This window comes from Styela clava, chromosome 13 (assembly GCF_964204865.1).
Source record: "Styela clava chromosome 13, kaStyClav1.hap1.2, whole genome shotgun sequence".
In the NCBI taxonomy this organism is placed as follows: domain Eukaryota; kingdom Metazoa; phylum Chordata; class Ascidiacea; order Stolidobranchia; family Styelidae; genus Styela; species Styela clava.
In genome coordinates this window covers 17,090,544-17,155,858 of record NC_135262.1, presented here as the reverse complement: position 1 = coordinate 17,155,858, position 65,315 = coordinate 17,090,544, and the positions used below count along the sequence as shown (strand labels likewise).

Below are 65,315 nucleotides of genomic sequence, written 5' to 3'. Positions count from 1 at the left end.
TGCATTTTTCTTATTAATAATATAGCAAAGTTACTCAACATTGTATTATATCATATTTTATTCAGCTGGTTACTTTTACTCATATAACAAGAAAATTTCAATCAATGTTCTATAATAAAGTTAAAAATCAACAGCGGCTGGTTTTAAACGTTGGTTCGGGACGAGGCTTCAATATAGTTGTGCATTATTGCAGCCCTTATTTGTATGGAGAATCTCTGCGAACTGCGATTTATCTCGGTACATCAGCGTTATTTAGACTCTACCAAATACCTATTTCACTTCCACAATACCAGACCCAAGCACCTTTCCCACTTCCATTTTACTAATATGTATTTCGGGTGATGCATGATACCATAGTTCATCAGTGCACGAGCTAATGAACCTTTTTGGCCACAGCACTAGGGCCAGTGTCAGTATGAACTTAGTTTGCAAATTATTTTGCTTAGCATAATACTCTATGCTAAAGATAATTTACTAGACTACTACATACCTTATGTTTTAGATTAGTGTATATGTGTACATCTGTCCGATGGTGGTGGGATTTGTTTTTCATAGAAAAAGTTATTTTATTTTTAAATTGAAATGTGTGATATGGAAATTAGTTTTAAATTCTGCGCCCTATCACACATTCTCAGTATTTTTCATTTGTTATGCTAGAATATTATTTAGAACAAGTGAAATTAGGAATTTGCACTGACAGTACACATCTTCTTGTGTAGCTGGCTACTTCGATGAAATCTGATCGAGTTTCGGTTTAGGGTTTCTTTTATCTTCACCTTCTATTGCTTCTAGCATGAAGTTAATCTGAGGCCGACAGTATACGAAAAATGAGGGTATATCAAAAAAACAGGTCAACATAACAATTAATTTTATATGTGGTGTTTTCTTTGGGGACAAATTTGATGTTGTCTTTTTAGTTTATCAATTTTGTTTCATTTCTATGTTGCTAGAGAGATGGTATGTGTTTGGGTGTAGTTGAGGATGAATTCATACATTTGCTTACTGATCAGAAATGCATGGAATGTATATTGTTGTAACTCCATGAATGAAGTCATTGTTAATAAATGCTCAATGGTAAAGAATCAATCATTTCAATTACATCAGCAATTTGAAAAATATTTTAGTAATATGACCACATTTATGTCATATTTTCATGCATTTTATATAATCAGAATGGTAATACTGAAAAAAACATGCATGGGTCTCGAGTCATAATCATAACTAAGTGTATATTTTGGCGTTGATTCCAAAAGTCCAAAAGATCAGTTTTGTTGACTGTACCTTCCTTTGTAAAGCTATAATGTCAATGCCTCAATTATCCTGGAAAAATTGAATTTTTTTCGCTCCCTAGTCATCCTTTGATAGAATGTAATGCCTGTTATGTTTGTAGTCATTATAGTAGTTTCAAATGTCATTGCAAATTCCTCAATGCTTGTTGTATTTCGCAAAAGGTTTTGGTATAGACAGATAATCAACTTTGATTTAAATAAAACAAAGATCTAAATCAATAACCTTGGTTATTTTTGATAACATGTTTTGTTTTACATACAAACTCTATCCAAATGTTGATAGCTGTGGCATGGGAGCTGAGGCACTTGCAATACATTTGCTCATTTTTCAACATCTTAGTTTGGTGGAATTTGTTTTTTTTGTCGCATGAGCACTAACTGCATTTATTTTTCTTTTGCTTCTTTCATCCTACCTAACCCTTTACCCCACAACAGAGATTTACCGCATTGTGTCGCAGAAACAAATCCACGACACGCAAAGCGAAGATTCGCCTAAAAATGGACAGGGCGTCGACATAGTGATACCGTCAACTTCCAATGGCCCCTCTAACAAACAACAAGCCTGCTGCAAAGCACTCTAGATGCTTAGTATCTCAGCGATAGTGGAACAATCCAGGGACCATAACTATGGTATTGTGCTTAGCTGTATCTGAGTAAAGCAAGTTCCTGACCCTTGATTCAAAAATCAATTTTTTACCGATATCTATATCAAATCTACTTGAAAATATTACATGGATTTGTAATGTATCGTTCATTAAATATGTATTCGAATCAATTCTTATTTCAATATTATTATCTATTTTTGTCAAACATTATTGTGTTTTGGTGCAAGAGTTACTCACCGTAAATTCTCATTAATCTTCCATTTCACTTTATTTAACATGGCTTTTTCTTTGAAAAAATAGGAAAAAGGACATAATATACATTTATTAGATATGGCTAATTTTTTATTGTTTCAAATTTCACATGATCCAAAATAGCTAGCCAATGTTGAAAATCTGTGTTATTTCGTATGCAAATTCAGATTTGAAATATAGCTTTGTAAATATAAAGCCAATTTAATTCTGAAATCGATATAGAAAACATATTTAAAACAGTTGATAACAACACCTATTTTTCTTATCTTATCCATGTATTGTTTTCACGCTTTTGCTTAGTCCCGATTAAATTTTTTCAAGTTCTTTCAACCGTTCTGCTCTATATTGTTCCTCAAAAATTTGGCTTCTAAAATGAATAGTTCGTACCCAATTGGTCTGTTTAAAATATTTCCTGTTTCTGATATATACAATATGTTCCTAATGAATTCACAATATAAGATATTACTCGAAATGGATTGCATTTGGTATATTCAAAAATGTTTATTTAACAGCAAAAAAGGAAACTCAGTGCTAAATTATCCTAAAAACCAAATTGTTTGTGTCTTGATTTTCATTTGAAATCAAATATTTCAATATACCCTATTTTTCTAAAAAGTCATGATCTGGCTATTTCGAGACTAATTTTAGTCATCATTAATAAACAAAATCTTGGTTGATTTGACATTCATTCATCAATCTTTAACTTGAGCCCAAGAATTTTACCCATTTAAACAGATCATTGTTAATTCTCACGAGCGTAAATGCACTCTTATGATGTAATGAACTGAAATGAGTGCAGTGTTGACTTGTCTTTATGTAATTTACACTAGTTAGAAACACCTTTTAATTTAAAGATTGGGTGAAACATATTTAATATTATATTATTATTGTGTGAAGTTTAGTAGTAACATCTATCTATATTGTATCTCCTTTAGATTGATTACTGTATTTTAATGTAAGTCTCAGTCATCTTTATTCCAGCCAGGGCAAACATTGTAATCCAGTTATGGAAGCGCTAGGTAGCGTTAAATACGATTTGTCACAAAGTTTGTTTTTGCGAACTAAATATATAATATATTTCAATTTAATCCTTTCTGGCAGAAATTTCGGTAGCATTTTCAAGGAATTAATTTGTCAGAATTTCTTTAAAAAATAGTGAGTATTTTAAAAAGATTCGGTCTAACTGACTTTTAATTTACGGTAATACTATTGGTGAAAGTCCTTTCTTGATACTCCGAAGAATCAAAACATTCCTTCTCCATTCGACTTACAGTATATTTTGCCCTGGTTGTAATCTCTATGATTTATATTGGTATGGTTTCTCTTGCGTAAATTTATTTTGATTACTTATTTGTAGTATTCTAAAACTTGTTGCCAGTGTTGTGCCTCCGAAAATAAATAAAAATACGATGAATTTATTATTTTGGACTAAATTTTGTTGTGAAATTTACCAAACATTCTTATGCTTACCCTCCATGATTCGTGCATCAGTAGTTGTATTAACTGTTGATTATAAGCAAATTTGCCAATCATTTCTCTCTGTGGTGGCTGCTGATAGATCAAATCCTAACTATTTGATTTATCAGTGTCATATGTAGAGTTTCAGAATATGTATTTTTAAGCAATGATCTCAAGTTGAAATCGAGTTCTATATAATTCTAAGATGATGCATCTTAATATCAATAATAAAAAGATGTCTGATGATGAAATGAGGTCATTATTATATACAGGTAGTTTCCTTGGAGGGATTTGGAGCTTTGGCACATTGACTAACATAGCTGGCCAGTTTCGATGGTTTTATGACAATGTTACTCATCAAGTTTGTACATTGATATAGATATATTTTTTAATGTTTGATCAAAAATTATGGTAACCATCTTGAGTTTGGTAAGATAAAATAAACTTTTTCGCTCTGAACAAGGCAAAAAGTCCTCTAATACTTAGAGATATACTGGAATATATGGGATGATCGGATCTGGACATGCATGATTGAAAAATGTTTTTAACAACATTTAGGGAAGCTTAACGTGGGAATAAGTTTTATTTTTTGTTTCCTTGACCCATTAATCCGCACTATGGCAGAACTATCGCAGGAGAAGACGCTTGGTTGGTAGCAAAATCTTCGAAATATATGCACCGTCGGAGTTATCTTCAGAGAGCACGAAGGTAATGTATACAGTTGATACCCTAATTTCGTAGTACGAAAAATAACACTAGGGCTTATTTTGGGGGGATGTCTCTAATTTTCCTTTATCAAATAGATAAGGCAGTGAAGTGCGAGATTTTCAAATTTTAGGGGAGGGCCTATATTAAAATCCAGGTCTTGTTTTCGGGGAAACATGGTGGGTGGTATTTAAGACCCAAGCCACTGTATATGGACCGGTAAACTGATACGAAGAATCCTACATCAGTTTTTCATGGAATAAATTGCGTTTACTTTAATCACTATACGTGAGTTTGCAGGTTCGAATTCCGCGAAGGATAAATAAATGCTAGCGAGAGTATTTCTGAACCCATCGTCGTAGTTGGGTGGTTCGTGTAACCTAGGGTTGCCAATTTTGTGTTAAACCATTTCGGGACACCTCAATGTCTGTAAGATTCAATTACATCTATGTGTGAAAACAATACATAGATAAGATAAGGAAAATAGGTGTTGTTATCAACTGTTTGAAATATGTTTTTTTATATCGATTTCAGAATTAATGCAACAGAAGCTTGTGAAACACGAAGCACGTCAAAAGCAACAGTGCGCGCTGCGCGTCGTGCAGCGTTATTTTCACAACTGTAAATAATTTTTTCATAATCAAAGAAACTTATGAAATGTTGACTCGTAAATGCAAAAAAAAAACTAAAACAGTGGAAATGTACAATTTGTGCTGAGTAGATTCAATTACTCAAAATAAAATACAAGATAATCAATCTTTTCGGTATTTAAATTTTTATTGTGATTTTAGTTAGCTTTCATAAATTTTATGTTAAAACTTGTAATCTTTACGGAAAGATAACAATTAATGAACTCTCGCTAAGACAAGAGCTGTCAGCAAGTCGTCCTAAAACAGACGGCTATGCGAGCCTGAAAACTGACTGAATAATGGAATCCTGCTCATAAGAGGGCCTCACTCTGAAAGTACATTAGCAACTGAAAACACAAAATATTGCTACACGCCGCAACTTTCTTGAATAAATTTTTCAACAAATCTCAATCAAGTTTTTGATTCTCTCAAATTAAGGTGACTGCTGTATATAATGTTATCGTCCATTTTGCAATTGTTCAGCTTATTTTAGTGCAGAGTGGTCCAAACCCAGGCCCGCGGGCCACATGTGGCCCGCCGCTTAATTATCTGTGGCCCGCGTCACATTCGAAGAGTAATCGAAAAATCGCATTTCGTGTGGTTTCGTCATAAAATTAATCAGAAAAATCTTTTGACATATTGTCGTCACTAATGTCACTGAATTAAATAGTGTTATGGCTAGCTGAGGCAACTAGCGAAGTTAAAATAATGTGCTTGTTAGTCTAAATTGTTATCTGGTTTTCTAACTTTTTGGTCGGGAATACATATATATATGCTAACAATATAGGCATCAGAGAAAACTAAAAATCGAATGCGGCTTCTATTAGCCTAGAATGGCTATGCCTGATAACTATGTGTTTGCACAGTGAAAGTGTTTGTTTTGTATTGCACTGTTTACCTATTCTTGGCTTTATTGTGGCCCGCGAACAATGCAAAATTAATTTTGTAGCCCGCGGAGCCGAACACCTTGGACCACCCTGTTTTAGTGTCATGTCATCAGGAGGTCACGGCTGACGAAACATGTCGTATCCACGAATTTCAACTCACTCCTATTTGAATGAACCATACAGATGTAATCGTTTTTATTAATGAAAAACGGACGCTAGACGTAAATTCCGGGACTGTCCCGGCCACTCCGGGACGGTTGGTAGCTCTTGTGTCACCACTGGCAGGTTAGCGCTTCCTCCACCATCATGTCAATGCACCTTAATCTTACAACTGTCAAACTATTTCCAAACTCGACATTGACAGGTAACAGGAAGGGAGGTCGTGGTTTGCCGTATAATTAAGTCGTATTGTCACTACAGATGTATATACCGATGTATCGGTATCGGCCCTATTTTTCGGTATCGGTATCGGCTAAATTAAGACCGATATATATATTTATCTTTTTGAAAAGATCCAAAATTTTTCAAAACTAGGTTGGAATACTGATGTTTAAATATTTATTTTTTGCATGAAGGAATCGTGAACTAAGAGCCATGCACGTCCCCACCTCCGTGGGTCGAGACGGGAATAAAATTCTGACCTGTTTTTAAATTCCTATCAGTCCTAACACTCAACTAATTTGACTATTTTCGCTGCCAAATTTTCTATTTTGACATTTCAACTAGGCGTCTATTTTTAAATCATACTGTAGAATCGAGGTCCTTATTAACAGCGCCCGCACTTGTTGGCAACATCCTCGACGTGTTATAGCTTGTAGGTACTTCCAGTCGGCGCTGATTGTAATTCTTTCATGTCGGTTGTAATTATTTGCACAATTACGATAAAACACAAAACAAAATATTTGTAAAGTGCTTTCAATTAAAATCTGGACGGCGGCGCTAGGATGTGTGGGCGATATTCGATAAACACGAATAACAATATTCGAAGGTCGCGATATTAATATTTAATTAGAATTGACAATACCTGCACAATGCATCTAAATCAATTAACGCATCTGAATCCCAAACATCAATTTCTTATGATGTGATATATCTCTGTTTCAATCTGGAATAATGCGTAGTATGAATAATGCTCAAAGACTTGTTTTAACGCGTTTGCCCTGCGCATTTGCGGTAATAAATGCATAGTATCGGCATCGGAATATTGGCCTTTTTGTAATATCGTTGTATCGGCATCGCTAACGGCGTTTTTGTCAGTATCGGCGACAAAGGTGGTATCGGTAGATCTCTAATTGTCACTCTTTCTCGTCTTGAGGAATTTATAAATATTTTGCTATCCACGACCATCGACCTTTCTCATAGGTCTGATAATATCATATCATAATATCTGAAACCGTTCAAATCCTTGCCTGAGCCTTTTTCAATTGGTCGTAAGGCCGGCCTCTTTTTAATTGCAAAGTTGACATAAATATTTGGCAGGGTCCCACTCGGCGTTGATTTCAACGGCAGAAGATTCTATCCCATTTTATCATTTGCGACAGTTGTAGTGTAAAACTGAAAGTCGCTACTTTTCCATCGTCGAAGGTAACATCAAAATTTTGGAAAGCCCCCTTGCAGACCGATTGGAAATTCTATTGCTTGAAATTTTCAATTACTGGCCGTTTGAAGCGATCGGATAATATTAGTTAGTTTCACAATTTAACTCGAAGATGTACCGGGTGAGCTGCCGGGATAGAGAGAAATATTTACTTTAATTGCGGAAAAATACTCCTTTTAGACTCCGGCTAGAGATCTCAATAAAAAGACGCTAGTTATTTGGAATACATTTAACACCAAATAGTAGTAAAAATGAATCTGGAAAAGTCATCTGATTGAGTTTAGAGCCTAAACTTCATATTTCTGTATTGAATTTCGTAAACCCAGGTATCTATCCAACTATTGAAATTTTGCTGCATGGGAATGTGAGGTATATTTGACGTCAAGTAAACATCAATAATCTGATGTGACTGGGGTGGTTGACTTATCGTCTTCAGAAAGTTGTGGTGTGTTACATTGTTTCAAGAGCGCTTTTTCAGTTCGACGTTCGCTGGTTGAACAAAAAAATTAACTTAAAGTTCATGGCAAACTTCGTGGACCTTGGTCCACAATCCACATCTGTATTTTTTTAAAATATGTTTATCAATATGACAGGTAAATGAAATCAGATAATTATTATTAGGATAGGATTTACATATTTATCCCGAAGGAGAGGAAATCCGATAAGACGGCTTAATGATATGGCGAACCACGGCCTCTCGCCCGGTTACCAGTCCAGGTCGGGTATGGGATTAGTTAGCCAGGTATTTGTTTTTTCGGAAGCATGGACTTGATGGTGGGGGAAGCCGTAACCGACCAGCGGTTACGTGAACCACCCTACGGCGGCGAGGAGTCCAGCAATCCTCTCGCACATGATCATCCCCGCATGGGATTCGAACCTGCGATACCACGAAGGTTAACCAAAGATGCGGTGGCGAGCGTATTCCTAACGCTTAGCACGATGCGCCACACCGTCGAGCCAATTGGTAATTCTTTCTCCTGGAATTTTTGCAGCAATCACAAAGAGTGGGTGTCATGACTTGCCGATGTCCGATCATCATGCCGAAGTATGTTTTTTGACATTCATTCATTCTAACCGATGCTTGCAGCGATTTTTTGTCACCAGCAAAGAAAAATGCACGGATAAAACGCTCACTGCAATATTTGAAGCAATCACAAAGAGTGGGTGTCATGACTTGACGATGCCTACCCAGCATGCCGAAGCATTCTTTTTGGCATTCACTCATTCTAACCGACACGATTTTTTGTCACCAACAAAGCAAAATGCACCGAAAGAACACTCAATTGAATACCGATCGAAACGTTGAAAATTAAAAACTATTAAGGTGCACGGATAATAATACCTTGGTTTTAGTTATGATTATCTGGCAAAACATTAGCTTGCTAGATCAGAAACAGTTTGAACGACAGCTTCGATGAACTGAGGTTATCTGAAAAATCAAATCTTGAAATACAAAAAGTTGTCTAGAAAGACATTCAAAGCTAATTATTTACAAATCTCTATTGTATCAGTACATTACTTCCTACCATACGTATGTTTCTTAATTAAGTATTTCGCGCTCCCTAACGCAAACTTTTAAAATAAATTACATATGTGGTTTTCTCAATTTACACATCAAAATATAACATGAAATCTTGGTAGATAAGATGAGCATAGCAGAAGGAATACAAACAATAATTATAAAAACAGGCGGCCCTCAAAACTCTCACTCCTGCGTGAGTTATTCTTTGTGTTACATTCAAAATTTATTGAGGACAAGCTGTACCCACTGCGTTTAATATCGGTATCAGCCAACAACTAACATACCACTAAAATATAATGACTAATGCGCTGAAACACGTCTACGGTGTAGTTTCACCTCACAATGAATCTATGCCCGGTTGTGTTTCAGGCGTAGTTCCTTTGTTAGGTAAATAGTTAATAAAGCTACTAAAGTAAAGATTCACTACTAAATCATTGGTATAAAGAATTGCATTTGAACATCGCATTGTTGAAGGTAATTTTTATAATTGTTTTGATGATAACAATATATATATAGAAAAAACAATCGACAGTGACTACAAAACCAAAATAATATTGTTAAAGAAGAGCAAAATATTAGGAGAAGCACATGTTTTTTAGCTGTATTCAAGTTGAAGGACACGAGTTGGTGGAATCTCGAGCTCTCTGTTGACTTCGGAAGTGATGTATTGGTGGAGTAGCATTCTCAGTTCTGCATTCTGTTGCCTAAGGCTGTCTGTTTCTTTTATTTTAACATCTCTCTCTGTGAGTACTTTGTGATACTTGTCAAACGCTTGTGTCAGTGCATCCCACATCTTCAGTTTGTGCTCTGGAATGATGTTTGCCATTGACTTCCAAAATTGTTCGTCTTGCGAGCCATCACGTCCTGGTGCAGTCAGTTTGTTTGTACCTTTCGATTTTCTTCTTTCTGTAGGTTTGATATGTTCTTGAACAAATTGTTTCAAAACCTTTAAAACTTCATTTGGATGCATATTTTCTTTCCCGTCCATAGTAGATGACACTTCATGATCAAGAGATGATTCACTCACTTCGTCACTGAGTTTTTCTTTGTGTTGAGCAAAAAAGGCTGCCAATTTATGGATGTCATCCTCTGATTCGATATTTAAAGCTTTAAATATTGCATCCAGCTTGATCAATGACCTTTCTTCATTTTGAAGGGGACGTAACAGCTTGTTCAACTTTTCCTCGACAAGAAATCCAGCCTCATCACATAATAGTTCCAAGACTTTCTTAACAGCACTCAAAGAAACTTTTGTACTTGAATGAGACTTTTCATCATCAAATGTCAAAGGCAAACTATCATCCTGTTTTGGTTTTGCCACTGATGCCAAAACTTCTTTGGCCATCATCAAAGCAGATTTTTCCTTTCCTTCTGTAGCTGCCAGCAATGGACCACGGGAATCCATGAATGCGGTATCAGGAGCAGACCACGGCAAGCCAAGCTGTTGCTGATGTATGATGCAGTCTGTATTCAAAACTTTATCAACAAGTTTTCGTACTTCTTCTTCATTCATACACCAGATATCATGAAATTTTTTGTTATCAGTTGCTGAGAAGTGCTTCATCTTTTTATGTAATTCCTTGTATTGCTCTGCTATTCTTTTGTAGTCATCAACGAGTGATTGATTCTCATCTTTGTATGAACGTTCCTGCTTTCCTAGCTTGATTCTAAGGTTATTCAAGACATCTTGAAGTCTGGTAATTTTTCTTTTCTGCTGTGACTTAGTGATGGTATTTTCCTCATCACGTTTTTTTAAGACTTGAAAATTGTATTCTAATTTTTCTTGATTTAACTGATATGTAGCTTTCATTTGTTGCAATTGTTGCTCCAGAATTTGTACATCAGTTTCTAATTTAATCTTCACCATGTTATATTCTTCAGCATCCTGGGTGCGAAGTTGATCCAATTGGCGCTCATGTTCCTCAACTCTTTTTTCTCTCAGTTTCATGTGATCTTCTTCTTTATCTCGTCTCTGCTGCATCATTGAATCCCATTTCCGTCGATCAGCTTTGTTCATATCACTGCGACCATCTGTGTAAGCATCTTCAATTTGTCTCAGCTCTTCTCTGTGTGATTTTGTTAGATTTTTAATTTGTTCTTCCATTCTTTCAATAATGAGATCAACATCTTCTGATTGCTTCTTCAAATCTTTGACATATTCATCATCTTTTTGTTTTAACTCTTGTTGTAAAATATTTATCAATTTATTTTTTTCATCGATCACAGCGTCACAACCTGTTGTTTGCTCTTTCAACATATCATGTAAATCCTGAGGGATCTCCTTCATGCGAGCTGCTGACCATCGTTTACTGATTTCATCGAATTTTTCAGCAGATGCCTTTGCTTCTGCTTCAAGTTTTTCAACCCTTGCTCGTTTAGCTTCTTCTTCAACAATTCGATGACCAGACTCACGAGCATCACCGGCAACTCGTACATTTGTTACAAGTTCATTACCATCTCCAAGGAGTTTTTTCAGGCGTTTTCGACTTTCTTCAATCTGTTCTTTTCCCTTTCCTTGTTCTTCTTTGACTTCTTTTTTCATGAGAGCATCGTCACCCAGAGCTTCTCTTTTGAGCTGCTCGATTCTATGTTGGATTCGGATCCTCCTAGCAAGGATTCTTTCTTCTGGATTTACAGATTCAACCGAAGGCCCACTTTCTTCGTCCCCATCGTCAACATGTAACATATTTGTGGTATGATATGAATCACAAAAACTATTTAACACTATAAATAGACATAAAATAAGATATATTACTTAGTGATAATTAGAAAACACAGAATCAGAATTACTCTGTCATTCAGAGAATGTCTATAGCTATAAGAATTGATTTGATACTTTTATACCGGGTTAAACCCAGTAAATTAATCCGAAGTTTATTCAGTTACCTGAATATTTTAGTTTGCCTTGTTTATACAAAAAGTCACTGCCATTTCAAACACTCAGTGCATCACAATCAAGAGTTTCTGAATTTCTAAGTGACTCAATTTAATCCAATTCAAATCGGTAAGAAGCAATTCTCCAAAATATGGCTCAATTTTATTAAATAAATTATTGGGCAATGAGACAATGTCATGATGAAGTAAGTCTAGTTGTCACAACATCAAATAACATGTCTCCTTCAGTTTTCTTAAATTCTTACATTTAGGGTGGCTTACCCACTTTGCGGCCATGACCTATCTGCGACCATCAACTTCATCGATTAAATTAATGCCGAAAAAATTAACGAACCGCGCCGATATTTCTCACGCGTTATCGTCCACTTATCCCTCGTAGCTCTACGAAATTACACTAAAATGCGGCCATAAATGAAAAAGTTACGACCGAAAACCTGACCGAAGAAAAAAAACGGACCATTTTACCATGTCGCCAACTACCCATTGTTCCTTCAAAAAAGGTTGAAAATCCATACAAATATAAGAGATAAAAAGATGAAACTTGGAAGGTGGGTAGAGTTGTGTTTCTTTTAACCATCTTTAAAGTTTCGCGTCTCTACCTTCAAAGGAGGGGGAGTAGGGGGGTGCGCATTTCCAATACGTCAATAATATCTTTGTCAACTAATTTGCGACCACCGTGTTTTTGTCTGTTTGATTGCTGTGATGCGGTGTTTGTTTATAATTTGAAAAATTTTGTTCGAAATAATCGTATTCTTAAAATATATGACGGTCAGAAATGCAATTAGAAGCCCATTTTTTCACGCATGGCTGCGTATTATCTAGTCTCGACGCAGCAGAAACGATGTTCAAGGATTGAAATCCGTGGTCGCACACTGGTCGTTCGGTCGCAAATACGTCTTCAGAGTGTCGTACTTTGGTGGTTTGTATAGCTTTAACCCCTGGTCGTAGAAAGTTAATTCGAAGTTCAGCGTGTAGAATGAATGCCAATGCACCTACGGTGAAAAAATTAACAGGTTAGAAATATTGGTTTTTGTTTTATAGGGGTTTGAATGAAATCGTCCGCAGACTGGCTACACCACCCTACATCTACTCTACTACTCAAAAACTCATTAAATTAAGTAAGATGTCTTTAAATGACCAAGATACTGCTATTATATCTATTTAGGCATGACTCACTGGAAGACATTCAGACCTCACTACTTTTAGAATTATAGAAAATCACTACAATAACACATTTTGTATATATCAGTAGCGACATTTGTGAGAATTCTCTGACGGTCAGTATCAAATGAAAATCCTATACCCGCTATTGTTTAAAAAAAGCTTACATAGCTGCATATTTCAGTATTTGTCTCGACTACAATAAAATAGGCGTTCGATTTCGACGCATTCACTTTTACCTGACGACCCGTGTTACGGTACCGGTAAGTCTTCCTGCTAGTCATATTTCCTGCTATCTAGTCATAAAATAACCTATCTATAGTTCGAATGCAATTAAATTCAACAAAAACACGATGCTACAGACCACTAAACAGAATTTGTTTCGAAAATAGAACACCTATTCTATGCTTACATTCCTAATCGCGATCAACCTTTTCAACTAGTCATGCCTGGATGATAGTGCTTCGTTTGACTGGTTGCTATGGTTATTATAAAAACCAATGGTGCGAAAAAATTGGCAATCTGTTCACGATATTTTATACTGAATCCCTTTTTTGCTTAAATATCATAAAAAAATTCAATCCAAAGTATTTTATATCTATGTGAATACATTTATACCAACAATTTGGATCCTTTCGTTTGCAAAGTACAGCCCGAATCCATAGCAACGCAGAAGCGCGAAGTGCTTGCCAAAGACTAAACAAATAACACTTATTTTTTTGGTGCTCGTAGTGAGCGGCTAGCGCCGTGATTTTCCATTTTCTGTTTCCTCTGCATATCTCCCTTCCTTGAATATATTTGATTCAAAAATGAGTCGCCTTTATGACACCGTTGAACCTGCGGTAATCGACGATGAAATGCTCAGAAAAGCTGTAGAAGAGCAAGGCCCGAAGGAAGAAGCTGGTCGAATTGCAAAACAAGAAGGAATTGATTACAAAGACGTGTTGTCATTAAGACTAGATTTTAGAAGTAAGTGGTAAAAACGTTATGGCGAAATATATCACAAAAAGGGTAAATAAACCTGTAAATACAATGACAGACAATTTTTTTTGAAAACTTAGCTAGCTAGTTTTTATTTTTACTTTAGGTATATTATAAGTATAATAAGTATAAGTTTATTTCGACTCCATAATCAGCAAAACAATAAAATGAATGCTAAAAATAAATAAATAAAAACTGATTATGAAATCAGGAGAGCGAACAAAACCCTAGATAAGGTTTAAAACGTACAGAATGTATATAAGATGGAAGGTTTTGCCAAGAAGATGTGGTACGTGTTCACTCACCTAAAATAATTGAAATATTTCACACACGCTCACACGCACCCACACACACAACCATATAGAAGTTATTAAGTGAAGGGAACAGGAAAAATTACATCTTACATATTATGCTAAATGGACAATATTCATATTTTGTGGTGATTATAATGAAATTTCAAACTTGAAGTTAGGAAGTCGTGCATATTAAACAATTAACAAGTTTGTACGAGTCAACTATTTTCATGCTCCACTCTGTTGTGTTACCGAACTCGAAAAAAGGGGTCTCCTGTAGTTTCGTACCCATTGTACTTCTACTAGGCGTAGCATAACAATTTTTTTACAAGTCAGTCCTAACCCCCACCTGACTTCGCTATCCAAAAATTACGTCACTACGACGTCACAATCACGTCATAGAGCTTGCCAAACACACATCCGATCGCCCGAAATGGCATCGGTGCCGACGATGAAGAACTGACTAACGTCAGCGATCTCTCTCCTATCAGGATCGCTGCGGCGAAAAAACGAGGGAAATAGCTGTCCGATTTCGGGTTCTCTTCTGCGCGTCTTGGGTGACAGTTCGTATAGTTTGAAGGGCTCTATTACGTCACTGTGACGCCGTAGTGACGTCATTTTTGGATGGTGTTGTCAGGTAGGGGTTAGGATTGACACGTGTTAGTAAATATAATTTTATGAAGTAGAAGCCTTCTACTCATATTCTGACCTGTCAATTTCAGTCTAAATTATCTCTCAAGTTTTCATTTACAATCTTTCCATAGATCTTGCAGTTATTTTTCTCATTTGCTAAATCCATAAAAGCTTAAATAATATGGCTCTTGATAGTTTGGTCAAATATTAGAAAACTTTATTACTGATGCCCATTTGTGATAAATGCAATGGATAAGTTATCTGCTCTGTTTAATTTGTATCATCATTTTATTTTTACTTATTTACAGATATATTGAAGATTGATAATCTTTGGCAATTCACAAAGCTGACAAAATTACAATTGGATGACAATATTATTGAGAAAATTGAAGGATTAGATCAATTGGTCAATTTAGTATGGCTAGGTATGATACTCTCTTTATTTTATCATAAGATGTTATTTCTATCCTTCTTTCTAGTGTTCCCTGCCATCATTGTTTTAATGACATATGTAACTCAAGTTACGTTGCTTTTTTATTATTTATTCATTTATTATCTTGAAGGGGGGGAGGACTTTAGGTCAGAAAAATTTTACAATGAAAGGAATTTTTTGACATAACAGTTGAAAAAGTTAAATTCACCATGAAGTAGAAGCTTCAATCATAAATTGGTAAACCTATTTTTGTATTCAAATATAATTTTAATTACTGTATATTGATTTCAAATACAATGAATTACAGATTTGTCTTTCAACAACATAGAAGTGCTAGAAGGTTTATCAAAATTGACCAAGTTAGAAGATCTGACTTTGTACAGCAACAGAATATCTCGACTAGAAAACATGGATTCCCTCAAAAATCTACATGTACTTTCTGTGGGAAATAACAAGCTTAATCAGCTTGACAATGTAAGAAGTATTCATGTGAATCGCCTTGAATTATACAGTAATCAGACTCAAGTTGATTCAATGAGCAATTTTCATTTTTTTTGCTCATTTGGTATTTCTTTTAGAAAGGAACTAATATTTAAATCAGTGTTTTTCAAATGTTTATGATTTGTGGCATCCTTCCAAAGACCTTCGGTGACCTCGTGCTCTTCTAGTTCTGACTTTAACATGAAGCGGGGGCCCAGTTTGAGGAACCCTGATTGTGCATTTTCTACATCAGTTATAACAAATACTTCCCAATATTTAATCAAAAATGATTGAATTGAGGGTCCGAGTCATCCGAAGTCCATCAAAATTTAAACTTCGAGTTCCATTTAAAGTCACTGTACGTCAAGTCACAAATTCAGTCAAATTGCTATTGTCCCGATTTGTAGTGTATTCCATGAACAACAGTGCATTAGTCATTGACTCTGCTTGAGTCTCCTCAACATTATATTGAAGTATAGCCTTTATGAATTATGTTATTTCAGCTCATCTACTTGCGTCGTTTCACTAATTTACGGACATTGAATTTATCTGGTTGTCCCGTATGTGATGATCCAGGATATAGGTTATTTACTGTCGCTTATCTCTCACATCTCGTGTATTTGGACTTCAGATTAATTGATGAAGACACGGTAAGCGTATGTGATTTAGTTTCATCTGCAGTGAAAATGAAATTAACTGTAGTTAACTTTTTATGAATTTTTTAAGTTGTTGGTTATATGAGATGCAATTTCTGTTAGTGCATTGTTATTAAGTATGATTAAGTCATATGTTCTATAGCTCAATTTTAAGCCCTATGCTATACTCATCATTCATCCAGTGCGACAAAGATAGATTGGGATTTACATACCATACCTATTTATTCCGGGGGAGAGGAAATCAGCAAACCACGAACTCTTGTCCAGTTACCAGTCCATGTGGGGTATATCTCCGCATGGGATTCGAACCTGCGAACACAGGGTAATAGGAGGTACAGGGCGAGCGTATTCCTAACGCTTACTGCCCAGCCAGGTCTGTAACTACTTTTCTATGACCTTGTTCAGAGCAAAAATGTCACTCATTTCATGTATTAATTTTTCATTACATACAATTTCAGTTCATATTTTACAGTTTTTCATCTTTACTTTTACTTATTTTGGTATTAAATTAGCTGTGCTTTCATATTTCATATAAATTTTACTGTATGTACAGAGGAACAAAGCTCACAATCTCTATGAAAACAAGCTCGGAGAATTGATGCATAATGAAAAACAGAAAGAAAAAGAACTAGAAAGGAAAAAAGAAGAAGAACAAGAATTACAAAATGAAAAGGTGAGATGAAATCAGGAAGCAGGGAGTATTGTTCATTTATACGAATGTGGAAGTGATATAGGGCAGCTGTTCCTGAAGGGTTCTGACTAGTGCTCCACACTGAGTTGCCAAGTACACTTCGAAAACTAACAAAATTGTGTTAAAACATAACTTATATATGATTGAATATTTTACTTATTGTATTCATTATAAATGTTTTATTGGTTCTTATTCTAAATGCTGTGTATATGAATCAATATTCTTTCTACGTCGTTTACTTTTTGTCACATTGTATCTGTCTTGCATCTATTGTTGCGTATCTGTTACACAACAATAAAGGTAGACACTACTTGGTATAGAGCAGGGTGGTCCAAGGTTGTCGACTTCGCGGGCCACAAAATTATTTTTGTATTGTTCGTGGGCCACAATAGTGTCAGAAATAGGTAAACAGGAACAAACACTTTATTGTGCAAACAATTGATCATTATTTGTCATTTATCAAGCTAAAACATGCAAAATATCTATGTTTGATATAAAATTTCGAACTATTCACAACGGAGAAAGTGCTCCCGCAAATATAAGTACGTTCGAACATCAGTGGGGTTCTCAAAGCAAAATCCCTCAAAATTTGAAAATGCTCATTGCTCACATGATAGCAAAATGCCGTTCTAGATTATATTTGCCATAACTGCAGATTAATTGATTATCACATTTTACCAAATGTAAGGTAAAGGAGAGAAATTACTAATTTTTCAGACATATTAGAAGCATTTTTGTAATACTTTAGGCTGGTCGCAAAAAATCACCGGAATGATTTATATTCTCAGGCCATAACATTGATATTTATTTAATTTAACTGTTAAATATATTCCCAATCAATAAGATATAAAGCCAGTGAACAATTTGGAATACCCAAGCACAATATTCAACTTTGCTAGTTGCTTCAGCTGGCCGTGAAGTCACTAGTCAATTTAGTGACATTAGTGATGTAACAAGATGTCGAAAAGATTTTCTGATTATTTCTATGACGAAACAACACCAAATGCGATTTTTGATTACTTTTCAGTAAAGGTGACGCGGGCGATGGATAATTACACTGCGGGCCACATGTGGCCCGCGGGCCTGGGTTTGGACCACCCTGGTATAGGGAATATAGTTTTGAATGGTTCACCAATGTAATAAATTAATAAATTAAGATAGCATACCAGTAATCTCTTTCCATGAAATAGCAAGTAGCTATATTGGTAAGTTTTTGTTATATCATAATCCAACTTCTTTAAACAAAACAAAATAGAACTTATTCATTCGAATATTTAAAGATTACTAATATACTTTCTATTTTTTGGGAAGAGATTATGCTTTTCCTATATGTATTTCTATAATACTATCTCATTCAAGCAAATGACAAATATGGATTCATTCAAAGTAAGACCTAATCATATGGGGAACCAGCCATGGGAATAGTAAACCGGTTATTTGTGTCAATCAAATGCATGGACTTTATGGTGGGAGTTACGTGAACCACCCTCACATATAATTATCCCCCACCCCACAGGATTCAAACCTGCGAACCCACACATGGTAATTATGGGTGTGAACCCATGGCATGCTGTGTCATTCACAGAGCCAAATTATAGCAAACAATATTGCCACAAATTTTTAAAATTCGCAATTGTTGGAATCTTTCGATTTTACTGATTGTTTTTCAGGATGCTTATGTCGAATACTTGAATGGTTCATTCCTATTTGATTCACTTTACACTGAAGATCCAGAAGGACAAAAACTTGCTACTTTGCCTGGACTGGAAGAAATGCTGCAGGTAAATTGAAGTCCATTTTAAATATCATTTTCATAACTCATATCAGCGGTTGATAACACGTCGATCGCGATCGGCCGGTCTATCACAAAGTCTGGATTGGTGTGATTTAGAGCAGACGTCATTAGCAACATGCTAAACATCGTAAAATTTGTTTAATTTATTATCAATCAGTTGATCGCATTGTATTGCTAAGATTTTAGTCGATCTTGGTTGAAAATAAGTTGGCCACGTTTGATCTATATGATTATTATCTACAATTTTTTGTATGTCAGCACAGTAAAACAAATGTAGCTTATGTCACATTTTTTTTAAAATGCGATTATGGGCAAGGGGCCAATTTTTGATCTGGTTTTAGCGCTGTACCTGTTTCAGTTATAATTTTAGGTTGTGCTTTAGGTCCATTTTTGGGTTTGATGGTTAGAACAAAACTATTACAAGTATGCGATTTTCTAAATTTACATGAGTTTTAAACTGTAAAACCATATTCAAACAATGTTGTCGAAATTTGAAGTACCCAATTTATTGTCATTTGAATTCAGGATTTCAAAGATAAATTTATCGATGTATGTCATAAAATATACGAGTATGGAATGAAAGAACATGGAAGAAGGACTCATGAAGTTGATGAATTTATGCAATGTGTCGCAGATGCAAAAGTTGAGAACAAAAAATTGGGAACAACTGACATTGATAAATTTGAACAATATAAACGAAAGGTAATTTTGGTTTTACTGCATTGTTTAGGCAAGGTTAGTTCAAATTTTTGCATTGGGGTTCACCCCTGAATTTATATATATAATTCTCTTGAAATAGTTTTGTTCAGTGGTTCTCAAATGTTTTTGCACCGTTGCCACTACACATAACTCTATACATCATCATCGTCATAACCTCAGCAATACAAAAAAATCATACATTACAAAGAAATTTAATAAAAATCTATTAAACGAGTAGACTTGACTAATCATAGCGCATATGAGCTTCGTGATCTCCAATGATTTTTTCCATAGTTGGAGACATTTGTGTCAGGTACAATCCTGAAGCACTCCATTTTCTGATGAAAAAGCAATTTATTTGTTATGTTAGCAAAGGCATCACAGCCAAAAACCCTTTTATCGACCAAATAAGATGCTGGTAATGAAGGAATCCCTTTGTTTCATGTGAGATTCGTGGTAATTCTGACTTTTCGTAAATCAATATGGCTCGTAATGTTTCCTACGAGCCGAATCACTGGTTAAGATAAAAGTTACCACTTTTTATGGACGATAAGGTACACTTTGGATACTTTTCGTCTTTTCATTTGTCAAATATCGATCAAGGGCCTTATAATCGGTATATATCGGTGTGCGTCTAATGTATGGATCAGGTAGTGCTTTAAGCGCTTTAATGCCTGCACTCGAAATCAATACCAGTGTTGGTTGGGTATTATAGTCTGGTGATAAGACTATCTATGGACAAAACACAATCTAAGCAATTTATCGATGGTGCGTGCGCCCTGTGGTCTGTAACATACGGAATCAAATTTCAGATCCTTTACCTGTCCTTCGACTTTATAAAAAATATTGGCTTTTACTATTACTACCATTATGATCATTCATTGAAAAACAATTTATCAGGTTTTTGCTGAATTAGTAGTTACAAGTGACGCTACAATATTGGAAAGCAAAATAAGTGAATATCATGAAACTGTCAATAAGTTATGGGATACCTTGATGGCCTTTGAAATGCAACTTGTGGACCAATTGGAAGAAACAATAAAAGATTTTGAACGAAATTTGGCCGATATGATGACAAGTTTCGTGGAATATGTGCAAGGGCTGTATCCTTTCATATATCAAATATTTTTTTGTATAATGTTTTAGACGGAGTGCAAAATATAATTTCTTAATCAGCCATAGTATCCAATATTATAATGACAATATTTAATAGCAATAGGTAGTCATTTATGCTCATATTATGTCATCTCTATTTTTATCAATATTGATTTTGAATTGCACCACCAAAACACGTGGTTAAAAAATAGGTAGTAAGTAAATATATCTGGTCTTCGATTAAATACAATTTATTTCCTTGACAAATATTTTTTTACCAATATAATAAAGCATATCACAAATTCGTGAATTGGAAAATAATCACAATGAAAAATTATTGGAAATGTCAATGGTTATTTTGGAAAAAGTTGTTAAAAATGAAATGGAAGAAGAATTACCTGAAGATATTAGAATGGTATGAAGATTTTTAACACATGTTTCATACCTTAACCTTGAACAAGACCCCAAGGTCATGGAGATTGAATCTAAGATGTTTAACCCGTGATGCAGTGGGGGTTAGCGTTTCAAAGATATCTATTAGTCCATGCTTTCGAAAACATATATCTGGCTAATTAATCCCATACCGTACCCGACATGGACTGGTAACCGAACGAGAGACCGTGATTCTTCATATGATTAAGCCGTCTTATCGACTTTCCTCTCCTTCGGGATAAATATGTAAATCCTAGATCCTATCATTTTTATGAGCACTCTTTTCATTCACCGGTATATGTTACAGCTTTTTGTTGACAAAGAAACAATCGTCAACGCTATAGGCGCATCTCATGACGTTCATCTTTTGAAAATCGACAACCGTGAAGATGATATAGTCACTCGTAGTGGGGCGTGGCTTACAGCGCTGATCGCAAAAATCCATGCAGAGGAAACGACTCGGAACAGAAAACGAGTCGTTGAAATATCAAACTACATCGACCATTTACGCGAAGACGTCGATACATTGGATATGCAGGATGCACATACATAATTTTCCCTTACATTCAACTTTTGTGTTTTATATTTTATAATCTAATATTAAACCAATTGGAGTTGCGCGGTGGATATACGAGAGCTCACTTTATCAGTGTCCCATGTGTGATTGAAGATCCGCCTAATTATTAAAGTATACCGCATTTCGCCTCGTATAATATGCACTTTCAAGGCCAAATTTCAAGTTCAGAATAAAAAAGTGCTTATTATGTAAGGAGGGAGAAATGCGGTATATATATAACTAATATACCCACTGTAAGTATTTTGAAGTTTAAATATAATATAGCTTTATTTTTGTCAAAAATATTCTCAGTGAATACTCTCGAAACTCAATTTCATGGCTCTGGTTGGTATTTTTTCTTGTTCCCCCAGGTAACGTGATTTCTATGATTAATTGGTGGGTGATGTGCCTTATTTAGTGAAGTGGCCTGGCCTGGTTGGAATTGAAATTCAGGTCGTCACCTTCAACACGAGTTTAAATGAGTCTCACAAGATCGGGGTACGTCATATCGCTCCGTGAACACACGTCGCAGCTGACGCAACAAAATAATAATAATTTAATTAAAAAAAACTTTAAATTCATTGATAGCTTTTCAAAAACAAAGTTTTCTTTGGTAATTTATCCAACAATTGCTGTAATATAGTAGCACCACACAACTCTGTAAGTTATTTTTGAAGAAAACGTGAGTTCTAATTCTGACAGAGTTCACTAAATGTGCCGGATAACTGACAATAGAAATGACAAGAATTTTATTCAAAGTTTCGTTTTTTATCTAGACTTCTCTCGGCATCACCAACTTATATCAGTAAACATAAAATACATAGCGCATAGTAGAACAGTTAGAAAAGATTACTACGTTTTACACGGAATTAAACACATAGGGTACCAGTTGTAGGATCATATTACGTCATATCGTAACATCCCCATTTTCATAAATAAGTATTAAAAACCCTACTCAGCCGGTCGGTCTGAACAATGCAACTGCATGATCGGTGATCAAGATGTTGCAAGGAGAATTTTAACAGACACGGAAAACAATGATATCAGACAATAGTACACAATTAGCAAATGTCGAATTTCGAGAATTTGCCCGAAGTTGGGAATTTGTGCATCGAACGCCATCTTTGTTTCATAGCGGATCGCATGGTAAAGCTGAATCAGCAGTTAAGTTCGGAAAGAATCTGATAAAAAAAAAAAGGCTCATCGAGACAGTTCAGATGTGTATAAAGCCATACTGGACGGAGAAAAGTGGCTAATGTCCCAGCGCACAAGATGTTTTCTTCAAACATCGAATAAACTGATCGTGCCGAATTTGAGAAGAAATATCAAATCGAAAGTTGAGCAGAAACGCGCCAGATTCAAGAAATATTACGATCGTGGCACGAAACAACTTTCAAAACTTGTAAAAAGGGCGGAGGATTCTCATGTAGCCTGTTGGAAACAAAGGAACATTTAGTACATGCACTCAGCAGTTGTCCCCAAGGTTATATCGCGTGAATGTCGATGGAAAATACTACAGGAGAAAAAAAGATGTTTTCAAGACTAACATATATATTATGATCGCAAGAAATTGGAAACAATACAAGAACAATTTTAAGATGCTGAGCAACGATCAACGTCAACTGCGTGAACAATTCTGAAACACCTTGTTCAGATGAAGTAAAATCAAGCGAGAGACTAGTGTCCCCTAATCTCAGCAACGAAGAACGCGAGTAATTCCTACTTTTAACAAACCCAACACAGCCGGATGGCATATACTCAGTATTATTCATGCCTAGTCCAACTCTAAAAGATATTAATGGTGTTTTACAGTCAATGTACTATAGTAGAGTCGTATATTTCACGAAAAAGAGACTCCAGCCGTTACGCAAAGTGCGAATCGTATAAATAGCGTTGATTTCAAAATCGCCAGTCAGATTTGTGAGATTGTTGACGCGACTCAAACAGGAAATCAATAACATTAACTCCTTTATAATGACTTATTATTGGTTCAGCATGTATTTTCGGTCATACATATCATCCCTGGCGCTGTGATGTTTTGATAAATATGATTTCGACTGCGCCATACTTGGCAGAGGTAGCGCGCATTAGAATGTTTACGTCTTTCTACGCGCGCGTCGAAAGTATATTACACTGAGTTTAAAATCTCAAGTTTATTCGTTAATTTCTGTATCTCATTGGATTTTGTCATTCGTGAAAGACAATCAGATGCATTGTATTTTTCATGTGATTTTCTTCTCATTTTTATTTTCTGATAACTCTTTCTCATCACTTCGATCGTCGCTGAGTTTCTGAAAACAACCGCGGTTTTGATATTTTCTCTCTTGACACCTTGGATAGCACCTGATCTAACTTACATTACCACAAATTTTGATCATATTTCCTAAACCGAAACTACGCTAAAACAATCGCAGTGTTTTGGTATAAAATATTTGTCATGGTATAAACGATATTATAATGTATATATATAATGCGTTGTTGCAGCAACACTTAAACTTTAGTTTAGGAAAATACCTTTCCGGGTATACGGAACATCATTTCCTTTGCTATTTTAAGTATAATCAAAGATCAGTATACATGCAAACACTGAAGAATGCATAGAAGTCCAGTAGAGAGAAAACTTGCTATGTATGGTCCTATTATGAAAAAGCTCGTGATGGCGATGTTATAACTTATCCTGTAAAATAAAAAAAGGTCAAAAATCAATTTTATGATTCAACTTATCAGAAGGGGAGAATTAAAAATTATGAAAAAGAGAAAGAATTTGAAAATGAAATCGAAAGTTCGCTATGTTAAATCAATATATCAGGTAGATGTGGATATGCTGTGAATCATACTTTATCAACCACTTATCTTTTTTATACGACTCAAGTTTATTCGAGACTTAAAAGAATAGAAATCGAGGATTCCCATCACCATTGTGTTGTATGCATGCATGCACCAATCGTATATTTCATGAAGATTCTTACCAAAATGGAAATATGACAAGCCTCGTCACAATAAAAGTAACCGCAAAACAGAGAAAAGTAAAATCCGCCATTTTTGATTTTTGAAGATATACTATAGACATTTTGCTCCTTGTAACAAAAAGTCTGCGGCATCATGGAGCACCATAGTCAGTGCCCCTAGTCTAACAAAGTTCAAGGAATATGAGAATATTATTAGCACCAATGTTGCAATATGATGTATTATCTGTTCCCAAAAGTCCTAAGAAGGAAAATATGAATTTAAATTTAAAGTAAATCCTACTGAAAATATGAAACCGTATTGAAGAAGAAGTCCTAATAGTCATTAATAGCATCAAATTTCAAGTATATATGAAAAGGGCCATAAACATTGAATGCGGCAAATATATCTTACAAAATATCTAGACGAGTGTTGGATATATACCACGGCTAGGTAAGCGCTGTAAAAAAAACGTGGTACACCGTAAACGAGGTGTATGGTTCTTTACCTTTCTTATAATATCATTCGGTGCTGAAATCACAAGTGATGCATAATATCCTGATTCAATAACAAAATGAATGTAAATGGCAGCATCGAGATTCTGATGTGGGAAATCATCCCAGCATTTAGCGTGATCCCAAAACCAAGGTTCCTGTCAAAGAAACAAATGTTGTCAACTCCGTCGAATTGTATGAATAACATTGCATGCATCAATCAATGACAAATATTTATAAATTCTGTACCAAAAAATGGAATAAAAAAAAAAAACAGTTTACCTGTCAGAGATATGACATCCCATAAATAAATATTGCGGTGTAATATGTGAATTTCCAGCTGTAAGAAATTGTAAAACCGTTGATATGCCGCCATATTTATTGTCAGTCTAAGCTTTAAAAATGATACGATGTCAATTCGATTTTATTTTGTTAGGTATTACTTGTAACATTGCATATACAGAGTTGGCTGAAAGTAGCGTAATATTTAATAACAATTGATTAATATAACTATATGTAATAATGACTGTTACCTAACTTTTGGCCAACGCTTTTTATCGACTCGAGATTGCTTTGATAACAAGCACTACAGTTATGCACAGATAATAGTGGTAACAAAATGGTTAGTGTGACAAATTTACAGTCAAACGATTCACAATTTTCAATACTTTATTCTGATAATATGTTTATAGTCTTCATTAACAACCTCGTTTCGATAAATTTCGTTTGTACGCTCGGTTTGTCACTATTTCTTCTGTGCCGGAACCAAATACGTATGTCCGATTGATTTATGTTTAATCGTTTTGATAACTTTTCGAAATTCGACTAAATCGAAACAAAATTGTTCGGTTTCATAAGACTGTAAACCTAAATGAATCTTCTTTATCAAGGCTTCAAAAATGAATTAGGGTTATCACGCTGGAATTATATTAAGGACGTATATATCCGTGGGGATCCCAAATAGGAATATTTCAATATATTCGAAATCTCGATGAGCAAGCACACATGAAATTATAAAATATTTTTGATGTTTAGGACACATCAAAAGTCTGATCCCGAAAAGTTTACATTTGAAAGGGTGTCAATACTAATACATGGCATCTGTAATTCCTTATTATATATACTTGCCAATCAAGTTCAGCAAAAATGATTTTTAGACTAATCTGGCAAATATAAATTTGTCCTCATACCTTCGTGGGATGTACCGAGTTTTTTCTATAAAAATTTTCCAACGTCCTATTTGGTATTTGAGATTTCATCTTTATTTCATCAGAAAGTTTATTGTACTGTGCAAACGGGAGGGCAACGCATCTGCAATATTTTATTCCACATTCAGAATACACAAAGATGATCAATCAGCCTTCTGTTAATCCGACAACTAACTTTTGGAACAAAATAAATAATTATTTTATGTACAAGATTTTATTAGTCCTCTCGCCAACTCCTACGTTTACCTTATTACTTACCTTTCAAATAAATATCTTATTAACAGCATTACGAGTGCAAAACATGGCACAAACAACATATCTCTCGGTTTTGGGTATGTTGTACCTTCATTATCTTCAAAATCACTGAAAGACATACCATCTGAAAGCCAGAATGAACTTTTCAACCATTCTGAAAAGTTCAACATTTGCTCTTTTTTGTGCAAAGCGGCTAAAAGTATTTTAAACGTCTAACTGTAAAATAAATTTGGTGAAAACTGTCTGAGTTATTGCACAAACAAATTGTTTCCTAGGAATCAAATAACGTATTTTTCGTTTAGGTTTCGAAAATTAACGGAAAGTAGTAGTCGATATTTAATTGTTGCTCGAAGAAGTTTACCCTGGAGATCAAGGGTGGGCAAGGTTTTAGGACCAGGAGCCAATAATTTTGCACGCTAGAGTGGCGGGCCATGTAAGTGTGAGGTAAAAAGTTACATTTTATCCAATATTCACAGTGTTACAAAAGCAAAAGTAGAAAACAATAAGCCTCGTGCCAAAACTAAATTTAATCACAGTCTCCACAAATTCCTTCACATTTTCAGGTAAAACATCAAAATTTGGATTTAGTTTAGTTGTGACAGCATCAGGCGGACCGGATTGCATTACCACGCGGGCCGGATTTGGCCCGCGGGCCGTAGTTTGCCCATGTCAGCTGTAGATGGTCTCAACCGGATCTTTTACGCCAGAAAAATTGTAACAATCTGTTAAGAGAACAAGGGTTTCCAAACATAAATATTGTGACTAACCTTAATTTGACTTTTGTTCAAATCAGAGAGAGACTCAAATTAATACTTGTATGGTTCATATTGTACACATCCTTTAAAATTTCTACGAATTTGGTCATAATACATTAGGACCCAGTAGGGAATTTCGGTACGAATAGTCAGTCAAACCAAAGTTGGTTATTAGGCAATGACACACAACCTATTATATAAGACTATTTCGCAATTTGCGTAAAGGCGTTCCACTTTAGCATAAACTAAACTATAGTAGGATTAATATAAGCACATACGGGCGTCATTATAATAAATATATCTATATATATATGGACCTTTTCCCGACCTTTGACCCCCGAAAAATTCTTCCTGTAATTTATCATTGCCGGGGCTTATTTTAAGAGTGGTTTCGCAAGTTGGCTCCTGTAAAATGGGGTATATGTTTCAAACCATCATTATGAATCATCGCATACAACAATCTGATTTGTAAAAGTACTGGTAAAGAATTTTAGCCCAGTCTATCTCAGCTATTTCTACACTAATTTTTTATTACTGCAATTAAATTAATCTGTCTGAATGAGAAAAGTGTTTGAGAGGATGCGAAATAGGGGGGCATTGTTACGTCACTGTTTGCATCTTGCTGATTGGCCAATGTCACGAAGTAAACAAGGAATGCTCGGGAAAAGTTCCATCGAGTTCCCCAGTAGCCTACGTCTAAAATCATCTGAGAATAGCATAAATCGAAATCATATTCTGAATATATACACTACATATTTTCTTTCACGCTGTCAATAATGTAGTGTAATAACGGGTTAATTTTATACGTATAATCGTTTGAATAATATTAATTACACTATCGGTAAGTCATTGTAAGTAATTGTATTGATTGCCCTGTTGCAACTGTAGCGATTCCGGTGTTCAGCATACGTGCTTGTATACATACAGTCGTTAATTGTATTCGTCTCGTGGCGAATCACGTTCAGTCCTTTGAAATTAATTAAGTTATTATTTTATTCTAATAAGTTAACTTAGTCGCAGTAATGTAGTATTCTTGCCTTCGTTTGTTCATGATTTCATAGGGTTGACACAGTGTACGAAATTACGACGGAAGTCGCCATTTTAGCGCCGGGAGTTTTCAAATCAGACCGCTGTCAAGTTTTCAATTTTTGTCGCACTCCATTCTGTTATTAAAAACCCATTACCACAAACGAGTTGACGCGCTGAATGCAAGTCAGAATCAATAAGAACTATCTTATACGAGTAGCACAAGACGCTGCCAGTATCCGCTATTAATTTTTTTTCTTTCTTTGGATCGTGACAACTTCACGGAAATGCTGAGCGTGGAGTTCCGATGTGGTTATCAACGTACTATGCAGTAACAACTAGCTCGTTTACTAGAATAAAAAAGATTGAACATTTTGGGTTAAATATCGCGCTCCACAATTTCGAGAGGAATATGAAAAAATAAAACTAATGTCTTATAGCAGCTCCAGGTCCAAGCACTGAAAACTTGTAATCGATTTTTTCAGCAACATAAAGAATTCAGCGTAACGTTCCATATGTGCACTTCCTGTCATAACTTTTTAAATATACTATAGTTAGATACTTACCTATCTATATACAGTAAATCTACAGAACACGTAGTAGCCATGAAGTTCGGGTACCGATAACGAATAAAACAAATTCTCTCATTTTTGTTCTGATGAGTCAATGTTTCGACTCCGAATTGGGTGTTTTGTAATTATTGCAGTGTTTGCAGGCGGTTGTCTGGTTGTAGTAGTGCAGCGGTTCCGAAACTTTCATGACTCGTGATTCCCCTCCAGAAGCTTTTTGTACCCTATTCACCATATTAGATATAATACTACTTTTATGGTATATATAAAACCAAGGGTATAAAGTCAAAGGTGTTTGATTTCCAACTAATTACAAAGGTTACTCTGCGCTACTCTGCAAGCTCCCGTCGAATCCCATCGAATTATTATAGACGAAGGTACTTGAGCTTCCTAATAGAGAAAAATATTCGATGTCGCCTCCGACTTTATCTCAGTAAGATTTCATTGGTGCCATGGCTCTGAAAAGCGTTAGTAGGCTAGTAAGTGGCAGGCTATTGCATACGAATAATTTTGTAACATTGTTTTGTGTACTTTTTTTGTGTCGCGAGTGTTCCATTCTCAAGGGGAACTTTAATTCGCCGCCTCCCTGACGGGGTTCATTCTTGAAATGTCGTGAACGCGGTGAATCGTGGTTTTCTTCTTCAGACATTATTAGACCATGGCTGTACATCATTCATTGAACACGTCAGTGTACATAACGATCGTTTCAATATTATGTTGTTGTTCTTGTTAGTATTATTCTTCTCTTTCGTCATGATGAAATTGCTTTTCTCTTCGAATACTGGACCAATTGCTTTGAAATTTTCAGTGGTTAAAGATTGATTTTCTCGTCATAAGGCTATTACTTTTACTTATTTTAAAAATTTCTGTGGACTTTAGGAGATTCGTTTTTTATGTGTCAGAGTAAAAAATAGCGACACCTTGTGACGTGTCCATATATTTGAGCAAAGCTCTCTTGTTATATAGACGGCCACATTACGTTTTTGTGAACTGCGGCCGCAAATGAGATCGAGGTCTTTTATATGATATATTTAATAATAGATTTTTATTGATATATCCCACGGACTTTCCGACGAATCTGCCTATCTCACGGCTATTACTAATTCTTACGCTGTAGCGGGCAACACGAAAGTCGTAAATATGACGTACCCATCATGTTATACAGCTTTAAGTTCATGATGGTTTTCTTAAATTAGATAATTTGAAGTTAGTAAGTTCATTATGAAAAAGGACCTCTTATTTAAATTTTGAATCCTATTACTTGTCTACCGTAATCACCTTTCCAGGAATTAGGCATCTGTGTCGACAACACAGACGAACGCATTCGCATCAATCAGAGATATTCGACTAAACCACATAAAATAAATGTTTACGAAATTGGGCTAGTTTAAATATTCCCTTAAAATTATACTTGTGTATAGTGACTTTTTCAATTATCATGATCATGGAATAAACTTCAGAAGTTCAGTTTCTTAATTTGACCTGTTATACCGAGACCAATAGGAAGTATACTAACTGCAAATAAAATTGAAATTCCTGCAAATGCGAATGAATATCAAATGATCCACTCATATCAAAAAGCAGGCCGCCGATGATAGGTCCAGATGCAATTCCAACTCCATGCATAAATTCGAGATATTCAAATGCTGTGTTAAAATGTTGTCGATCTGCTTCTTCAAACGACGTTTCTTGCAAGAGGTGTGTTCGAAACAATAAACTCAAAAGATTTTTTAGTGTGCAAGTTATTTTCAGTTACTTGCAACTTGACAAATCTCGCATATACAAATTTTTTTGAGTTGTTCAAATAGCGTTGTATATGCAACATAGAACATTAAAGTTTATTAACTTGTTACGAAATGGGACCATGAAATGCCGTTATCTTGATGCAAAGGATAAGCACATTTTTCCAAGTAACATTATAATTACAACATTTCGCGCATAATTGCTCATTCCAATATATATATATCAAAGAAATTGATACACATTTCATATCCACTTATACAGTCATATTCACCAAGTTCCCTTTTGAAACGAACAACGTGTTTAATGCGAGGTTTTTGAACACGTAAGTGGATCTATGGGTCGTTTTGTTATTATGTTGTTGTTGTTGTTCTTCTTGTTCTTTGTCACAAAAAATCATTTTTCTCTTTGATTACTGAACTAATTGCTTTGAAATTTTTAGTGATTAAAAATTAAATGTTTCGCCAGAAGTCTATTACTTTTATTTATTTCAAATATTACGGTGAGCTGCATGGAATGCAAAGCTGAAAGTAATGCAAACAAAGATGCACTGAGTAGGCAGTAGATTAGTTAAAGAATGAAAGTTTTGGCAACAATGGAGAAATACAGGGGTAACATGGTTGTAAGAAATGTTTGCATGCATTTTATGGAACCTTAAGTCCTTCACCTTAAGCACCGTTAACAATATTTGATAGTTTTGCATAGTCGTTTTCGCCATTTTCTCCACACATACTTTATTTTATTTGTTCACCTTGTTGAGATTCAGCATTTGAAGGATGTGATACATATTCTTGTATTATGTTGTGAGTATTTGATTTCACTTGTATTGATGGATTTGCATGCGGTATCTCAGAACAACTCGATTCTCATTTTGACGTATTTGCATAACTGATAGAAGTATTACTTGCATCCGCAATTTTCTCTCTTTTTTGTCAAAAATATGATTTTGGTACAGCAAAAGACTGCAAACTAACAAATTCCCAGAAATTTTAGCCAGTCGTACGAAGCAAACTGCTCTAACAATGCAATTGGAGTAAAAGTACCAGGAAAGCAACTTGCAACCAATGCGCAACTTCGGCGGGAGGAGTAAAGAAGCAACACAGATATAGACCAGGCACAGTAGCTCATCGGGATATTTGTCGTTACCAAAAATCTACCGAATTCTCATTCGGAAACTTCCATTCCAAAGACTGGTGCGAGAGATCGAGATTTCAAAACGGATTTGAGGTTTCAAAGTGCAGACATAGGAGCAATGCAGGGGGCGAGTGAGGATTATCTCGTTGTATTATTTGAGGACACAAATCTATGTGGTATTCAGGCTAAAGGAGTAACCATCATTCCAAAAGATATTCAACTAGCTAGAAGAATTCGTGTAGAAAGATTTTTATACCCATAGATATATATTTTTGCTATATATATATATATATTATGAATTGATTGTTAACATTTTTCTTCAAAAAAAACATATTTACATATCTTTTACTCATGTGTTCTGCGTTCAATAGAGATGACAGTGCCCCTGTCGCTATGCTTGATAGTAGGAGTGTTTTCCTGAAGCAAAATTCATAAATATCACGAGTTGATACCGGTATTTGGAAGGATCTGTCGACAAGAAATTCTTTTAGTTGACTTGAAGCATGGTGCTTGCTAGTAAATTGCAGTCAGTAATATTTTCTGGACTTGAATAGATATGAAACTATATAGGCAGATGATTAAAATATACTGTAAAAGTCGTGTCCACAGCAGAATTTCTGGTTAGCGTAGTGCTTTCCTATATTATCCTAAGAGAAAGAGAAAAAAGGGTAAGTCGGTCTTGCACACCGACCCGCACAAAGCAATAGTCAATCACTGCTATTACTGCTGAAATATTTTTGTTATTGTATTATATTTATAATAGTGTTGACTTTGTTTTGTGGCAATAAATCTCTCTTTCGGCATATCCGTATGTGGTAGCCTAATGTGCCTGGCAGACTAGCAGGCTCCCCAAACACCCTACGGCGGTAAAGAGTCTTCTGTAACATCTACCACGTTATCGGATTGTTTTATTCGACATACATCACATTGACTATTGATGGTATATTGCATATTATGAGTATGACCTGTTTACGAAGTGAAGAACACTGATAGTTTCTAAACAGTGCAGTTTGCGGAAAACATATAGGCTGTATCATCAACCAGCAGTTATATATAATCTGGGCAATAACTGTCGTCTGATAACACCAAAACTACATCAGCATTGAAACACTTTCAGCAAAAAAAGTAACAACCACAACGAAAAAATTAAAAAAAAAGTAAAAAACGCTTTTAACAGATTACAACAGCATTGTACCAGGAACGGATGTTATCATATATTTTTATCTGACCTCGGATGTTATACGATATAACCTCACCAGGTCGTAACAAGTACCAAGAGCGTTGAGAAAATCTTCGTAAAACATTTTAAGGCTTCATTAGAAAATACCTATTCTAACAATAAACCGCATATATTTTTGTATTTATTAGTTTGTGGAACATATTGGATATGAATATCTTTAGTTTATATTTAGCTTGGGTAATTAAAGTAGATTATATTAAATTTCAACTTAATTGCTGTTAAATGACATAGATTATATATAAATTTCAGTAGCACGGGATGTTGTTAATGGCGGTAAGGGCTCATTATACCTTTATTAACTGCTATAACTATATACCTTTGATATTTTATTATTTACAATATTCGACGTTTTTCTAGGTTTGCTAGAAGACGAGTCAGCGCTATAAACGCGTGTTTATTTAGTTCAATGATTCCCGACAATTTTGTCAATTCTTGTATATATCACAGTAAAAAAAATAACCAATATTCGTATTCAGACTAAGATACCTTTGTTGCCCGGGTGTCCATTTCGGACTGTGAATATTTTTCAAACTTTGACTGGGCTGATTAGGTTCGAGGAGAAATATTTTGGAAAATGTCACCTCTTCATAAGCATGTATGCTTGGAAAACAAATGCATTTTTGTTATATTCATAGACTTAAGTTTTCAGAATAGTGACCGATAGTAATCTGCCTCCGGCCATAGTTTTCGTCATCTTTAGCCAGCATTATTTAGTATTACAAATGTAAACATACGTATAAACAGCAAACTGCCTATCAAGCCAAATGTATGTTTAGTTTTCCATTCATCTTATGATTATCTGCCCTAAAGGTAAAGGTTTAACAGTTTTGTGTTAATATTGCAAAGTTTCTTCTCTTACATGTAACTTCAATACATGATGGTCTGCTAGAAATACACTTGTCAATTGTAATATTTCTAAGCCCTCATAGTGCAATTAAAGCCTATTTGAATTAAAAGTGTTTTACCAATAGAGTGAGTATATGTCTGAAAACCGACACCGCTGTATTCAGCTACCAAGCGCGATGCACGCAATATTCCGCGTTCACAACTATAAAGCAATAGTTATAAAAATATAGGTTTAAAATAAATAATGCAAAAAATGGGATACCACCCTGCGAATGATACTGAAACATAACGCTCCTTTCATGCCTTGCGGCTAACTAGCAAGAGTCATGAAAAAATGTTGTATATATAGAATATTCGCAATTAAAAAAATGAAGGCCGAATTTAAAACTGAACTTTTCTGCTGCACAACTCAAACGAAACTTTTGAGCTGCAAACGTTGTTCGGGTATGCGAAGACTATATAATTAGAATTGGCATTCTGGCAAGTGTCTTTTAGGTTACGCTATTGTTGGAATATGTTAGGGTGATATATGATTTAAACAATTGCTTTTATCCAGGTTTTGAATGAACCTAATTAGACCTATTATTTCGATATTTTCATATCCGACCGTTTAGGCCCCGCATTGAACAATGAAATATTTTCTACAATTTGCAATGGTCTTGTTGGCCTGCATGAAAGATTTCACCTTGGCTGGGGAAGTGGGTGAGTCATATTTGTGTCATTTATTTTTATTAACCTCCAGACGTGTTATATATACATATATATATATGACCTTATATTATAAAAATGTAGTCGGTGACGCATCAGGTGAAAGCGAAACGTTGTATCTGTATACATACCCGGTAACTGGCGATTGGATTTACTTCTGGAGGTTAAAGGTTGATATGATAGTTTGACAGTATATAAAGCAGTTGTTACTAATCGATTTTAATCGGTAAGTATGTTGATAGGTATTTGTCTGTTTGTCTGCCTGTTAGATGCACGCGATATCTCTCGAAAGCGAGATTGAATCTGCTCCAGATTTTGTATGTGCATTCATCATATGTCGGACCAGAGGCCTATTGATTTTGGGTGAATTATGTCGTATAATTAGCGAGTTATTAATTATTAGTGATAGGACACAAGGTGTCACTATGGAGTAAGAGCGCTGTTTTGGGGGATCCCCTAACTTTCGATCGATAAGTCTTCGGTCTCTGATCGATCTTCTCGTTTTTTGTTTTGATTCCTCAATTAATTTGTTGTACCATTAAGTCGATATGTCTAGTTCCCATGACGCGAGGTTAGAAATGAATATATTGTGTTTGTGCGCTCTCTGGCGTTTTGTATATGCTGGAATAGGAAGATAATAGATGGTTCCCTAACGTTGAACCGATAAAAATAAAGTTTTAGTCTCAATTTTTGGACGCGTGTAAACTAGTTTAGTTTCTCAAATTCTACATATTTTTTAAATGCTTGAGCAGCTGCGATCAAAAAGACTTCTCAGTTAATTTTGTTTAAAAATGTCTGGAATCGTTTTTTACTCCATATTTTCAATTTTGTTTGCTCGATCTAAACTCAGCTGCGTTAATTAACACAACATTTTTGGAAATGTAACTACAAAGTGATTAACGAAAACCTCAACTACAAAAACTCATATATATATATTTCTTTTTTTAAGTTTTGACATGTCCCGATCCCGACTCATTTGGTAGAAATTGCATTACATTCTCAAACCAGTGTGAGAATAATGATGGCTGCTCAGGTGGTAAAATATGCTGTCTTGTAGCAGGATGTGGATTAGACTGTGTTGACCCCATTATGGGTGAGTGATTTTCTATTTTTCTAAATATTTTTCATCGATTGCAATTACCTATAATGGGATAAATGGCAATAAAAATTGTGTGTCATTGCTTCACTCGTTAGATGAGTGAATTATCATTCTTGACTCTTTATGGGAAACATTCAATTAAATTATCTCGGCATTCTTAATTGTTATATTGTCGAAATGTTGAATAAATTATGACAATAATATCGCTGTCGTAATTTTTTTAGTACAAAGCCTGTTGTTGAAATGTTCTAAAAATATATTTTTAGTCGATCTGTGCCCGGCAGCTGACATTGTTGGACCTCCGTGCAACGGAGATGAAACTAATGAATGCACCGATACACCAACTAATACTGGAACAAGCAAGATCTGTTGTTATTCTGGTTGCTCCCGTGTCATCGCTGACGGTGAGATAAACAAACAAATGTTCTGGCAGTACTTTGCGGGCGTCAAAAGTTGTAATAATAGCAAGAAATTCAAACTCGAAATATTCAATTTATTTATTCGAAAATATGGACCATGGACAATGAGGATGAAAAAATCGAATAGAAATTATAGACTTATCTACGTGCATGTTAATGTTGACACCCAAATTAGCAGTGATTGTACAATTACAATGATGCCGTGAAATGAAAACTGGTTGAAAGAAATAATTTTTTAGCACGGAGAACTTTAACAGAATTTTCGGGGGGGGGGGGGGGGGTGTATATGATTGTAACAAATGTTGCTGCGAATATTGTTAACAAATGTTGATGTATTTGTTATGAGTTTGCTTTTTGGTGAAAACTCAAGTTTTTCTCTTGAAATCAGATCCGAGATGCGAAGCCGTTTTCCCGCCAGGAAGTATTGGTACATGTGCATCAGAATGTGGCGTTGGAAAAGCTTGTCCAATGGAAGAAATATGTTGTTCAAATGGATGCGGAACTCAATGCGTGCAGACTAATGGTAAGTAAATAGACGAAATTTCAAAAATGATACACAATATAAGAAAATAATCGAATCGTGCTACTCCTACCTCGATCTGTAATGAAGTCCATTCAAGTCCACAAACACCGACTAAGCGAAATGCGAATGAGATCAGTTCTCATTATCTGTGAACCGTACAGCCATCAGGTAAGATATATATAGATAGTATCTCTAAGCGTCTTTTTTCTAGACTATTATTATCAGTTACAATATATATAGCAAGACAGGTCAACTATCTATAGATCCATTTATTTTGAATTTTCGAAGCGTACTGTCGCCATGGTATAGCTCAGTGATTCCCAAAGTGGGCGATATCGCCCCCCAGTGGGCGAAAACGATACAGAGGGGGGCGAAAAAGTCTAAGGGGGCGATAGGGGGGCGATTTCGCGAAAGCTGTTTTATGTTCGGCGCACTTAATTCTGTACTCTGTGTGCATTCGCAGGCTTGAATCATGTGGGCGATATTCACACGCGAAAGGATTTCTGGTCTCGTCTTTGCAGTAAGGTAAGGTAGTTTGCGTATCCCAGTGGTCGGCTAAATACTGCCGAAGTAAAATAATCTGGCCCGGGACGATTCACTGAATGGACTTTTCCCCGACCTTTGACCGCGGAAAATTCTTTCCATACTTTACCATTTTAAAATTGTCGGTGCTTATTTTAAGAGTGGTTTCGCGAGCTGTGGCCTGTAAAATGGGGTATTTGATTCAAACTATCATTCTAATACACACCATTTAACAATCTGTTTTTTAAAAGTACCGATAAAGAATTTTAGCCTAGTCTATCACAGCTATTTCTACACTAATTTTTGATTGCTGTATTTAAACTGAAACTCATAGAAAGACAAAGTAATCATTGACTTATTTGATTTATATTTAAATTTCCGAAAAACAACTAAATACTAACGAATATAATTCAAAAACGCGAAAATGAGGTAGTGCTCACGACCACCCCTGAAAATCTGTCCGAGTGAGAGTGTCTGAGCGCCTGCGAAAGGGGGCATTGTTACGTTTTTTGCATCTTGCTGATTGGCCAATGTCACGAAGTAAACAAGGAAGTCTATGCCCGGGGAAATATCCAAACGGCGGTTTTGACGATGAAATTTTTTTATTTATAATCTACGCTCGAGGAGTAAATTACATTTTTTTACGTAACAGAATTTATCGTGTATATCCTAACAATTTAGTGAACAGCCACTCGTTTAACGAGCATACAATTTAATTATAATTAGACAAATGGAAACACGCAATAAGGAAATAAAATTCATATTCATATTCGGGAGATTCACCACTGCTTGATTTTTGTAAGAATGTATCTTCTTAAAGAAAATATATATTTATCAAAATTTCACAAATCGTGCGAAAATATTCACTTCGATGTTTGGAAGTACATATTTGTGCAAACCATTATTTTCGAAAATGAACATTACAAAGAACAAGCAAAGAAGTGGGTTTGGTGATGCCCATTTGGAAAATGTTTCAATCTTGGCGTCGTAAAGCTATCCAGCGCGATGCAGCAACAAGACAGTGTCACATTAAATGTCATTGTAATATTTTTTTAATAAGACGACTGAGTTGAGTTCACGATTGTCGCAGTTTTCGCGTGTATTCCGTTTTTAACTCTCAAAAAATATATGCGACCCGCAAAAGACTAGCAACCCTGAATTTTGTCCTGCGAGCGACATAAAATTTGCCGACCCCTGGGCCGTAGCCGATAGTCAGTCACGGCTTCTTCCACATCCGAGTCCATGAATCCAAAAAAATGGCTGGTTAATTATGGACTGGAGGCCGTGATAGGATGAGGAATCGGGGATGGATTTTTCCGAAGTATTTGGTGCAGGTCATCAGGCTGTACGAATGAATGAGATGTACGAAAATCATTATTATAAGTTTGGGAAAATTAACTTTGTTCTTATTATTTTAATGTGAAATGGGGTGAATTTAGGAAATGAAATGCTATAAGGCAAGAGTACACGGCGGTTTTTGAGGAGGTAGGACCCTGGATTCTTTCATTTCCGACCTATTATATGGTGAAAAAGGGGTTTTCAGCCGTGCTACTATTGCTATTAGAACAATGAAATCACCTTTCCATCAGTAAATGGGGTAATTTTAGATATAATAAAAAACTCGCTGAAGAACACCAAGCTCATCTATCTCATTAAAAAACACTATAAACTATGATTTGTCTTCTTATTTGGTCTGTAATAAATTCGTTTCTGACTTTATATTTTTTTGTAGTGCATTGGGGCGATGAAGTTGTATAAACTACTTTAGGGGGGCGATGGTCAAAAAAGTTTGGGAACCACTGGTATAGCTGCTTTCAGATTTGATTTATGCATTACTTCCCATATAATAATATATATATATATAGATTTTATTTCCATTATTCCTATAGATTATTCTTGGATTATCCAATGCTCCGTCGAACCAATCTAAGTTTCTATGGCCGATAGAGCAGACAGTTATTCTCATATTGTATCTTATCAGATTGTCCAGGAGGGATACCTATTTTTTGCGTCATTAACGCTTGTGACGTTACCACCTGTGCGACACACACCGGAGCTGAATGTCGGAGTACTTGCAACGGATGCGTTGCAAATTTCTTCGATAAGTTTGATAACGAAATTGCTGATGGATGTAAGAGTATTATGTTTTGCTAACTACTTCAACTGTTGTGGCCTAAAAACACAGAACACATGCTCTAAGTAAAAATTGAACACATCCTTTTTTACAATTAATTATCAGTACTTGACTTTTTTCTGAATATTACCCAATCTTGTTACAAAATTTAAGCAGTACCAAAGCACGGTTTCTCCTGGCTTATTTCAAATTCGGGAGAAAGTCCAAATTGAAAGTCGACTGTTGCTAGAAAATGTAATAAGCACTTAAAGTTCAAATTTGCTATCGTTCATATCCACTAGACTGAAATACCAAGTCCTTTTCAAATCAAGTTAGGAGGCTAAGAGGCTATCAGAAAATCACCCGAATTTAGTTCATTTACTTTATGCGGAACAAGATCTACTTCAATGCATATTGAAGTCAACCAACTCTAGAACAATTTGATAATGTAAGTATTATACAGTATTTTCATTTGTTTTAGGTGAATGTCCTTTTCCCATATCTACTGAAATGTGTTCTTGTGACGGTAAAACTTGTCCCAACTTTCCGGATGCAGAATGTAGAAAAAATATATGTGGAGAATGTAGCACTGACTTCTTTGACAAACTTGGGAAAAAAATTGAGAATTGCGAAGGTAACTATATCATGCTTCAATACTGATAGAATTTACAACCGATGTTGTACCTTAAACTGCCTATTCGAACATCAATGAAAACAACTTGTAACTATTGAAAGCAAACACTTTCTCACAGAAATGACGACTGATAATAAGCTTTAAATTGTGAAACAAAAAAAAAAGGTAATAAAAAACTTCTATATCACAATCTATTGAATGTATCAATGTAAAATTGGAAATGGCGATGTTACAAAGAACCATTTAACATGTCGCCATCGTTAAAAATTAAGGCAACTATGGAATGTAAAAATGTGACTCAAAGATATTTCGCAGACTATCGCCGTGGCATGAATTATATATATCTAAAGTCTAAACCAGCGTTTCCCAAATTTTTTCACCCTCGGAACACTTTTTATCTTGCCTCGGGGAACACCAAAAAATGAAAGGGTAAAATTGATAAAGATAAATTGTGTAATGTAGCGGTTCCTAATGCGTTCGCCGTGGCGAGTTGCCAAATGCGTCGCGAAAACTAACAGAATTGTGTTAAACATACCTAAAATTTGATTGAATATTTTACATATTGCATTTATTATAAATGTTTTATTGTTTCTTAATTTAAACGATGTGTATATTAATCAATTCATACATTTTATCATTCTATGTCTTTTACTTTCCATTACTTAGTGTTTGCCTCTAATGTTACGTCTAATTAAGATAGAAGTACTACAAATTTCGCGAGCAGCAGACCTGCTGCTCTGTAATTTTTTCAGCTTTTCAAAGTAAAACCCGGCAGAGATGGAGGAAGAAGATTTGACCTTTTGCCTTTACTCTTCAGAGTTTAGACCTACTTTTTGGCTATGACATGACATATGACAAAAGGATTGCCGTAAACTTAATAATGAACATAAACAGTCAAATAGCTATAGGCATACGATTAACGAAAATGGCACTACCCCACCTTAGTTAGGCCGACGGTAACGCGATATCGAACGATCAGTTGGGCGACTACTTCACGTTCCATAGATCGCCATCACGATCATTTTAGACTTTTCTACGGAACACTTCAAAGACGGCCACGGAACACTAGTGTTCCGCGGATCACAGTTTGGGAAACGCCAGTCTAAACAATATGTGTGTTGTGTATTCAAACAGAATTATGTTCAGAATTTTGTCATATTCATTAATCTTTTTACCATATATATATGCCCCATTTCAGGTCCAATTCTAGACCCAGAGTGCCCAGAAGTTGACGACGATGCAGGAATCTGTATCGAAGAATGCCAATCAAATGATGACTGTGAGAAAAAGGAAATATGCTGCTCAAATGGATGTGGAACAGTTTGTAAGGATGCTCCGAAGAAAGGCCTATCAGGTTTTTAGAACTAGATTATTTCAAATCAAAAATTGTAATTATAGCAAGCTTTGTCACTCGAAATATACAATATTTTACTCAGAATTTACCTAAATCAAATATTCCTATTTTCACCACCCTTACGTTATTAAATCCAAGTCATCGATAACTATAGGTCATAAATTTAAATTTTTACAAATTTCCTCTCCTATTGAAAACAATTGGTAAAAGTTATTTTATTCAACATAAATAAAAACATGATTCTGTTATGTTACAGATCTGCTCAAAATTATACTTATCTCAAACTTATTCCGCCCTCAAAGTAGTTGTCCGCAAATATGCATTCCATGTTCAAGAGCAAGTTGTCCGGGCAATCTTCTTACCCAATGCAGAGGATACTGTAATGGATGCTTACCCCGCTTCTTTAATTCGAGAAATCACGATGTAACCTCAACTTGTAAGTCATGTTGTTTTTAAAATGCTGCCAAGGAGTTAAAATATAGATACAGTGTTAAAGGTAATTCATTCTATTATTCATAGCATCTCATTGTCGAAAGAACATTGTTCTTCAAACCAAGGAAAAGGAACGAACTTACATTACACACTTTAGATTTTGTTTGCTTTGAAAAGCGTAATTATTTTTGTAGTGTGTATCCAAGTTCGCTAAAGAGATAAGTCGTGATTTTTAGCTTACAGTATATTTTTCAAAATGGTTATTGATTAAAATATGGAAAATGACATATCATAAGTGTTAAAAGTAGATTTAATACATTGATACAATTCCTGCATAATTCTATATCTAAGATTCTCATGAATACTTACAGTGACAGCCATCTTATAAAGTCATAATACTCCACAACAGCTGATATCTCATATCATGGTGGATGTGTCCGTAACAAATTACTCATTTGTAAATGTGTGCTTTTTTAATTATATTCAAAGCGAGCCGTCACGATCACGAATCCACTCTCTGCAATTTCGGTATCCTCCAGAACAGTGGTTCCCAACCTTTTTAGCTCGAGGTCCCCTCGCGGATACTTTTAGCACTCATGAGTCATGACCCCCTGTTTATCAATCCAATGCTATTTTAAGTGTTGTTTTGATTGATAGATTCAAAATTTACCATTTTTACTATTTTACAAATTACTATTTTTTTGGTAACAGGCTCATGTCCACGTGGATTACCAGGATACGGTTACTGTAGTACAAATCCTTGTCTCGGAGTGACTTGCTACAACTATCCATACGCCGAATGCAGAGTCAGTAGTTGCGGAGGTTGCCACGCAGAATTTTTCGATTCAAGAGGAAGACGAATTTATTGCACACAAACGGCCTATAGAACGCAGATATATTGATAAATTCCTTTGATCGGCCAATTAAAATTCCATCAACTGTTATTGGTATTGGTCGTGTACATTCAATAATCGGTTTGAAAACAAGCATTTCATTTTAAGTATGACAACAAACTGTCGAATGCGTCTTGCATGATGTACATTAATATTAAACAGTCATTTTATAGTGACGATATGGAGTTGTTAATACATTGTACAGTCTAATTTCACTATACCGTTGCGCCACCCAGTGACTTTGTATTTCATGGTGTCATAATGGTAACAGTATTCATTTATCGATAAATAAATAGAAGCGTTTTCCGCTGCTTTCTTGTGCAAGTTTAAGTTTTTTGTCCTCCTTTAAGATATTGATTGATAAATGAGACATCATTTAGGGAAGGTAATACATTTTATAGATATTGTCTTAGCAGATCATTGCGAATGTAAAATACCGGTACTCCTGAAGTATGCGCACCAAGATGTCACACAACCTGAACCTTGACCTTGTACACAACCTGAGTTCAGGAGGTCCAAAATACCTTTCACCTTCAACACAAGAATCTTGTTTGCACAGGTATTGCTATTGTGAAGCAGCATTTCGTTTATCCCATCTCATAATGTGCAAGTGTTGAATTTCATTCTGCACTAAGTCAAATATAATAAATTCCCGTCACCCAATACGCCTGATCGAATAATGAAACGAAGCATCGTGTCCGTACTAGGTCTTGGAAATTCATGGAAAACACCTTAAGCATCGACTGACCTAATGTGATTACTCGAATTACGAGTAGCGCGACAACTCTTAGTTGTTGCGGCCCGCCGCATCTCATCTATCTGTGTGGCTCATCAGTCGCTGTACAGTCGTGTTAGCTTACAGATTATTATTTGATATCACTGCTTCAGTTGTCTCGTTAATTTGTGCCACTGTTCTCAATGAACGGAGTTCAACCGCATCGTGATATTTCACGTAATAAGTTATAATTTGAGTTTGTTGGCCCCATTGGCTACAAGGCAAATTCTCGTAATCTTATGTTCGTGGTATGATTTCATGATTGCTCTACTGCAAGAGATATAAAGTGTATTTTAGTAAAGTTTTAGTAAAACTTGTTGGATGACACTAAATAGACACTCTTGCAACACAATCGTGAATAATATATTCTGATTAGAAACTAGTTCCAAACGTATATCAAGTCAAACTTTCATAAGTGGCAATGCAAGTCTTTTTTTTGCATTTTGTGGTGCTTACTAGTAGTACAGTTAGTGACATTATTTTAAACTGAATGCTACGGGAGATAAATTTGCGGTGAACTGATTATGTTTTAGAAATCGTTCAGTATAGAGGTGTATGGTGGCCCATCGTTGTCACGTGTAAAATTTAAAAAAAAAATGAAAAAATAAAATGAAAAAGCGAAAATAAAAAAATAGTTGTGAAAAAACATGAAAATAATTGAAAAAAAAAAATAAAAAAAAATTTAAATTAAAAAAAAAAATTGAAAAATAAAACAAACAAAAAAATTAAAAAAAAAATTAAAATTAAAAAAAAAAATTAAAAAAAAAAAAAAAATTTGAAAAAAAAATTGGATAAAAAGAAAATAAAAAGGTTGACAACGATGGTCCGCCTCGTGGCCCATCGTTGTCACGCGTTTTTATTTTTAGAAAATTTGATGCTGCTTGGGACCAACGTTGTCAGACTTAATTAATCCTACACGCACAAATGTGTTTCCTGGGTTTCTAACTCACTACTGATTTTCATGACCAATATCCAATAAATTCAACATGAAAATGTTCTACAAATTCTCCATGCTACAAGTTCAACCACAAGCAATATATTTATAATAAGGATAAGAGAATATAGAATTGGATACAAAAATTTGTTTTTACGTGTAGAAGGTAATTTAATTGGAAAATGCTGCTTAACTGCTCAGACACTCGTGCGATGCCGGTACGGTATCGTCTGACCGTACCGGTACCCATGCAATCACTCGTGAAAGAATGGGAGATGATGAGTGATTGTGTGGCTACCGGTACGGTCAGACGCAAAGCGACTATAACCGACTACCGGTATTTGGTAAGACGGTACGGTACCGGCATCGCGAGTGTCCAGACAACTGAGTAGTTAAGCAGCATTCTCCAATTAAATTACCTTATACACGTAAAAACAAATTTTCCGAATTTTCGTATTCAATTCTATATTCTCTTATCATTATTATAAATATATTACTTCTTGTTGAACTTGTAGCATGGAGAATTTATAGAACATTTTCATATTGAATATTGCTCAAGAAAATCAGTAGTGAGTTTGAAACCCAGGGAACACATTTGTGCGCGTAGGATTATGCCTGACAACGTTGGTCCCAAGCAGAAGCAAATTTTCTAAAAATAAAAACGCGTGACAACGATGGGCCACGAGGCGGACCATCGTTGTCAACCTTTTTATTTTCTTTTTATTCAATTTTTTTTTTTAATTTTTTTTTTTTTAATTTTTTTTTTTTTTTTTTTTTTTTTTTCGTTTTTATTTATTTATTTTTGTTTAATTTTAATTTTTTATTTTCGGTTTTTATTTTATTTTTTATTTTTATTTTCAATTTTACGCGTGACAACGATGGGCCACCATAGAGGTGACGTGTAGGCTACCTGAGATATCAATTTAAGGTCTAAATAAATCTTGATCGTCAACCATCTAAAAATTGGTTGACCATTCTCAGCCCTAGTAAGCACCTGTTCCTACATTTCAGTAAGAGTATGCGAGGAATTGGTATTCGGATGGAGAACTGTCCGTGGACAACAAACGAGAATCCATATCGGCTGATTTGTTAGGTTTTTACCTACTTAACGGACCTGAGATACCTGGCCTGTACTTCTGATCCAAATACATCCGCATCATGGCGGACTAGAAATAATGACATCGATCGAATAATCTTCACGCATTGGTGTCCATTGTCTATCTTATCAAACGAGTACCGATAAACAAACCTCAAGGTGTTTCTCTTTGATAAAGGTTAATATAGTCGGAAGGGACAAAGTCCGGAGTCTCGACAAGATATGTTTTGCTGCTGTTTAAGTTTAACAATAAAAAATATCTAATAAAACAGAAATGAGAGCTGTAGTATATATCCTCTAATTTTATTATGAATGGTTACTGCAGATTTCAATATTTTGTACCACCGAATGCAACAGCATGAGCTGAATGTTTTGCGAAACAAGATCGATGTACAGTCCATTTCCTTACTTGTTTTAACAAAAGCACGTTCTCAAGCGTTTTGCCATATATGATACGAAATTTGAACGCGTGATTCCTGAGAGTATACACAAGAGTAGGTCTTTTGGTATACTGCTTTGATGTAGTTTTAGTTTGGTAATCAATTTGTAAACTCTCTCTACAACCATTTGCCTATTTATTGAAAGGTGGGACAGGGACATGTGCCAAATCATCTTGGTACATATAATATAAGTGTAAAAACGAACACGATAAGAAACACTTTTATCCGGAATTAAGATTGTGAGCATTGTGATAATACATTCCGATAACACGTTCGAAAATTTAAACAAAACTGCAGACATACATTGGCCTGGACAATCTATATTGTTTTCAGGACCAAACTAAAATATCGCGCAAATGGTGAAAATAAATATTATAAACTAAATCGAAACACGAAATAGACCAAACTGTGGACTTAGAATAAGCATTTTTCGTCACTATCAGTAGTGGGGTTTCAATATTAAGGTCGACGAGATAACAAACCCTTAGAAGACTGCGAGTGTTGCAAAGCGGCGCATCAGGTTGGATATTGTGCTGCATAAGTAAATAACTTACCTAGCAGTAATCACGGATAGAACCAATAAAGTAGAGCAACGAAAACGACTTTAGCGGCTGTCAGACAGAGAGAGGGTGACCCAGTAATTTAATTTAAAATTTTAAGAACGGTTCTCTTTTGAACACTCGCTGTCACAACAGGTTCCCTTATTTTGAGAATCATTATGAAGATATAGCGTAATACATACAGCTCGAACTCATTGGTTTCCAGGCAAATATGTATTTGAGTTACTGGTTCCTGAGAGATGGAGAATATATATATACAATATTCACCTTCTACCAAATGATAATGAATGTTGCGACGTCGATTCGCTATTTGATTAAGATCACGCAGGTTCTAGTCTAAAATAGCATAATTTTATACTCAAACTAAATATGAATCCACCAAGACCACCACCAAGAGAGAAAACGCCTTCCAAGACCAAAAAGGTGCATGCCAAAACTACAACAAAATGTGCCGATAAATAGAAGCAACTGCAATCTGGGAAAAACTGGAGGACCCCTAAACATGTCTACTACATCTGATCTATCTCAGCACAGCGAGATTGTGAGAGGGATTCTCCCCCTGATAACAAAAAATATAATAAATGGCATTACCCTACAACTTCCAGCTATGATAGGGCAGTGCCTTGACGATAACTACGACTTTTCAGATAACTCGGACATTATGACACCCTTAACACCAAATATCCAGGAAATACTCAATGACCTAAGCCAGTCAATGCGAGTAATAAGATCTGAATTGACTGAAATTAAAGTGAGTCAAACATTTCATACCAAAATGTATGACGACCTAGCAAAAAAGAACAAAATATTGGAACAACAAGCATCCGAGAACAAAAAGACCATTGTAAATCTCCTTGATCGCATATACGATCTTGAGGATGATTTGTATTTTGTTTCTGAAAAGTTAGAGGATCAAGAAAGAAGAGGCCGACTTGAAAATCTGTAGTTCCATGGAGTCCCTGTCACTGAAAACACAGATGGAATAGTCTGCAGCATAGCTAAGATGATCGGTGTTAACATCCAAGAAAGCGACATCTCTGTGTCGCATGGAATGCCAACAGGAGCTGGAGAAAATAGAACTCCTGCTATTATTGCCAAGTTCATCCACCGCAAAAACAAAATGAAGATATTTGAAAAAAGAAAATCCTTGCGTACTATAAAATCAAGTGATAACTTTAAAGAACCATCAAAAATATTTATAGCAGAAAACCTAACCGCTCTAAACAAAGACCTGTACTTCAGAGCTAGAGCTGCAAAAAACAATTGTGGATATAGATTTATCTAGACTTCAAATAGGAAAGTATTTGTCGAAAAGAACAGTGACGTAAGAAACTCTCTAAATATAAGATGCGAAGAAGATCTCACTAAAATCAAATAATCATTATGTGAGTGTAACTTATTATCTACTCCAGTATGACTAATATTGATTCAACGTGTTATTTATGTAGTAGATTAATAACATCAGATCAAATTATATCAAAATGTGAAATATGTGGCGAACGATTCCATTCTGAATGTACCCAGGTTTCTGTGTCGGCAACCCAAGCTCAGTCATATTTTTGCCAAAAGTGTTTAACACCGATTTTTCATGTCAAACTCTTCATAGTGCTTTTGCCCGTAATTTCAAAGTGCTAAATGAAATAAGTGGTTGTGAATGTGATTGTGAAAATCTAGAAGTTTTCAATCTGAATTTCATTAGTAGGTCCATGCCGAAGATAATTTAAGATACCGTAAGAAGATTTAAATTCCATTTAAATATCAGATACCTTCAAAAAAATCATGATGAGCTTGTTAACCTATTGGCTGAACTTATTACACCTCCGCAGCTCATTGCAATATCTGAAACGAAGCTTGGGCCAACTCCCACTTCAAACATATCATTAAGCAATTACGAATTCATCCATAAACCTTCCAAAACTTCTGCTGGGGGAGTAGGGCTATATGTTAGTCAAGACCTCAATTTCTCTGAGATTCATGAATATGACCTAGGGCATCCTGACTGTGAAGATCTGTGGATAAACTTAAAACTAAATTCGAACATTTCATTCATAATTGGAAAAATCTATAAACACCCAAGGAAAGATATTATCAAATTTTCTGCAACTATTTCTAACGTTTTAGAGAAGTTGAACAAAGACAAAAAATTGTTTATTTTATTAGGAGACTGGAATATTGACTTATTAAGTCAATCATCAGATTTGACCACTATGAAGTATATAAATATGCATCTTGCTAATTTATCGTTACCCCTAATTACAAAGCCAACAAGAGTAACTCGAACTTCAAGTACTCTGATCGATAATATTTTCACTAACGCTATAAATTATAATCTGTCTAGCTTTGTCATCTTAAGCGATATCAGTGATCACTATGCACAACTTTGCACAGTTTCTGCTCCTGTTGTTATAAAAAATCAAAAACAAGTATTTAGGCGTGATATGAGACACTTCTCCATTGATAAATATAGATTTGATCTAGAAACTTCTTTCCTCCCTATGTCGAGCTGCCAAATTACGCATGATAATTTGAACATTTTATTTGATTCATTTGTAGAAATAATTAAATCAACAATTGATGCCAATGCACCTATGAAACCACTGAGTCGGCGTGAGACTAGACTTCAAGCCAAACCTTAGTTAACCAAGGGAATTCGCACTTCAATTAAAAAAAACGTAAAATGCACAAAACTTCAAAAATGGTAACAATATGCAACATACATTGTATATAACTTATAACCACTTACTTTCGGTTTTGATAGCCGACTAGTCAACATAAAAATAAAAAATAAAACCAATAAATTCAATCAAAGCCCTAAGAACGGATAGTGGGTTCAAAGTTAGTGATCCAGGTGCAATTGCCAACTATTTTAATAATTATTTCATCTCTATAGGCCCTAAATTTTCTGAGAAAATCCCCCACATTGACTTGAGGGATCATTTCTGAGTAATCTTAGGAACCCTATCAAAGAATCTTTTTTTCTTAGGCCCACAACTTTCAACGAAACGTATAGTACTATAGCAAGTTTACCAGAAGGTAAAGCAGTCGGTTATGATAATATACCCACCACATTTTTAAAATATGCTGCTGACTTAGTTTCCCCAATTCTCTGTAAATTTTGTAATGCTCCTATGGAACATGGAATTTTCCCTAATAGTTTAAAAATCGCCAAAGTATCACCTGTTTATAAGAGTGGCGATAGGGAAAGTACATCTAATTATCGCCCAATATCAGTTCTTTCTACATTGACTATGGTCTTCGAAAGACTTTTACATGCTAGACTAACACAATTCATAGAGCGACATAGTATTATAAACAAATCTCAGTTTGGATTCCAGAAGAAGCACTCTACTAATCATGCAATTTTAGATATGATGACTTACTTTTATGACCGGTTAGAGAGAATGGAATACGTTAGTGCCATATTTCTCGACCTCAAAAAAGCGTTCGATACCGTTGATCATAGCATACTAATCAGAAAAATGAGTCACTATAGTTTTCGCGGTCATGCGTTAAAATTTCTCCAGAGCTACTTGAGTTCTCGCCAGCAGTGTGTAAAAATCGGATCAAGTTGCTCCGAACTTGCAACTGTACAATGTGGAATTCCGCAAGGCTCGATAATTGGCCCATTGATGTTCCTCCTCTTTGTCAATGATATTCCTGACGCGACTAAATTGCTTGTCAAACTCTTTGCTGATGATACCGGATTGTTCGCAAGTTCAGCTTCATTAGTTGATTTGGAATTGCATATGAACTGTGAAATGCAAAAAATTGCAACTTGGATGACCCGTAATAAGCTCACAATAAATATTGAAAAGTCAAAATGCTTATTGATTAGCCCCAAAAATAAAGAATAAAAAATAAAATTCTGTTTCATGTTAGCATTGATAAAGCTCAGCTTGAAAATGTCTCTTGAAATGAATGAACTCTTATAAATACCTTGGCATCTATATTGATGACCAATTAAAATGAGCCACGCATATTAACTACATCGCTGGAAAGCTGGCCCGTGCTTTCGGAATATTATTTACACTCGGAAAATTTCTTACCATGCCAGCTCTTTGAATGGTCTATTTTTCACTTTTCCAGTCATATCTACAGTATGGTATCATGTCATGGGGTAGCGCTCCGACAACTCTCCTTAGAAGATTGGAGGTGTTGCAAAATAAAGCAGTTGGAGCTGTATGTAATGCACCATTTCGGTCTAGACTTGACCCTTTATACCACAGATGCAGCATAGTTAAACTTTGTCATATTCATGAAATCGAGATATTGAAACTTATGCATCAATATTTTGATGGTAAACTTCCCATAGCATTCACTGAATTTTTTACGAAGCAGAGTACTATCCATTCTCATTCCACTAGATCAGGTTCATTCCACGTCCCAAGATACTCGTCAAGCAGAACACAAAAGTCAATCAAATATATGGGTGTAAAGCTCTGGAATGTTTTGCCTAATGCCATTAGATCGCTATCGTATGGTATATTTAAAAAAATATGAAAGATAAATACATTAGTAACTATCTCTCTTTTTATAACCACTGAAGTACCGTACGGGGGGCTGACGGACAACTCGACTACACGGACAACTCGACTACCTCGAGGCCTGGTGAGTTGTCCGTCTTTTGGCATTTTCTACGGTGGTGTTTTAGGTCTATAGAAATGCGTTTTTGATATTTTTAGTGCTCAAGTGTTGAGAAAAATACATAAATATGCTCTAGAAAGCATTTTTATTTGTATAAGTGAATTTTTTTGATCATGTTGTATGAATACAAATACAGTCTACAGACGAAATTAGAGTAACGTTACGGTAGCGAAGATAGACTGTTGACTTATATGACTGTGTTCGTTTAATTTTTTAAACTTTATTGGTATTAAATGTTTTGAATGAGCACCTTTAAATATATTAAAATCTTTATACTTCACATTAACACTTAAATATTTATGAATTTGAGCTCAGTAGTCTATGGTTGCAGTAGTTTAAACTCGCCTACGGCAGCCGCCCGACGGGCCGTCAACTCACCAGTCGAGCAAACGCTCTGCGACGTGACGTCATCGATGCTCGAGGTGAAGACAACTCGACTACCGAGCAACGAGAGGCAGACAACTCACCAGTCGAGCAATCGCTCTGCGATATCGATGCTCGAGGAGAAGACCTTGCTTTGTAAAACGCAGACTCAAGAATTGCATAGCATTTACTTAGTGCCGACTGATTTTAGTTGTAAGCCAACTCACCACCTGAGTAGTCTACCAGCCGACGGCTAGGTTCCATCTGCTGGTTCCATCAGTTCAAATTATCCAAAGTTATGCCATTGTTCAAGAAAGGAAATGCAAAAGATGTAAAAAACTACCGACCGATCAGCTTACTTCCCGCATTTTCAAAAATTCTAGAAAAAATTATGTACAAACGACTCACCCATTTCCTAGACCAAAAAAATTTCTTTTATTCACAACAATTTGGCTTTCGTCAAAATCATTCAACATCTCATGCAACATCCCTGCTTGTCAGTAAAATTCTAGAAGGATTTGATAAGAATGAGTATACTCTCGGTATGTTCTTGGACCTTTCCAAGGCATTTGATAGTATTGACCATGACATATTACTAGCCAAATTGCACCATATTGGCGTTAGAGGTCAGAGTTATGATTGGTTTAAAAGCTACTTATCAGGAAGGAAACAAGTAGTTATATACAATGATGTAGCATCTAGCACATACTGTAATTTGACTGTAGGTACTTTACAAGGTTCTATTTTGGCTCCATTATGTTTTTCAATCATTATTAACGACTTTCCGAATTCTCTTCTTCACTCTGATATCATACTTTTTGCTGATGACTCAACGCCATATCTTCGAGGCAAAAACTTGCCTGAACTTTTGACGAAAGCAAATACCGACTTAGAAAATATTCAAGCTTGGTTGTCTGCGAACAAACTCACTATTAATGTCGATAAAACTAAATATATGATATTTAGCACGCCGAAGCAAAAGTGTCCAACTCTGCAACAAAATTTGGAATTAAATGGAATAAATATAGAAAGAGTTAATCAGACTCGCTTTCTGGGTGAAATGATCGATGATAAATTGTCTTGGAAACAACACACCAATATGGTTCTATCGAAAACAAGGTCGTCTCTTAGTGCCATTACGAAAATAGCCAACAACTTAAATACATCTTGTTTAATACCTCTATACCACTCTCTGATAGAAAGCTATATTCGTTATTGTGCCTCAGCTTATGTTCATCGCCAATCGTCCATTCTCAAAAAAATTCAAAGTGTTTGCAATCGCTTTAGTAGAAGAGTTTTTCATAGAGGTAATCGCGAAAAAATTGATGACTTATTTAAAGAGCATAGGCTACTACGAGTTGTGGATTTAGCTAAATTTGAACTATGTACTATGATGTTCTCTTGTCACATTGGAGAGCTTCCGTCCAGCCTGTTCCAAGCAAACCCAAATTCAAACAGCAGAAATAAAGATAATTTTTTTATTCCATTTGTCAGTAAAAGTATTTCACAAGAATCAATCGCAGTATGTGGACCAAAAGCTTGGAATTCCCTACCCGATGACATCAAAAATTCAAAATCGAACTCGGAATTTTGTTCCAAACTTAAACAATATATATTATCATCATATTAGCAATTTTCTCTGCTTTGAACATGTTCCTGTTTGGAGATTATTTTTTTAAGGTCAATTCAACACTGAAAGGGAGAGCTGTTGATTATTTGGATTGAATGAACTATCAGGAAACTGTCCTCCTCTTCAGTCACCATAGACCAGCTGACACAGGATACTTCACCCGGATTCAATATAGAACAATGGACTGAACTAGCACACCATTCTAATTTCATTATCATGCGTAATTAGACAACAACAAAAGCACAGCAATTTAGGTTATAGATAGTACAATACAATAGAACTTCAATGATCAAATAGTAGGGAGTAGGGACAATGGTTTTTGTTTGAGTAGCATGCTGTTCAATTTATTTCCATTGTTGCTACCTATCACCGAATCACACTTTTTCTTCTGCTCATCCCAGGATACCATATAATTTTATTATTTTAATTTACATTGGAAAATCCATGACATGGTAAAATGGCTTCTCTTTATACCTTATCATTCCCTATCCCACTGTATCTTTATACCTTTCTAATCTTCTGGCTGAAATGCAACCATAATAGGTTTTGTGGAAATGCTTTTTATTAATTTTTTTTATTTTTTTTTTGAAACTTCATCGTTTTTGGCTGAATCCAGAATTCCAAAAAAAAAACCTTACAATAGTGAGTCATTTGATACATACCTTTATCATATTTCACCAAAACCTGTAGGGTCACATTTTGGCCAGAACAGCCATAGACGACTTATAACACTGTCGCCCTTGAGTGGTGCATACCATATATGTACACACCCTTTAAACTTGACCATTCCCGCGTTTTATAGTAGGCTATGTGATATCATCACTCAATGGTGTTGTACATTCATCCAAATTCTTAATTTTTTTTTATCACTATATTCATATGCAGTGTGTTTCATGTTGTGTAGTGTCTCTATTTATAGATGTTGTTTTGTCTAACAAACTCCTTTGTACAAACAGTTTTGTACACTCCACCCTTATCCCTGTTACCGCATCCACCCACCCTCCTTGCACAACTGCCTGTATAAAGGACCATCTTGTACATATTTGATTTACCCTGTTATAATTTATATATATCAAAAGGGGTGTATGCCGTACATTTGTGTTTTAGGCCAATATGGTCTTGTGCATACATCCCGTCTTCAGTATTTATAATTACTTACTCTTTTATATTGCTTTTACGAGACGAATAAACATACATACATACACAACAATCGGATTGGAGTCATGATGGGTGTCATGGGCCTGGTAGCAGTCCAGGCACTTCCACTCAAACGTTACGTCCTGTTTTTTTTAATAGGCTGTACTGTTCCCGTGTCATTGCCACATCTGAATTATTAAAACACTTGCGATGAAACCAATTTCAACAGACGTCACAGATGAGTCCCTCCTGCTTCATGGAAACGTTGTCGTCACATATTTGGAGTAGTCATCTTGAATTCTTGCGTAGTTTTTGTGGAGTTAATATACCGTTAGTCGTCCTCGTTTCAGTATAAAACCGTGATGAAAACGACCTCGGCTAATGAGTATTTACGTTTGTAAGATATCAGGTCGGCGATAATGAGGCTTTAAACTCGGTGATAACCGAGCAGTAATCTCGGCGCGCGGCTTCATTATCACCGATGGATATCACTTCGCTCAGGCCATCATGAAGAATGTGTGTCACAATAATTTGGCTCGCCTATACAACAAGTGAGTGGTTAACCATATTTATATATGTCTTTGTACATCTTTCACTTCTTTTGTATTAACATGTTTTTATTTTGTTTTAGGGACGCTGGAACAAGAGACCTGATCAAGCATGCCATGGCGCTGTGCTATATACCAGCCATGTTTATTACGTCCAGATTCAAATCACTGAAAGAAAAGATGCAAACTCAAGATCTTCGCCGAATATTTTCAAAACACATGGCTATAGCTATACAACAGTATCTGGACTCCCAATGATTGGTCAGTATTCGACGTAGAAATAAGAACCAACAATGATCTGGAATGGTTGGCACCGCCATTTTAACAGTATAATTCGGAAAAATATGCCTTTTTAAAGTTTAATCTTAACAATGTACGAGGTAAGTATAGGGATAGAGACGGACGTTGTGGAGCGTGTCAACGGCAGGTATGCGGAAGCCAACGAGAGGGCGCAACGTGTCTGGGAACAGAACAAGGAAGGAGAGTTATCTGTGGACTCTCTTCTTCGAAGGTGTTCAAGGATCTACGGGCCGCAGTATTGCAAAGAGTAAGTATGTAACGCAGCAAATTTCCCATAACGTTTAGTATTCAAATAAAATTCATTATTCGTAATGAAAAAGAAAACAAAACCTTCCATCCATTAAATTCCCCCATAACGTTTAGTATTCAAATATCATATTAAATTCATTAATCGTAACAAAAAGTAAACATCTTCTATCCATTCTTCGGCCCAGTTTCTTTGCCAGGCGCAGCGACAGTGCCTATCTGTTCCTGGTTTTCTTCTGCAAAAAGAAATTCCAACTCTATGACTGAAACCTTGCCGTGGTGAGTTGGCTTACAACTAATATCAGTCGGCACTAAGTAAATGCTATGCAACCTTTGAGTCTGCGTTTTGCAAAGCAAGGTCTTCTCTTCGAGCATCGATATCGCAGAGCGATTGCTCGACTGGTGAGTTGTCTGCCTCTCGTTGCTCGGTAGTCGAGTTGTCTTCACCTCGAGCATCGATGACTTCACGTCGCAGAGCGTTTGCTCGACTGGTGAGTTGACGGCATGTCGGGCGACTGCCGTAGGCGAGTTTAGACTACTGCAACCATAGACTACTGAGCTCACATTCATCAATATTTAAGTGTTACTGTGAAGTATAAAGGTTTTAATATATTTAAACGTGCTCATTCAAAACATTTAATACCAATAAAGTTCAAAAAATTAAACGAACACAGTTTTATAAGTCAACAGTCAAACTTCGCTAACGTTACTCCAATTTCGTCTGTAGACTGTATTTTTATTAATACAACATGATCAAAATAAGCCACTTATACAAATAAAAATGCTTTCTAGAGCATATTATGTGTTTTTCTCAACACTTGAGCACTAAAAATATCAAAAACGCATTTCTATAGACCTAAAACACCACCGCAGAAAATGCCAAAAGACAGACAACTCACCAGGCCTCTAGGTAGTCGAGTTGTCTCTGATGAGTTGTCCGTGTAGTCGAGTTGTCCGCCTCCCCCGTACGGGTACTCGACAGTGTCGCCTATCAAATTGCTCGCTGTTAAGTAAGTCGGGCAAACAATAATAAGTGCAAGGAGTCTAATTCTAGAATAACCGGCCGCATTGAATCTGGTAACTCTGAATGACTCAGTGAATTAATCTATGTTTACTGTTATTTACAAATTTTTCAAATTATTTGCTGCAAATTTTATGACCATTTTTTTTTCTCGTCATATTTTATCCCCCTTACTGCAAGTTTTATAAAACTGAAACAACATAATACGCGGCCATAGAAGCATTTGGGTCGGACGTGGCTCGCAGGTACTATTTGGTAACCTATCTTGAGCTTCGATGTAAGAGTTGTTACCGTTAAAGGGCTGTGAGATGTTTAACAAGTAGCTGGAACGCGGCTGCTGTAAGTTTCTGTAAAGGCGCAAAATGAAATGTAGCAATATATGGATCCGCGCTTTCTATTTTACATTCACCGGTTATTACAAATTTTGCTTTCAAATCTACGATCTGTATTGCAGAAATTATGGCCGATGAAATAGCAAACAATAAATATTCGGATGATATATGCATTTCATATACGGTCATAATGCAAGCTGTCCGAGTGGGGTTGGTAACGTGATATACATATACAGTCAGAAATATGCATATTCTTGGCAGAATACGTATGGCACGTTACCAACCCCATCGAGCTGTCCTACCGATCGATAGCAAAACAAAATAGGAGCACGTATGCCAAAAGTGTCAAGCATGTCAAAACAAAGTTGTTTTTAATTCACTCGGAATGTATGGTAAGATGTGACGAATTTGGTGACGTATTCTTTTGGGCATTGCAGCAGATATGCAGTGAGTGCACATAAAAACTCCCGGAATTTTATAATTGTTATAAGCAAAAAAAACGGTGAATACCTTAGCAATAATTTTAGCTCCAATTTTACCAACATTATCGGGTGTTACGTTATATGTTTCAATTACAAAGTGGTCCAAATTTTCTCAATAACACCAAAGATTCTAGAGTGCAGACGCTCGATAGAATAACGATCAATAGAAAAACGCAAGATGAGCGCGTATGATGTTATTGCATGCAAGTTGTTTTTATTTATTTAGGCTTCGTCGGGTTCTACCTTGAAGTTAACTTTGAAGCTCTATACAGTAGCAGGACATAATCGCAAGTCGAATTTATTTTTTAAGCATAGAAAGTTTTAACGTTGTCCGCTTGTAAAAAGGTTTACCCCGAGGTTGATGGACCGCGCAAAAAAAAACATTTATTTAATGCAGTTTGGTACTAAATTCGCTATTTCAGATTTAGCAATTCTTGTACTATGTGTACAAACACATTAGTGGATGAATTTAAAAAATCTGCGTTATATGGTTTCAAAACAATGGCTTAAAAGTAATTTTCCTCAGTTTGTTCATTGCCGAATAGAATTATCAATTTGATCTCCAATGCAATTGGTATATGCAGTGGTTGTGTATTTTACTCCTTGGATCTTCCATCAAATATTCTAGCTATTTTTAAAAATGCATAATATGGTGGCTCGGGCGAATATTTCAGTCAAGACATTGCGGACCATGCATTTAACATCTGGGCCAGTTAACATTAGGAAGTCGATTTTAGGGCAAGAGCTATATGTGATGTTTATTTGCATAAAACCGCCACGTGATATATTATTTTAACAGCGCAAGCTATGTGCGTGCACCCATTCGTATACTATTATACTAAATCAGACATTCCCAACGATAATCCGCAACATGTGTCATACTTGGCCATTAGACAATTATGTCGCTTTCTGTTTCCTTTACTGTCCAGTTGTTCCAAAACGAAATTATACCGTATAAAAATCACCCTCGCGCGAATAATGCTTTCAAATTTTACGCAAAAATAAATTATTACGAACATCAAATTATTAGAGCATAATTGACAAATGATTACTTCAAAATGATTTGTGTTGCGTGATGTTTATTCGAGCTCTATAGTCATTGCCAAAATGTTACACTATGCTGCACGAATAAACGTTATTATTACTTATCGATTCGAGCTCTATAGTCATTGCCAAAATGTTACACTATGCTGCACGAATAAACGTTCTTATTACTTATCGATCTTAAGATCGGTAAGTATGTTGATAGGTATTTGTTTGTCTGTCTGTATTATTGTCTGTCTGTCTGTCTGTCTGTCTGTCTGTTTGTCTGTCTGTCTGTTAGATGCACGCAATATCTCACGAAAGCGAGATTGAATCTGCTCCAGATTTTGCATGTGCATTCATCATATCTTGGACCAGAAGTCTATTGATTTTGGGCGAATTATGTCGTATAATTAGCGAGTTACTAATTAATTAGTGATTGGACACAAGGTGTCACTATGGAGTAAGAGCGCTGTTTTGGGGGATTCCCTAACTTTCGATCGATAAGTCTTCGGTCTCTGACCGATATTCTGCTGCTTGTATGATATACACAAAATTCAAAGTTTAAAACTTCGATCTCTTTTTAGTTTGTGGGTGTAATCACAACTCATAATAAACAGTGGATTTCGAAAAACACGATATAAAGGTTACTCGCTAGTAATGATATCTCTGTGGAATAGACTAAAGGGTATTGGCGACGCAAGTGTGATGAATATCACCTACGGACAGACATTGTCAAAAGCTTATGGATCCATAGATAGAGAATTTCCGCAAAAAGATCCCTTCATCCGCATGGATCACTTTGTGTTCGTCTCTCCCTCTGGCTTGGATTTTCATCCCCATTACGGATTTGAGAGTATTAATTATAACTATCAAGGCGCCACTCAACATTCTGACAACATCGGAAACGACGAGTACTTGGGGCCTGGTTTCGTTCAGAATATGAAATGCGGGAATGGTATTCTTCATGCAGAGTTTCCCGTGGGTGTAGCAAATGGCATTACGTTATGGCTCAATTTATCGAAGAAAAATAAGGCAGAAAAAGCTAAATTTCAATTTTCTAGAGCGAAGGATGTTCCTAAAATAAAGAAGAATGGTGTCACCATTAAACTTTTAGTCGGAAAAGCCTTCGATCTACAGTCAAAAGTGACAACAGAAACGCCAAGCGTTATTCTTAACATCGAATTAAACCCGGGAGCCTCTCATATCCAGCCAGTACAAAGAACGTGGACGTCTTTTATGTACGTTATGATAGGAGAAGTCGACGCATCCGGCGTCACAGTACAAGAATACCATACTGCTGATATCGTGAACGGAGACCAAATACGATTTGAAAATAGATCAAGAAACAGAAATGCAGTGATTTTCTTCTTCTCCGCTGTTGCTATTGGAGATCCGATATACGTTGATCGCAATGGAAGTCACGGGTATGTTGCAAGGACACAGAGAGAAGCAGAAAATGTAAAGAAAGAATATGAAAATGGACTAAACGGTTTTCAAACTCGTCGATGGATAAAAATTTGAGTAACTTAATTTTTAGCGATAAAAGACATTCTTTCCAAGTGCTTGACACGCAAACGAACTTGTAAAAATATAAGTATATACGGAAAAAAGTCACAACTTATTTAAAATTCTTCCACATGGTTATTCAGGCTTAAATATTTTCATCTTATACTGGACATAAGAAGTGAATACCTGCAACAGCATTGTCATAGTAAAAATTTAAAAAGAGGGAGGTTTTTCTGTTTCACTCTGTGCACCACTTTTCGAGCACGTGACTTTATCAGCTTCTTCTCTTCATTTTTAAATCGTTTTTACATTTTAACGGCTTGTTCCAGATTAAAAACGGAAATTTGTTTAATATTTTTATTAGTTTCATAATTTTTTTCCAAAATATGTATTTACCGTTAAAAAGGTTTAAAAATTAAATACGGTCTAATAAATAAATTACTTTAAATTGGAAAAATGTTACCGCTTTAACCTAAGCAAAACACGATAAATATTAATTGATCAGTTTTTACCGGAATAATGCCTCTAATGTCATTGTATAAGAAGGTCTCAACCAACAGCATAGCCCATGGCCAGGTCCTAGGGCAGAGGTCTCTAAGACGCGGCCCACGGGCCGCATGCGCCCCGAAGAGCATTTTTTACGGCCCTCGTGGTTGAGATTTTTCCAGAAAACATTAAAATAGTATAATGTTAACTATAAGATTTATCGTGTTATTTGACCTCAAGAGCAAAATATTACACAATGCTGCACGAATAAACGTTATTATTACTTATCGATCTTAAGATCGGTAAGTATGTTGATAGGTATTTGTCTGTCTGTGTGTTAGATGTACGCGATATCTCACGAAAGCGAGGTTAGATCTGCTGCAGATTTTGCATGTGCATTCATCATAGCTCGAATCAGAAGCCTATTGATACTGGATGAATTATGTCGTATAATTAGCGAGGTATTAATTAATTAGTGATGGGACACACGGTGTCACTATGGAGTAAGACCACTGTTTTGGGGGGATCCCTAACCTTCGATCGATAAGTCTTCGGTTTCCAACCGAATTCTAGTTTATCTCTTGTTCCATTTATTTTAATTTTCGCTGCCGGGTCGCGAAGAAAACTTCCTATGTTGCTGGACTGTGTAGAGAAGGTTAGGAATACACTATACTGATATTGTATATATTACATCATACGCAACATTGATTGGCGTTTGTGCAAGTTTTATGTTATGTCTGCAATGCAAAACATCCGTTACCGGTATATATATGTCAGCCACGATGAAATCTAGCGTTTTATTGTCTGCCTGTTTGTATGAAATACACAAAATACAAAATTCAAAGTTTAAAACTTCGATCTCTTTTTAGTTTGTGGAGTGTATCACAACTCATAATAAAGAGTGAATTTCGAAAAATACGATATAAAGGTTACTCGCTAGTAATGATATCTCTGTGGAATAGACTAAAGGGTATTGGCAACGCAAGTGTGACGAATATTACCTACGGACAGACATTGTCAAAAGCTTATGGATCCATAGATAGAGAATTTCCGCAAAAAGATCCCTTCATCCGCATGGATCACTTTGTGTTCGTCTCTCCCTCTGGCTTGGATTTTCATCCCCATTACGGATTTGAGGTTATTAATTATAACTATCAAGGCGCCACTCATCATTCTGACAACATCGGAAACGACGAGTACTTGGGGCCTGGTGTCGTTCAGAATATGAAATGCGGGAATGGTATTCTTCATGCGGAGTTTCCCGTTGGTGTAGCAAATGGTATTACGTTATGGCTTAATTTATCGAAGAAAAATAAGGCAGAAAAAGCTAAATTTCAATTTTCTAGAGCGAAGGATGTTCCTATAATAAAGAAGAATGGTGTCACTATTAAACTTTTAGTCGGAAAAGCCTTCGATCTACAGTCAAAAGTGACAACAGAAACGCCAAGCGTTATTCTTAACATCGAATTAAACCCGGGAGCCTCTCATATCCAGCCTGTACAAAGAACGTGGACGTCTTTTATGTACGTTATGATAGGAGAAGTCGACGCATCCGGCGTCACAGTACAAGAATACCATACTGCTGATATCGTGAACGGAGACCAAATACGATTTGAAAATAGATCAAGAAACAGAAATGCAGTGATTTTCTTCTTCTCCGCTGTTGCTATTGGAGATCCGATATACGTTGATCGCAATGGAAGTCACGGGTATGTTGCAAGGACACAGAGAGAAGCAGAAAATGTAAAGAAAGAATATGAAAATGGACTAAACGGTTTTCAAACTCGTCGATGGATAAAAATTTGAGTAACTAAATTTTTACCGATAAAAGACTTTTTTCCAAGTGCTTGACACGCAAACGAACTTGTAAAAATATAAGTATATACGGAAAAAAAATTACAACTCATTTAAAATTCTTCCACGTGGTTATTTAGGCTTAAATATTTTCATCTTATATTGGACATGAAAAATGAATACCTGTAACAGCATTGTCATAGTAAAAATTTGAAATGAGGGAGGTTTTTCTGTTTCACTCTGTGCACCACTTTTCGTGCACGTGGCTTTATCAGCTTCTTCTCTTTTGCTATAGATCGAGATATACTTCATAAGATGCTCGGGGAATCTTTGCAATAATTCCATATGAACTTGAACACGTTTCATACTCCCGTGGGAGGTTTGTTGTATTTTTAAAAAGAAGTTTGGTTTTTCACCGTAGCGGGTATTTGCGATATAGAGTTGGTAACGTGCCGAACAACAGATCCGGTTTTACCATTAGGCAAAAGATTGAAACCGAGGAACCTCAAACCTAGGGGCCTCGACATTCAGTTTTGAACTATTATTCATTTTTAAGTCGTTTTTACATTTCAACGGCTTGTTCCAGAATAAAACCGGTTTAAAAACGTATATTTGTTTAATATTTCCATTAGTTTCATAATTTTTTTCCAAAATATATATTTACCGTTAAGAAGGTTCAAAAATTAAATATATATATAGTCGAATAAATAAATTAGTTTAAATTTGAAAAATTTTACCGCTTTACCCAAAGCAAAACACCATAATATAATTTAATTGATCAGTTTTTACCGGAATAATGCCATTAATGTCATTGTATAAGAAGGTCTCAACCAACAGCATAGCCTATGGCCAGGCCCTAGGGCAGGGGTCTTCAAGACGCGGCCCACGTGCCGCATGCGGCCCGAAAAGCATTTTTTGCGTCTCGCGTCGTGGTTGAGATTTTTCCAGAAAACATTAAAATAGTATGATGTTAAATATGAGATTTATCGTGTTATTTGACATCTAGAGCCCGGTACAACAAACTGTTGAAGTAAAACAAAAATTCCCCCGTGCGAGTGCAAAACTCCATGGGTTCAAATGTAAGTAGGTGCAAATGTCCGAGGGTGCAGATTCACATAGCCCCAAATGTCCGTGGGTACAAATTTACGTGGGTGAAATATGTATATGAGTACCAATGTATGGGTGCAATTTTCCTTGGTGCAGTTTGCGGTTGCGAATGTATGCGGATGTAAAGATAATGTGTGTCGCAAATTGGCGTAAAATTATAGTTGTAAGCTGAAATTGGTTGAATCTTGATTGATAATAGGGTGGTGTTATGGCAAAACTAAAGATAGATTTCTCGACAAAAGACGCAACCTCAATTTTCTTCTGTTCCAGCATGATTTTGAAAGGGGTATACTGATTCACAATGTAGCAAAAGTCGGTGTTCACACTGGTGGATTGATGAATTTGATTGGTAATGCATAAAATAAAACAGTGATAATGCATTCAAAATTAAAACAATGAATGATATCTCGGAATGCTAATCTATTTACATGGTCGATTTTTTTTGTTGCCGTTTTCTGGGTCTTCTTTGAAGTTTTCACTTTTTGCTTAGTTATTGTTTTCTTTGTCGTTTTCTTGGAGTTGTTGTCAGACTTTTTTGATTTGCTTGTCACTTTCGATTTTATTGCTCTTGTTGTCTTTTTTGCACTTTGAAACCGAAGTCGATTTCAATATGTCGACTCTACCGGTATAGGGCATAAGCTTTCTACTGTGAGAACTTCTTGTTCGACGCAAGCCATCATTAAACGAAAATAGCGTAAAGTCAGGGTTTTGCAAAGCGTTACCTCTTACAGCCTAAAATAATCAATTCATTATTGCCACTGTATGCTTGTCGGGCTCCATTTTGATGTAATATAATCATATGTAAATTTTATGCTTTCACGATATCGGTATTTTTCGGAATTATACATGGCTGAGGAAAGTTCACAGATTTTTCCTTTTTAATTTCGGCAGTCAATGCATAAAGGAAACGTATCGAAGTTGATTCAATTATTATTCACATACATGGAAAACTCAATGAATATGACGCTGGTACACCTTCATGGGCCAAGCTGGCATCGTGTATTGTAAAAATAATCAAAAATAAAATGGACGAAATGATATCGCTTAAATATTGGATTGTTTCTCGTAATCTCGGAATTTTAATAACAATATTCCCGGGCCCGGATGATAAAAATGAGTCGAAATCTTGCGATGGGTTTTCATAACCATGCATCTCGATGATCATACTCATAACAATACATTTTGGTTTCTTCCCTTCAACAAAAAATAAATGTTCTTTCATCAAAAGCTAGTCGTAGTTATATTTTACATGCCATCTTATTTTGCTCATTTTTATTTTCCGATTCCGTGAGGATGATTCATCACTACGTACAAGATATCATCGCATTATAATTAATAGTGTAATTCTACGTAGTTTGATAATACAATTAATAACAATACAAACATTCCAGTCTTACTTGACATTTTATTTATTCATTCTCATGTATAACAACATCTAGAATTTGTTTATCCCCTGAATTATTTTTGAAATTGGGTATGATGGCCATCATTATTAGAAACTCGCCCTTGGCAGCTGAAAATTTGGCACGCCCTTGCACCCAAGGCTCTAATCTAATTAAAATGATCAGAATTTTATTGTCGGTGAGTACCGTGAGGTTCTGCCGAAATTTCAAACTAACAACTGTTACCGTAGATAGATAATTTTTTTGGGATTGCTTTAAAAGGCCATAAGCATCAAGTGAATGGAAACACGTTTTATAATGCTGCACCTTCGCCCGCAATCGAGCCTCAGATCGTGGGATTACGGAACTTGTTTCAAAAAATTATTTGTGTGCGCTTATACGAAACGCGTTACGACTACTTTATTGTGCAAATGGGAGTGCTACTTACACATAACATTAACAACGGATCCATTGCAAATTTAATAAACAAAATAGTTTATGCACATGGAGGGGAGCAATAAAGAGATCAACAATCAGAAAAGGAAGGAAATATAACAGAAAGGTAAGAAACCAATTAAGCGGTGATTTCTGATACAAAATAGAAAAATTGAGCACCGTCTAAAAGCATTATGATTTTTATGTATTGCAGCAGTTAGAATCCGAGTACGAGTCAGAAGTTCGAAATCGTTTCAGGTGTAAACATCGTTTTGCTCTCACTCTTCTCCGCAAGGTCTCCCAGATAGACGACCGGATACAAACAATGTTTATGAAACAAGTGCTGTCATATCACGATCTAACGTTCGATTGCAGGCCAGTTGCAGCATTGTGGAACGTATTCTACACGGACTGCGA

General features: G+C 35.7%; 7 protein-coding genes across 8 annotated transcripts in view; 5 read left to right on the top strand and 2 right to left on the bottom strand.

Annotated features, from left to right (window-relative positions):
• The window catches only part of LOC120332134 (ras-related protein Rab-11B-like), a 10,149-nt gene extending 6,096 nt beyond the window's left edge, over positions 1–4,053 (top strand). The window contains exon 6 of one of the 2 annotated variants that reach the window (XM_039399316.2): positions 1,725–4,053. In XM_039399316.2, coding sequence (XP_039255250.1) covers positions 1,725–1,870 — 146 coding nt within the window. In that variant the 3' untranslated portion in view covers positions 1,871–4,053. Of the gene's footprint in view, positions 132–1,724 lie in introns of those variants that run through there. The other variant, XM_039399315.2, reaches the window with a different exon arrangement.
• A 5,351-nt stretch (positions 4,054–9,404) lies between these two features.
• On the bottom strand, positions 9,405–11,699 carry LOC120333163 (dynein regulatory complex protein 1-like). The gene has a single exon (XM_039400526.2). It carries the CDS (start codon positions 11,628–11,630, stop codon positions 9,540–9,542), a length of 2,091 nt encoding a protein of 696 aa, XP_039256460.2. The 5' UTR covers positions 11,631–11,699; the 3' UTR covers positions 9,405–9,539.
• Positions 11,700–13,632: 1,933 nt separating this feature from the next.
• Positions 13,633–22,060, top strand: LOC120332470 (dynein regulatory complex subunit 3-like). The gene is made up of 10 exons (XM_039399720.2): positions 13,633–13,969; positions 15,216–15,332; positions 15,648–15,814; positions 16,324–16,470; positions 17,030–17,149; positions 18,838–18,948; positions 19,488–19,664; positions 20,562–20,764; positions 21,048–21,171; positions 21,496–22,060. Exons 1-10 carry the CDS (start codon positions 13,810–13,812, stop codon positions 21,739–21,741), a joined length of 1,572 nt encoding a protein of 523 aa, XP_039255654.1. The 5' UTR covers positions 13,633–13,809; the 3' UTR covers positions 21,742–22,060.
• A 2,744-nt stretch (positions 22,061–24,804) lies between these two features.
• Positions 24,805–26,817, bottom strand: LOC120333479 (ceramide synthase 4-like). Its single transcript, XM_078119053.1, has 6 exons — positions 26,651–26,817; positions 26,375–26,495; positions 25,891–26,009; positions 25,391–25,427; positions 25,199–25,342; positions 24,805–24,951 (listed from the first exon to the last, which is right to left on the bottom strand). The coding sequence occupies exons 1-6, from the start codon at positions 26,815–26,817 to the stop codon at positions 24,805–24,807; spliced, it is 735 nt and encodes a 244-aa protein (XP_077975179.1).
• Positions 26,818–34,383: 7,566 nt separating this feature from the next.
• Positions 34,384–42,984, top strand: LOC120332888 (uncharacterized). The gene is made up of 9 exons (XM_039400217.2): positions 34,384–34,659; positions 35,615–35,758; positions 36,031–36,168; positions 36,572–36,706; positions 39,210–39,359; positions 39,823–39,975; positions 41,174–41,329; positions 41,586–41,765; positions 42,473–42,984. The coding sequence occupies exons 1-9, from the start codon at positions 34,587–34,589 to the stop codon at positions 42,661–42,663; spliced, it is 1,320 nt and encodes a 439-aa protein (XP_039256151.2). The 5' UTR covers positions 34,384–34,586; the 3' UTR covers positions 42,664–42,984.
• Positions 42,985–58,845: 15,861 nt separating this feature from the next.
• Positions 58,846–59,709, top strand: LOC144431217 (pirin-like). The gene has a single exon (XM_078119052.1). The coding sequence runs from the start codon at positions 58,846–58,848 to the stop codon at positions 59,707–59,709; it is 864 nt and encodes a 287-aa protein (XP_077975178.1).
• A 1,413-nt stretch (positions 59,710–61,122) lies between these two features.
• Positions 61,123–61,986, top strand: LOC120332822 (pirin-like). Its single transcript, XM_078119051.1, has one exon. It carries the CDS (start codon positions 61,123–61,125, stop codon positions 61,984–61,986), a length of 864 nt encoding a protein of 287 aa, XP_077975177.1.
• The last annotated feature ends 3,329 nt before the right edge of the window (positions 61,987–65,315 follow it).

Bases quoted from the DNA above. Each gene is read 5' to 3' on its own strand.
- LOC120332888 (XM_039400217.2), top strand. From the start codon at position 34,587: ATGAAATATTTTCTACAATTTGCAATGGTCTTGTTGGCCTGCATGAAA. The intron at 39,360-39,822 runs GTAAGAGTATTA...CATTTGTTTTAG, and splicing joins TAACGAAATTGCTGATGGAT to GTGAATGTCCTTTTCCCATA. The intron at 39,976-41,173 runs GTAACTATATCA...GCCCCATTTCAG, and splicing joins AAAAATTGAGAATTGCGAAG to GTCCAATTCTAGACCCAGAG.
- LOC144431217 (XM_078119052.1), top strand. From the start codon at position 58,846: ATGATATCTCTGTGGAATAGACTAAAGGGTATTGGCGACGCAAGTGTG.
- LOC120332822 (XM_078119051.1), top strand. From the start codon at position 61,123: ATGATATCTCTGTGGAATAGACTAAAGGGTATTGGCAACGCAAGTGTG.
- LOC120333163 (XM_039400526.2), bottom strand. From the start codon at position 11,630: ATGTTACATGTTGACGATGGGGACGAAGAAAGTGGGCCTTCGGTTGAA.
- LOC120332470 (XM_039399720.2), top strand. From the start codon at position 13,810: ATGAGTCGCCTTTATGACACCGTTGAACCTGCGGTAATCGACGATGAA. The intron at 13,970-15,215 runs GTAAGTGGTAAA...ACTTATTTACAG, and splicing joins ATTAAGACTAGATTTTAGAA to ATATATTGAAGATTGATAAT. The intron at 17,150-18,837 runs GTGAGATGAAAT...ATTGTTTTTCAG, and splicing joins AAGAATTACAAAATGAAAAG to GATGCTTATGTCGAATACTT.
- LOC120333479 (XM_078119053.1), bottom strand. From the start codon at position 26,817: ATGTTGAACTTTTCAGAATGGTTGAAAAGTTCATTCTGGCTTTCAGAT. The intron at 26,496-26,650 runs GTAAGTAATAAG...AAAATATTGCAG, and splicing joins ATAAGATATTTATTTGAAAG to ATGCGTTGCCCTCCCGTTTG. The intron at 24,952-25,198 runs GTAAAGAACCAT...TTTCCTTCTTAG, and splicing joins CGAATGATATTATAAGAAAG to GACTTTTGGGAACAGATAAT.